Raw genomic sequence first — 72,089 nt, forward strand, 5'->3', positions numbered from 1 at the left:
TCCTGCCCCTGGACTGCACCACTTGCACCAGTGGTACCACCCTCACCAGGCCCCATGTGCGGCTCTGTAGCAGCCTCCTCCTCCTCTATACACACCACCGACCTGGATGGCTCTGCACCGTCTTCCGCCGTTGCAAGCCCCTGTGGGGGCTCATCCGCCCCTTCCGCTGCAGCCGTAGTGGCAGATGCGGCACCAGCCCCACCGTCGCTCCCGGATGATGGAATTTCCTGGGAGGGTGAAATGGCCTTGTGTCGCCGACTGGTGGAGGCATCCCTGCTGCTCTCTTCCACAGCGCCGTCTCCGCCCTCTTCTTCACTCGCCGCTGTGTAAAGGGAGACATTGAATACAAACATCAGGGTACTGTACAATAGTCCCCTGGAAAGGAAGCAATAGCACATGAGTGGCACTGTCAAACATCACTTCCATCATGTCTCCCAACAACACATGGGAGTGCAGGCAACACACATGCAGGAACCGGCATGGCACATGCAACAAACATTTTCATCCATGTCCACGGCACCGTAGAAACATCCAATGGTGGGCTGGAACTCACATGCATCATGGGACATGCTGATCACATGCACACACATCACTGGAGGGTCATGCATCTGGCCCCGTCTACCCACAGACACAGTGGATACAAGGATGAGTAGGCTGTATCAGTTTATCAACACTTTGTCACGGACATGTGTCATGCATCCATGGCGCACACCCTACTCAGACACATGGACATGTACATCATGCATGTCCATGACAGCAGCATACATCTCTCACACCCCAGACATGTCAAAGTACAGACACAGGCATGCATACATGTGTGCATTCCGCATGCTGCTCCTCATGATGCATTGTAACACATACACCATCCATGTGGGTCATGCCTGACTGGACTCACATGCAGCACTATCATGTCCCTGCACACACACATCCAAACAAGACCCATGTCACACATGCAGCCAAGTAGCTAACTACTAGCACACTGCAACAGGCACTGTTTTAAACGTGAATGCATGGCCACTTACCGCTCAACTTCAGATGGGCCGCATCCTGAGGATCTGGTGATGAAGCACTGGTTGAATGCGCTCCAGGACCCTCATCTGCTGGGTGGTAAGTGGGGCCCGGCGTCCCACTGCATCCGCTGCCTCAAAGAGGCACCAGTCCTTCTTGAGGGTCCTGGACGTGCAGTCCCCCCAGCACTTCTGGACGTTTTTCATGTCGCGGGGTGCCACCCCCTCTGCGTTTATGGCAACCACTATGTCCTTCCAGATCCTCTTCCGTCCTTCATTGTTGGCGCGCAATGGTGTGAAGAGGGCATCATAATGCCCCAGAACTTGATCCACCAGGATACCAACTTCCTTTTCACTGAAGCTGGTAGCCCTCTGCCACTGGTGCCGGATGGTGTTGTGTCGAATATGGCAACCCCCGAGGCAGGTGTGGGTGGGCAACTGGGTCCTGGGGCTGGGCTATGGAATGATGGAACACCAGTCGGGAGTTTTCTGTTCCAGCAGGGGTGGTCACAGCAACTGGACCCCTGCAAATGGCAGATGTACAGGCACCAAATGGCAGGGCACGGTGGCAGCAGGCAGGCAGGCAGCAGCAGTTGGCTCGTGGGAGGCTGCTCAGGAGTCTGGGGGGCAGTAATTCGGCTTTCCAGGCAGGAGCGTGGTCTTCCGTGTGTTGTCGCGTGGCCAGCTTGATACGGAGTGATTTGGCACGTGAAAAACAGCACGTTTGCATGAATTCTGAGGAAAAAGGCCCTTGGCGCGTAAGCGCGTAGGTGACGTAACATGCCCGCGGGCGTTTCCCTGGCACGGGTTGAAGGTCCCACGTGGGTTTCCATCGATCTGTACGTGCTTTTCGTGGAAATCGATGAGTGAGTTTTCCAGGCGTTGGGGTTCACACGCGATTACTTCACAGCGGCTACAGTGCATACTTCTTCTTTTGGCGTGTGTGTTGGCTACGCGTTCTTCTTCTACACGCAAGGCAGACAGTGAGTCGCACACGCTATTTTTCCTAATGCGGGTGTCCCTGTTAGTCGCATACCCTTTTTTTTCGGGCATACTAGCCTGCGTATTGATCACATACGTATTTTTTGTGTTCCTGGCTGCTACAGCGTGTGTTTTTGTGTTTTTTTACATGCACGTGGGCTACAGGGGTCGCTTATCTCTTTTTCTTGCTTTTTTGGGATGCCTGAGCGTTGTGTGACACGTCATTTCTCCTAGGGGGACACAGAATGGGACATTCATCGTAGCTATATATTCGTGTTTGTTGTTTGCGTGCACTTTTGTAATGCACAGGGATGCTACCGCCTGCCTTCGTGTGGTGGACATGTTTAGGCCTGTGTGTTTTTGGGCATGCATGGGTTTCCCCTATTCGATTCCATGAATACGTGTAGTTCGCGTGCGTCTGGGCGTTCTGTGTACTTCCCAGCAGTACTTTCCCAATTACACCCTTATTTTCACGCGTTGTTCCCCATTCCGTGCATTCCGCCCTGCGTTCCGTCCCCTTTTTGGTGTGTGCACTAACGTTGTGCGCTTTCGCTGTGCATGTCACGCATGGCGTTCTGGATGTTGCAATGACGTGTGTGCCCGTGTGTGCCTGTGTGCGCCACGCACGGATTTGGCGCTCATCACGCGCAGGGGCTTCCATGAATTGCACGCTTGCGCGTGCGCTTGCTTTTTCATGCTTACGCCAGCTTGCGCCACGATTTTCGGTGCACATTTGTTCCATGAATCGGCCCCAAAATCTCTTTACTAGACCTAGAGATATTTCTTATGGCAGATGAAAAGATCGGTACCAGTCTATACAAAAAACCGACCCAAAAAAAACACCTTATTACAATTTGAGAATTTACACCCGCAAAGCCTCAGGGAAAACCTTCCCTTCGGTCAGTTCCTCCGTATCAGGCGCAATTGCACCATGAAAGAGGACTTCAGAAAACACAACCTGGTTATTAAAAACAATTTAAAAGCCTAAGGCTATCCTCCCACATCATTCGAAGAGCATATAAAAGAGCTGCAAATGTCTCCAGGACCGATTGTTTGTCAAAACATCCCAAAGTCAATCTCGAGAAAATCACTTGTTTATCATCCTTTTCTCCTATCAGCAATGACCTGAGGAAACTCACAATAAAAAATTGGAACATTATCAACACTGAAACCTTCAAGATTACTACACCACGTTTTGCCTTTAAACGCATGTCCAAGAGACAAACTTGTCCACACTTATCCTTTATCAAAAACTAATGTTCCAAAACAAGGTACACTCTGGAATCTCCCTCCGGTTATGGGACATTTCAAGTATGGAAAATGCTTGGTTTGTAGTTTGACACAAAATTTGAAAACCATTGATCTGTATGGAAACAACTGGCACTTAAATTCTTTCACCAACTGTGGCACTAAATGGGCTATTTATTGTATTAAGTGCCCATGTGACCTAATTTATATTGGGAAACCAAAAAGACCAGTGAGACAAAGAATTGGGGAACACAGTTCATGTGTAAAAAATGGAATCACTGACAAACCGCTAGTTGAGTATTTCAAAAAAGCCAACCACACCCACGAAGACATCTTCTGGTGTATTTTACAAACTTCAAATCCACACCCACGTGGGGGTGATCGAGATCTTAAGCTCCGTAAATTAGAGCAACATGGATCTATAATCTAGACTCGGTCAACCATGGCTTAAATCTATATATTGAGTGGAATCTCTTTCTGCGCAGATGACCAAACGTGGGGTACCCCCCTTTCTTTGAGACACACACAGAATAGATCCTCAGTCAGACACATCTCTCTCCAGGATCAGCACTGTGTTTTTCACCCCCGTGCTGACCCTAAACTGATCATAAGGAAGTAACATTGAAAACAGAAATGGCTGGTTTGAATCACATTGTGTATGCCTCAAGAACCTATCATGAACACAACAAATGGCAGGTTCCACCTGCCCCCCACACTGCATTTGTGTCCAATGATTTTGACTTTTTTCTACTTCGGCTGTACACTTTGTGCACACAGTCGTGGTATGGCTCCTCATTCACCTCATCCCGATCTAATATGGCGGATCGTGTTCAGTATATGATGCTCTTGTGCTGACGCCGTGTAGGATCACTACGGACGAGAACCAGACACGCTAGAGAAAGTAAGATTGGTTCATGGCCAATCCCCCTTCCCTTTGCCACACCTGATTTAATAACACGGCACAAGAGCTGTCACTTAAGGGCTCTCCGTGTTTGTTTTCAGTGCCAGGATACAGTGCGACTTATGGAAACGAAAATCAGCGCTGTTTTGAAGATTATACACAACGTTCCCTCCGTTCCACATATGCGATAGTGCCTGAGACGTGATACACAGGCACAGGTAGGCTTGTCTTCTAGCACAGATTTAGCCAAAACATTGCAGGACTCAAGAACAAGGACTGAGATCACACTATGTTCATTGTCTATATAGGTCCCCTGACTATGCATTGTTTGGCACAGTAAGACGATTCCATGTGTACTCTGCCGGATCCCTTTATCCCTGCTGATCCATTTGGAAATGCGGCAGGCTTGAAGAGTCGACCATACTGCATATACACATGGTACTATGTTATATTTTTACATTTAATACAAAAGCTTTTCAGAATACAAAATGAAATGTTTTACCACAAGAAAATGAGTGTTAATTGAGTAAAGAAATCAATCAATGGAATCTAGAATATACTATACTCTATACCTAGATGTGAAATAAAGCAACGCTGAAAGTACGGTTTAGGAAGTTAACAAAGAAACTATGAATTAGAGAAACAGAGTTCTCAAATGACTAGAAATGCTAACTAAAAATAGAAGTGATGTGCATTTAAATATAGCGCTGCTGGGTGAACTTGTGACCCTACAGAGTGCGTTTGTAAAAGTCACTTCTTGTTGTAACATAATATTGCTTGGTCGGTTAGAATAATAGTATGTAACATACTGTGTATATCTGTTTTTTAGAATCCTGTATGCAGTAAATGTGTTTCAAGATACAATACTACTCTACTCTAAGGAGGCCCTGTGTGTCCTGAAGAAAGCCTTGTACCACTGCCTATTTGTTGTACTAGCGACAATAAGGTTGTGTTTGTGTTCAAACTACAAGGCTGAAGTTGGTAGTTTGAGACTGTCGACACTTCTGTTTATGTGGGGGCTGATGCATATATGAAGTTCAAACAAATGCATGAAAATAAGTCACCCACAGGTTACTAACATCACCTCTATTCTGTGTCATAGCTAAGTATATATAGAGAAGTTATTCTTCCTCTCTGAAACTACTACGGTGGCTCAAGTCACCATCACACATGAAATGCATTCCTGATCTTTTACTGGTTCTCTTTTTGTTAGTTCTCATGACCAGGTGGTCTGAGTTTTATTGTATGTTTTTTTAATACATTTCATATTTTTGTATGCACCCGACTTTCCTCATCTTTTGATATATGCTTATAAAGATGGTACCTCACTCTGTCTCTTAACTGTAAGTCTGCAGTTGTTGCAACATCGAAGGATAACTATTTGGGACTTTCTTGTGTGTCCATTGATACTTATGTGCTCTCCCAAATTGGCCCACAAAAGAGGACCTTTGTTTGTGTGCTTGTTGAGCAGTTAACTAGCACCTGTATAGGGCCCATCCAATCAGCTGTGCGGGTGTTTACTATATGTATTTCGTCACTTATGACGATGTCTTGCTTTATACGTTTCTGCTTGTACCTTTCTTGTGCAGAACGTTTTTAGCAGCAGATTTCTTTGCTGTTGCTCTCATTTGTTCATGAGATCAAACTTGTTATCCTTACAAGATCGACTGGGGCCTTTCTTTCCTCGTGGGTTGTATTCTTTCTGGTGTGAGCATTCCGAGGCTTGCTTTCACACTACCCAGAGCCGCTCTGTCCTGGCTGCACTTACTCAGAGCATTGCTGCCTTGATTTCCCCTCCCTTTTCCCTTGCACTTCTCATTCTCGTACTTGCACGATCTGAATGACACAAGGCCTAGTAAGATCGTATTTCTTGTCCTCCCTCTGTTCGCCCTTCCTTGTCTTGTCGCGCCTAGAAACACTTCTGTACAGGTGCGTTGTAAAGGACATACATTATATCGTTATTGTGGCAAAAAAGGCAGCAGTTTATTATTACATATATACAACCCAGACTCATACATTTTTAATAACAGACAATTGGCAGCACCATTCGTTGAGTCTTCTCCTTCATCAGCACCCCCTTTTAACCTTGAATATCGTTTTATTCATCGCCAGTGAGCTCTCCTTTTCTCACGATCAACTCTTTACTTAGCGTACCTGGGTCTCACTCCGCTAACCTCCCTGAGCCTCCCGCTCAGGGTGAATGACATTGACAGCCACCGCTGTTGGGCTCCGCAGAGCACCATTATGCTTTTCTTTCCACAGGTCAATGTGAAAAAAAGCAGTTAGAGCTGCAGAGTCCTCTTTTTTAGGGGGCTGTGTGGCAAAGGACTAATATGAATCTATAATGCAACAAGAATACCACAAAAACAGCTACCCGCCTACACACGTGCCGGGTGTGTCTAGTTGCACAACGTGCTACCTTTCATGTCGATCAATTATTTGCGACAGAAAACATAGAGAAATACATATTTTAATTCATGGATACAAAACACTTAGAAAAATTAAAAACAGGAGAGACAAAAATGCACATAACATTCCATAAGAGAACCTATACTGAAAAACAATTGTCTTGACGAGTTGGTTTTAACTGAACACATTCGTCAGATACTGGTGATGTAGTGAGGTTAGTAAACAAATAAGGTGACATCCTATTATTAAATGAAACCTTGATGCAATTCACTATCCTTGACTGTTATTTGTTTACTAACCTCACTACATCACCAGTATCTGACGAATGTGTTCAGTTAAAACCAACTCGTCAAGACAATTGTTTTTCAGTCTAGGTTCTCTTATGGAATGTTATGTGCATTTTTGTCTCTCCTGTTTTTAATTTTTCTAAGTGTTTTGTATCCATGAATTAAAATATGTATTTCTCTGTTTTCTGTCGCAAATAATTGATCGACATGAAAGGTAGCACGTTGTGCAACTAGACACACCCGGCACGTGTGTAGGCGGGTAGCTGTTTTTGTGGTATTCTTGTTGCATTATAGTTTCCACAGGTCAAGGCAGGAAGCTGACAACAACAGGGGTGCACCTTTTTATCCAACCTTGCAGCCCCCTAACAGGGGGCTACTTACTCCTGGTCATTCCTGTTCTCCGGCAGGAGGTTAGTTTTGGCACTGCTTGATCGCATGCGACATAAAGAGCACCTTAGAAAACCTGAAATATGAATTATGTTACGGTGCAGTGTCAGGACAAAGTTCTCCTGGCAGCATGGGGGCTGCAGTGAAAGAGACCGCTCCCCTCTGGGCATCCACTTAATGATAGTGTTCTTGCCTGACTTGCAAGTGCAGGGGAGAGGAAAGGGGAGAAGTGCAGAGGGAAGGGGAGGAGGAACAAGTGCTGGAGATAGGAACAACATCGTGATAGTGCAAGGTTAAGTGCAGAACAGCAAGTGATAGTGCAGGTAGGGAAGCTGTAGTGTTACAGATACAGCCCCAAGTGCAGGGTTGCCAGGAGGCATTGCAGGTGTGCAACTGGAAGGACAGGGACCTGGGCCCGTGGTTCAGAGGGTGAGCAGGTAACCTGTGCAGTATCAGACACGGAAGAGGAAGAGAGAAGGCAGAAGCCAAGAGGAAAGTCTTGAGCTGCTTCCAGAGCCGTTGGTGGTTCTGCTCAAGTTTCAGAGAGGAAAAGGGCTCGAGTAGGACGATATCTCAGGAGAGAAAGCTGGAGATATTTAGGGTCCCAGGCCCCAGAAGGCCTTGTGGACAATGCAAGGGGTCTTGAATTTGATCCTATCAGTAACTGGGAGCCAATGGAGAGATACGATCCCTAAGCTTGAGTCTTGCAGTCCTGTTCTGGTTGAGTCGCAGAGGACGGAGAGTAGAGGCAGGCAGATTTAAAAAGAGACTGTTACAGTAGTCAAGCCTAGAGAGACCAGAGCTCTAGAAAAAGTGAGCTTTTGGGGGATGGAGAGGAGAGGGAGAATACCTCTGAGGAGGTGCAGCTGGTAGAACTTTTTAGAGACATCGGAGATGTGGGGAGAGAAGGAGAGTGTGGAGTCGAAGATAACCCCTAGGTTCATAGCCTCGCAGGTGGGAGCAGGAGGAGGGCGAAGGGAGGCCGGCCAGAGAGTGAGGGGAAATAGGGGTGCAGGTGTGCCAATGAGGAGGATCTCTGTCTTGCTGATCATTGGTGGCGCAACACTCTTGGATTGCAGAGAGACAATCCAGGATGAGAGAAGGAGAAGAGGCGGCTTTGGGGAGCCTGAAAGGGAGCTGGGTGTCATCCGCATAGCACTGGAAGTTGGCGCAGAATGCAGCAATGCGGTGGGCGAGAGGTGCTAGGTATTGGTTGATCAACCAGGGAGAAAGGTTAGACCCCTGGGGAACACTGCAGGTGTAGAGAGAGAGGAGAGGAAGGACCCTAGTTGGACCTTAGAGGGTCGGTCAGAGAGGAAAGAAGTTAACCAGGCCAGAGCCTGATCAGTGATACCCAGATTATCACAGAGCTGGTTGAGCAGGATGGCATGGTTAACCATGTCAAATGCTGAGGAGAGATCAAGTAGGATGAGGAAGAGGGGAGATTAGAATCAAGGTTAGAGAGCAGAACTTCACGGATGTTCAGGAGAGCTACTTCAACCGCGAGAACGTTATTAATCACTGAAAACGACCCCGAAATTATATCAACAAGCGTTGAAAAATACATATTGTCGAACCACGTGTTGGCTGAAGGGCTGAGCTGTTGAATCATACGGAGAAAAATTGCAATCATACAAGCTTACTAACCTATTAGTGTTGAATCATACAGAACAGAATTGCAGCCAACAAATTCTACAAACCTTTATCTTGCTAATGAAACATATGATCATTTAAATCATGACTATTTAGGCTAGCGCAACAAAGGTCACACAAGCAGCATTTCACCGAAGCATCTTGTCTCCATGCTATAGTAAAAGCTGATACAAGCAAAATGCCCAATCTAAACCGAAGGTACAGAGATCGCTCTAGCGGTGGGGAGACCATTTCTATATAACCCATACTCCAATCTGGAGTCCAAATAATCTGGGGCCAGTTTTAGGGAAGTAACTGTGGGGGGAGCCATGGGATCACAAGTATGACACTGACACAATGAATACAACTTGTAAAACCTTTATTGAAATTGTTGGGGCTGGAGAAACTCCTACTTTGACCTATGACTAGGATGGGAGTAGTCTCAACCATCAAATAATGAATAACGCAGTCCTAGTGCAGACCGTCAAAACAAAATGGCCTATGCTAACAGAAGCTAATGCCTGCCCTATCTCTTGTACAAAAAAGTGTGTAAAGGAGAAATGTATGCAAAAGGAAAAATCAGTGTTCAAATGATAATGTGGTTGAACCAGTTCTCCTCCCCACGTTAAACCTCACGGAGTAAGGTTGGTTTCTGTAGGCAGGATGACACACTTTGGCGTGGCTTCCAACACAATACACAGTTCAAAACCGTTCATTGAGCCCAGCCTGGCCTTCCACGATAAAGTCACTTTCTCTGACATTTAAAAATAATGTTTCAACGAAAACGTCCTCCTCTGTCGCGCTCAGTTCTTTCACCACAAAGTTCTTGTAGGTCCCCCTCTATCGTGCTCAGACTTCTCTCGATAAAGTTCAACACAAACTTTCAAGGTGGCTCCCTTCCCCAAGCTTACTATACTTTGGGTCTCCTTCTGTTGGGCTCGGGCCACTTTCGGATGTCGAAGTCTTTCGAATGTTCGTGACTTCCTTTTACAGACCATCGCAGGTACACTTCGACTCAAAGTTCACGGTTTAACTTTCACTCTTCCTTTCTCTAGGAATTAATCTTCTTTATTTCACTTTTGCTGTTCATTTGATTTTTGGATTTCAGAGTGGGCTACTTCCTTTCACCAGACCACTTTGCTACTTAGTATCGCTGATTGCACAGCTAGCCTTTACATCAAAGTTCACTCACAGGTCTGCCTTTCTTCGTGTTTTATCCATACATGTGCAGCCTTCACTTGCGATATACTGTTTCTATTTCTAACGTTAACCCACAATGGTCTCTCAGGTCGCTTGCCAACTCACCGTCTATGAGCATCTTGGTCTGGGTGTTGCACATTTTTTTCACGAGTCAAGGTTGGTACCACAGACTTGGCCTCGCCTCCCCGACTCTGCCGTCCACCCGGGAGGGTCACTGGCGTCCTTATAACACAATGCATTCTTATGTTGTGGGATCTGGTCTTCTCCATGTGTCTTTTGTGGCCTGCAGAGGCAACAACCTCAAGTAGGGTACCCTTGGGGTTTGCTACCTGCAGCTCTCGTCCCTTGGTCCGTCACTCTGCTCCAGTAGATGTGCCATTGTCCCAGATGTTCTGCTTGCACTCGTATTCCGCCTTGCTCAGAGTGTGTCTTTAGGTGTTGCCTTTTATCTGTGTGAGGAGAGCTAATTGGTATCAGGTGTATGCACTTGCAGTCAAGTGCATGTCTTCGCCTTACCCGATTAACGGGACATGTCCAGTACGATGTAGGAGAGTTAGTCTTGTTATTCTCAGTCACTCTCTTCCTCGGCCCAGTGTTTGTGTAAAAAGGGGGTGGGTTGGGACTTTGGAGTATCCTACAAAATAGGATGGGGTAGATGAACAAAAATGGGGGGAAACCGTGTTTCACCATCGGTTCCTCACCCCCACTCCCTGAAGACCCCTCACCCAGGTGATCCTCCCACACTTTTCCACCCCCCAGGGCCCGGATCCAAAGGCGATGGCTGTGCCCTGGCCACCTGACAGATAGATCTCTGTGTTCTAGTTGAGTGGTGATATAAAGGAGAGAGTAAGCGTGGTGATGTGATATTGTGTGTTGCATGGTCTTTCAAGCGTTCTCTGTATTCAATCATACTATATACATCCCGCAGTTCTATGCGCTCCAGTCCGTTCCATGCTCTCCTATCCACTCATGCATCCCAGTCTGCTCGATACACTGTGGTCTGTTCCATGCACTCATGCATTCCGGCCCGTTCCTCGCGCTCTGCACGCTTCAGTCGGCCCCACGCATGTACTCTTGTCTGCCCTTCACATGTACTATACATTCACCTGTTTTATGCACTCATCCCCTGTAGGCACTCATCCCCTCTAGGCACTCATCCCCTCTAGGCACTCGTCCCCTCTACGCACGCATCCCCTCTACGCACTCATCTGCTCCCCGCACTCATCCGCTTTAAGCACATATATTCATCTCTATACTCAACTGTTCTATGCCTTCATCCGTTATGTGCACTCATCCTCAGTGTACCCTTATTTGATCATCCACTCTATCCACTCAATCAATTCATCCGCCCTATACAGTCATCAGGTCTCATACAATCATCTGCTCTATCCACTCATCCGCCATATACGCACTCATCCCTTCTACGCACTCATCCCTTCTACGCACTCATCCCTGTGTTTGTAGCTCACGGCACCTAGAAGAGCCAACCACCCATGACTGGATTTGTGATGTCCACACCTCATGCTAACCTTTTGTCGATAAAATGGTGGGCTTACCTTGACTGTGGTCTCAGACAGACTCAGAGATGTGGCCAATTGGAACCGTGCGGCCCGGGACAGGTAGTGCTGCTCGCAGTACTCCTGATCAAGTCTGGCCAACTCCTCTGCGCTGAAGATAGTCCTGTAACATCTGGTCTTGCACAGGTTGGTCAGCAGGCTTTGTGGTTGCACAGTGACCTTCTCCATTCTTGCCGTTGCCTGGCTCGATACACGACCGTCCGAAGTCAGCGCGGGTCCAGATAAAGGATGATAGAGGGGGCACTCACAGGAAGCAAAAGTAGTTTAAGAAATGTTTTTCACAGACAATTTACTTTTATTAATTTAAGTAAATGGGCCTCACAATTCTGCACCATAAAGGGCCGCTGTTAAAGCGTGCTTCTTCAACAAGTCCACGGCTGGTGATATAGCACCGCTCCCGTGCTTGCAGAAGGAGAAAATGCCACCACTGTGCTGCCCCAAGGTAGTGCTGATCTAGCGCACACCCAAATAGTGATAACATGAAACTCGCTCAATGACAATGCCACTAGCACTTGGGGATATACATCTCTTTTTGGAGAACGGGTATTTATCAGAAGCCAATCTAGACTGGTCCAGACACGCCTCCTCTAATGCAAAGATTTCTTGAATATAGCTGTTAAAGAGGAGGGGTGCCAGGACGCAACCCTGCCTGATGCCCATGCAGACCTCAAACTTCTGCGTCATTTCACCTCCTAACCCTTAACAAACTTTGGACTTTGTGCTGGAATACAAGGCAGAAATAACAGAAACCAAATCAACAGGGGCATGGCGTGCCAACATAATTTGCCTTAAGCCTCCATAGAGTCGAATGCAGTCTTTAAATCTAGGAAGGCAGCATAGAGGTGCATTTTATTTAAAACTGTATACTTTTCAATCAACACATATAACAAAAATTAATCGGCCTCATAATGAGTTGGGCGGTATCCCGGCAGTAATACCGCCGGGATACCACCCAACACTAATAGCTTATAGCTCTCAGTCACACCACTGAGTCTAAGAAACATTGTTTACCGTCTTGTGTTAATCCCAGGAGATGATTGTCCTCCAAATGTTTTTGGATCTCTAAATAGGCTGCACGATCTAGTATTTTAAGTAAAAAGGGAACTATGGTGTTAGGGCGGCAGTTAGTGGGGATATTGGGATGTAAGGTTGGTGTTCTGAGTAAAGGTAGCCCCAGGCTGTTCTTAGGTCATTGGGGACTGTGTTGGAGGCAAATGAGTTATTAATGAGGCTGATGACAAAAGGTGCAAGTTCAAGCGCACAATCTTTAACCAAAGCTGCGGGGCAGATATCACCCAATGCATCTAGATGGGTGTCTGAGGTCGCGAGAGGTTGCCTTCAGGGTGTGGGTGTGTGGTCGATGAGGTTGATGAGATAAGGTTGAGTTTAGATTGTTTTAGTTCTATTTTACTTTGTAGTAAAGAGATTTTGTCGGCAAGGGCATTCTGAATGTCATTCTGATTGTTCATCTTTGGCCGTGTGATCTGGGGTGGGCGCTGGAGATTCCAATTTGCGGAGGATGCTAAATAGCTGTCTAGTATTAGAATACCTGGCGGGCTGTCAGGCACCGGCGAGGTAAACGCTTAATATGGCGGTACGGTATGAACATGCCGGTGCCATACCAGCACCGTTCATACTGTACCGCCATAGTCGTAATGAGGCCTACTGTCTCGGTTGATATTTTTAGGGTTTCTAGAGGGGGCCAAGGGTGTATGTTGAGTCTGTTCACTGTCTTGGTATTAATGAAGGTAGTGAATGTTATATTGTTATGATCAGACCATGGTGATGGGGTGTTAGTTTGGATGTTAGTGGAGCAGTTGGTATCAGACGACCAATCTAAGGAGCGACCTTTATCATGGGTAGGTGCGGTGATTCTTTGAGTAAATCCTTGGGCTCCAATGGAGGTCGCCAAGAGACTAGCATAGGTGTCTAGAGGGTCATTTAGGCCTGGGTTGAAGTCGCCCATAATCATCATTTTAGAATGCGGTTTCATATTGTGTGCCAAGAGTGTTGTGACGTCATCATCAAAGGTAGCAATAGGGCCTTGGAGTCTATAGATGATGTGACTTGTACGTGTGCAAGGAGGTGCCAGGGTGGCTTCTCTGGAGGTAAATGGTAGTTCAGGGGATATTCTTATGTTCAGAACCTTGTTGGCTATTAGGGCTGCTCCACCTCCTCTTTTGGAGGATCTGTCATTGCTAAGGACAGGAGGGGCCCTGAAGCGGTGTGGAGCCATGTTTCGGATACTGCTAGGAAATCTTGGTCATTTGTTTTTATAGCATCTGCGATATCTAACGCATGAGCTGTTATGGATCTAGCAGTCGTAAGGGCACCTTTTAATGAGTCTAGTAGGTCCATTTGGTGACAATGAGGAGAGAGGGCGGTCAAATGGTGGAAGGTTAGAATTGGCAACATTCTTGTTAAGGGATATAATGTTGAGTGGTGGTAAGAGGTGAGGATAAGGGGCAATCTTGTTAAGGAATGGCGTGGGGCAGGGGATAGTATAGTGCCTGGTGCATTAGAGGTGCCATTTCCCCCGTAATTGAGAAATGATACTGCATTCTGGTAATTTAGAAGAAACCTTACAACATTGCTCTTCAGATCCGACATTTTATAATAGTCTCCTAGCCCCAAGCTAACACAAACTATGAGGAGGACTGCTTCAATATACACATATGTAAAAAGTATGGAATGTCTGTTTTTGAAACCAATGTAAACGTATTGCTTAATGTTCCAATATGCAATGTACTGTGTAACTACTGCGCATGAAAAGACTGTACATATGACTGATCAATGTCTTAACATACAATGCTCTGTCCAATGCTCTGTGCTACTCGTAATGTAATCTGTAACCATATGGGCTTGCTGCGCTTAACAAATGAATAAATAAATAAAATAAATAAATAAACTCGATGTAACCACATTTGTTTTTCCCCTATGATTTCCATCAACATGGTTAGATACAAAAGATACAAAAGGGTGTACATAAGCTCTGAAATCTCTTCACTGGCTCCCTGGGGCTGCAAGGATCAAGTTCAAGAACCTCTGCATCGTCCACATGGCTTTCTGGGGCCGGAGACCACCCTACATCCAACTTTCTCTTCCAAAACATCTTCCATCTCGAGCTCTCTGCTCACTCACCTCCAACACTCTGAGGGTCAGACGCTTCTCTAAGCAGAGAATTGGGGGCAGATCTATCTCCTCAGCTTGGGCCTCCCTCTGGAACAGCCACCCTGCTTTTCTCAAACTTGAGCAGAACCACCTTTGGTTCCAGAAGAAACTCAAAACCTTCCTTTTCACTTCCGCGTTTTCCCTTCCTCTCCCCTGCTGATGCACCCGACTGCTCCAACCACTCGTCACCTGGTCACCCTCTGAACTCAGGCCCAGTTGCAAATTCAGTGCAGTTTCAGTCACGCAGGAATTTAGCAGGGGAGAGGGGGAGAGAAAGCAGAAGCAAAGAGGAAGGTATTGAGGTGCTTCTGGAACCGGAGATTGTTCTCTTCAAGTTTCAGAGAGGCAGGGAGATTATTGCAGAGGGAGGCCCCAGCAGAAGAAAGAGATCTACCACTAACTCGCTGTATGGAGAAGCGACTGACCCTGAGGGAGTTGGAGGTGGATGAGTAAAGAGCACGAGAAGGAAGATATTTAGGAAGAGAGAGTTGAAGGTATTGAGGTTGCAGGCTCCAGAAGGCCTTGTGGACAATGCAGAGGGTCTTGAACTTAATCCTCATAGCCACTGGGAGCCAGTGCAGAGATTTCAGTCCTGGAAAGATACGGTCCCTGGGCTTGAGGCCAAGGACAAGTCTTGCAGTCCTGTTCTGGATGAGTTGCAGAGGGCGGAGAGTAGAGGCAAGCAGATTTAGAAAGAGGCTGTTGCAGAGAATACCTCTGAGGAGGAGCAGTTGGTAGTTTGAGTTCTTAGAGACATCAGAGATGTGAGGAGAGAGGAGAAGATGTAGTTCTTAGCCTCACAGGTGGGAGCAGGAGGAGGGCCAAGGGAGGCCGGCCAGAGAGTGACAGGAAAGGAGGGTGAAGGTGTGCCAATGAGGAGGATATCCATCATACTGGCATTCAGGCAGAGATTGTTGGATGCGCACCACTCTTGGATTGCAGAGAGACAGTCAGAGATGAGAGAAGGAGAAGAGGTGGCAGAGTGGAGCATGAAAACGAGCTGAGTGTCATTCATCATGGTACTGAAAGTTGGAGCAGAGAGCAGCAATGCGCTCGGGGAGAGGTGCAGGTATTGGTTGAACAGCCAGGGAGAGAGGTTAGACCCCTGGGGAAGACTGCAGGTGGAGAGAGAGAGAGATAGATGAGAGGAAGGACCCGAGTTGGACCAGGGAGGGTCGGTTGGTGAGGAAGGAGGTCAGCCAGGCCAGAATCTGATCAGTGATACCCAAGTTATCACGGAGCCGGTTGAGCAGGATGGCATGGTTGATCGTGTCAAATGCAGAAGAGAGATCAAGTAAGATGAGGACAAAGGGGGTGTTGGAATTGAGATTGGAGAGCAGGTCTTCACGCAAGTTCAGGAGAGCAGTTTCCATGCTTCTGGTTGTTCTGAAACCAGACTGATGGTCATGGAGACATCAAATAGATCCAGTGTGAAGATTGAGCTGGGAGATGGCAGCTTTCCCAAGAGTTTGCCCAGGAAAGGAGTGATAGAGATAGGGTGATAATTAACCGGAAGGCAGGGGTCAGCTGAGGGCTTCTTGAGAAGAGGGTGCACGAGAGAGTGCTTCAGGGGGGAGGAGAAGGTGCCGGAGATGAAGGAGTGGTTGCAGAAGTCAGCCAAGGCTGGAGCGAGGGTGCCAATGTGGTCCTTGATGGTTTTGGAAGAGCAGGGGAGAACCTGTTTAAGAGGTGGTTTTCATAGATGGGACTTGTCTTGAAATCTCCTCAGGGAAGAAGAGGAAAGGAGGAGAAGAACTACCGAATCAATTGTTGGTTTCTTTCCAGGTGGCCACAGAGGGGGCCAGAGGGCTGTACGGGAGATGAGAGTGTAGGGGGAGAAACAGGAGAGGCTGAGAGGGGAGATAGGTTGTCCTGAGTTTTAGAGATGACGTGAAAAGCCAGGGCTGTGCAAAGGGCATGGGATGGGACAAGAGAGGTAGAGACTGCAGCAGGATTGGCCAGCTCCTTGCAGATTTTAAAGAGTTCGGCAAGTCGTTAGATGCAGCAGAAATGCGGGCTTTGAAGTGAGCTCTCTTCTTAGTGTGGACGGTGAGTCGGTATTGCCTTTGGAGCAGGTGACAGGGCAGTTTGTCAGAGGGTGTACAAGATGCCAGCCATGGTTTTAACTTTGCATTTTGGGCCGTGTTCCTGGGATTTTGACTGGGAAATCCGGAACTACAAGTCCCAAAATGCAACACTAAATCCAGGACTGGAATGGAGAATGCTGGCCTTGATCCAGCCTTTTTCCACATATGTCCTAGCGTCCCCATCTGTTGTATTTCTTGGAATGCGGCTACATAGGTTACTTGGGTAACTCTTTAAATACCAAGGGCCTGTTGCTTAGGCCATGATCCCGACAGGATACTGAATGGTGAAAGGCGGTCTCCTTCCATGATCTTACCCTAATGACAATGCATCTATTTTATTACATACATGAGGCATGTGGCATGTTTGTGTTTGTTTTGAGCTCTGCATGTGCACTGCTTGGTGTACGTCGCTCCGCACTTACCACTTGGGACTCTTTTCAAACACCCTCATCTGTGCGGAATTCGTATATGATGGGTGCCCACAGTTTTCGAAAAGGCATATTTTGTGCGTGTCTTTCCGTCTATAAAGAGTGCCTGTGGGAACCCCATTGGGTGATGATAAGCTCTACTGAACACTGACTGCGTGCTCATTACGTATAAGAAAAGAAACAATGTTCCAAGCTGGTGCATAGTGCCCAGAAGCCTTCCCCTTCATGGCACTGTCCCCAGTGGTTACAGCTGCACGCAGAGACGCCCTCTGCTGGACAGCAGCTGCGTGGGCCCTGCCTCTCACGCCTCCCGCAGAGATCGGTTTCCTTTCCCACAGCTGGCGTGACGTCCTGCGTGACTCTCATTCTCCCTGCCTGGAGGCGGGACAGGTCACGGTTTCGAGAAGGCAGGTTTCTGCTGAAGTGTTTGTTGGGCGGTCCAGCTGGGGCTACCGACACGAATCGCTTCATGTGGTGTTCTACATGGCCTAATGGAGGTGTCTTAGCTGGCCTCATGCTGCGTCCAGATGAAAAGGGCCCTGTCAAGTCCCATGTGCTTAATATTGCATTGTGCTGCCACCGGGAATAGCCACCCAGCTGTCTCCAGAGGCGCTCTAATAAGGAACCAAGGCACCTCTCTGCCACATTTCCCAGTTCCATGCGTGACACCTTAAGCCAGTCCTCCTTTTGGCTCCAATTGCATGCTGGAACTTGTAGTTTCGTTTTTCCAATTGCAAGGGTGGGCCCACAAGTGCCAGCATGCAGTGCATAAAACCCCCCACAGGACTGGCTCAAAGATTATGTATGGAACAGGAAACTTGGCAGCTATGAAGACACGGTTGGTTGAGTGACCGGAGTCCTCTGGCACTCCTGTATGGTGTGGTATTTTAATGTTTATTTGTAAAGCGCCTAGACACACTGTGGAATCAGAAAAAATACAATATTACGGCTGTTACACCAAGCAAAGGAAAATACACCGACACAGGCTTGTAAAGATACCCAGAATCTTTATTACAAAACTGAACAGTATTCAACAAAGTACACAGCTAGCTATTTGGCCGTCAATACATCACAGAGACCACCAGCAGGGTTCAATGTGAGCAGTGAACAGAATTTCCTAGCTGGACATCGACGCATTTATACCATTTGTAAAAATGATGTCCAGCCCCTTACAAGTTAATAATACATTGGGCTAGGGTCGCGCCAGGTTCACTTTCATAATTTACATATCTCGTACATACGGTTTACTTTTTAATACATTTACTAACACACTCCATTATTCTTCAATTTAATGCTACATTCTTTTTGTATCATTTTAATACAGATCAAACAAATGTTTCACATATCGTATTTGTATAGCTTTACTGTTCTTGTATACTTGTAGTTTAACATTGCTGATTCAAGTAATCCCCTGCTCCCGAGGACAAGGTCTACATGTAGCCTGAAGGCAGGTTGGACATTAACTCTCCTACAGAGGTTTAAGAGGTTAAGGCAAGAACAAGAGCACACGAGACGGCCATATTAGATTACAGGGTGACTTTGTACAAAAACCCAAAAATGGCGGTTCTAACCTAAAATGGAGGCTTGATTCAAGATGGCGGTTTACATCAATTTCTAAGGTCAAGACCTTGCCGTAGAGAGTTAGTCGCGTACAATTTTAAGCAACTTGGCGTAGGCCAATATACATACAATCGTTACAATAGGAGGCATAATTTAATATCCAGTTTGACAACAAGGCAAGTGTTTTAAAACACTCTTTATCTTGCTGACGGTTCGGGTCTGGATACCGAAGCTGGGACACATGGCTCCAGTTTCTCTCCGTCAGGTCACAGTTTGGGTTGCTTCTTGATCTCTGTTATCACTATGTGCCCCTGCCTTGGCATCAGGAAACTGCTCAAATCCTGGCTCTTCACTTCGTAAGTAGAAGAGCCCACAGAGGGACACACACAAATAAAACAATGATGAATGAAGACCCACCAAGCAATCAACTAAAAATAGAATCTAAGGAATACACTCCACAAGATACCGAATGACTAACTGAGAGTTAGCCATGAGAGGAGGACACTAAAGACTGAATACATAGACAGACCAAGACGGATGGTCTAGGACGATTCATCAATACCACCCTGGACCTAAACCACCTAAACCACACCCTAGCTCTAACAGACCCATCCCACGATAGATAGCAAGGGAATAGGGAGCACCCAACCCTCAGCTCCTACACCAGAGGGGGAGAAAGAGACATACCCAACCACATTATACAAAGTTCATTAGAATTCAGCTGGGAGCGCGCCACGCCATCACACACAACTGTCAGAGGGCCAATGAAGGAAATCAGCAATAACCCCACCCATAGGAATACAATTTAAAGGGAACAAGATGTACTACAATCAGTATTCACTCCCCACTAACCCAATGTTCAAATCTCTGCATGCCTAACCCTCCCGAAAATTCACACAACCACCTCTCGCCCAGCAAAGCGCACGCACTTTACTACACCACTTTAACAACAAACAACACATAAACAGCACCAACAGCACACAAGGTCTCGCCCCGTCCGATATTCAAACCAGGGGAAGCGGGAGGTGAGAAATGAGGCACATGCCCTGGCCGGGGGCAGCGGGAGGTGAGGAATGAGGCCTATGCCGTGGCCGGGGGCAGCGGGAGGTGAGGAATGATGTGCATGCCCTGGCCAGGGGCAGCGGGAGGTGAGGAATGAGGCCTATGCCGTGGCCGGGGGCAGCGGGAGGTGAGGAATGATGTGCATGCCCTGGCCGGGGGCAGCGGGAGGTGAGGAATGAGGCCTATGCTGTGGCCGGGGGCAGTGGAAGGTGAGGAATGATGTGCATGCCCTGGCTGGGGCAGCGGGAGGTGAGGAATGAGGCACATGCCCTGGCCGGGGGCAGCGGGAGGTGAGGAATGAGGCCTATGCGTGGCCGGGGGCAGCGGGAGGTGAGGAATGATGTGCATGCCCTGGCCGAGGGAAGCGGGAGATGAGGAATGAGGACTATGCCCTGGATGGGGGGCCGAAGGAGGTGTGGAATGAGGTGCATGGCCTTGCTGGGGGCAGCGGGAGGTGAGGAATGGGGTGCATGCCCCGGCCGGGGGCAGTGGGAGGTGAGGAATGAGGCCTATGCCGTGGCCGGGGTCAGCGGGAGGTGAGGAATGATGTGCATGCCCTGGCTGGGGCAGCGGGAGGTGAGGAATGAGGCCTATGCCGTGGCCGGGGGCAGCGGGAGGTGAGGAATGGGGTGCATGCCCCGGCCGGGGGCAGTGGGAGGTGAGGAATGAGGCCTATGCGTGGCCGGGGGCAGTGGGAGGTGAGGAATGATGTGCATGCCCTGGCTGGGGCAGCGGGAGGTGAGGAATGAGGCCTATGCGTGGCCAGGGGAAGTGGGAGGTGAGGAATGAGGCCTATGCCCTGGATGGGGGCCGAAGGAGGTGTGGAATGAGGTGCATGGCGTTGCCCTGGGCAGCGGGGGGTGAGGAATGAGGCACATGCCCTGGCCGAGGGCAGTAGGAGGTGAGGAATGAGGTGCATGACCTGGCCGAGGGCAGTGGGAGATGAGGATGAGGTGCATTCCCTGACCGGGAGCAGCGGGAGATGAGGAATGAGGCCTATGCCCTGGCCGGGTTCAATGAGAGGTGAGGAATGAGGTGCATGCCCTGGCCGGGGGAAGCAGGAGGTGAGGCACATGCCTGGTAGGTGAGGAGGCTGTGTTAGTCCTGTCGGATACGTGAGCTGTACCCAGATGCTGCGCCGTTGGTTTCGTTGGACCGTCTGTGCCTGAGCTGAGCCACTTGTAAGCCGTGCCTCAGCCATTTATTTTAGGAAATGATGGTTTTAGCAGGCTAACTTCTCTTGGTTTCCTTTGCACATTTTGAATTCTGATTTAAACCGTGCAGAATGCATATAGCTCAGCGATCATGTGTTGACCGCACCTCTAACCAAACACTTGTGTGCCAAACGTAGTTGCCTGCATCCCCCAGTTCATGGTATGGACGGCCGTGCCTTGAATCTGTGACCGGTAGATCGGGCGTACGCTGTCAACTTGATTGCTCCGTTTGCTATGCTATCTTGCCAGGCTTCCCCATGCTGGTTCAAAAATCAGTTTAGTCCCTTGACTAGTGTGTGTGGCCATGTGCAGATGTTTTCCTCGCAAGGTGCTCTTAACTGTGTTTCCAACCAGGGCCCTGACTCTAAACACCTGGCCTTGGCCGACCTGTCATGCTCACCACTCGAAGCATTTTGCTAAGACTCTTCCCGAACCAAACACAGAGCGCTTTCCTCTTTGTTCTTTCAGCAAGCCCAAGCAGACCTCTATGACCTTTTCCCCCGCCGTTTATAACTCTCTGGCCCTCATTACGACCCTGGCAGAAAGGGGTTTACGCCGGCGTAAACCATGGCGCCCCTTTCCGCCTGACTACGAGTTCCCGTAGCGCCATGGTGATTTTTACGCCTGCTTTTTGCAGGCGGAAAAATCCATGGCGCTACGGGACTTGTTGTTAATTATGCCACCGTAATTTACGGTGGCGTAATTAACGCCTTCCCCACTCCCATTATACCCTATGGGGCAAAAATGGGAATGGGGAAGGGTAAATGGGGATTGGGGACTTACCGCCCCGCCAAGGTCGGAATGGGGCGGTAAGTCCGCCAACCACCATGGCGGAGTTGGCAGCTTTGCGCCATGGACCATGGTGCAAATTGCACCATGGTTCTCCGCCAGGGTCGTAATGAGGCCCTCTGACATTCAGCTCAGAGGAGTGCGCAGTGCTGTGACAATTTGTTTCGCTTCCTGACGAAATTGACAGTGTTCTTGCTGTGTGTAGGGATATCTCACTTGCTTCTTGGATGGTGTCGGACAAGTTTTGTATTTGTATTTTGTATTTTTTTATCGAGCACCTAACCCTGAGGTAACTGGGCACGGAAAAACTTAATATGTTGCAGGAAACATACTTACATAAATAGGCATACATAGGAAATCAGCAGGTAGGTCGACCAAGGTTACATAGAGCTCTAGAAATCAGATAAATACAGTTAAGGGCATAACAATCAGAACAGTGAAGATAAGATACAGATCCACTGGCAGCCAGAGGCTTCAGTTGTTAGACTTGTCAGTGAGCCAGAGTTTTACCCTGGTTTTGAAGGCACTGAAGGAAGGTTCCATAGGTTGGCGGCTTGGACGGGGAATCTGGCTCCACCTACAGTTTTTAGGTTAAATCTGGGAACTGAAAGGAGGTGTGTTTGGGAGGATCTGGTGGTTCGGGCTCATTGGTGTATGGAGAACTTGTCTGAGAGATATTTAGGGGCAGAGTTGGACATACATTTGTGGGTGATTACCAGAGTGTGAAGTGAGATTCGATCGTGCACTGGATGCCAGTTAGATATATGTGTAAGGCTGGAGACATGGCTGGATCTGGGAATGTTTAGTGCTGCTCTTAAGGAGTTGTTTTGTAGGACTTGAAGTCTGTTGAGATTCTCTTCAGAGGATCCTAGGAAAGCGTGTTGCAGTAGTCTTATTTAGAAAGCGCTAAAGCTCTAGCTAACGTTATGCAACTAGTGGGGGGCAAGTATGATTTACAGGCATTGATTAGCTTGTTGGTGTAGGCTGTTGATGAGGCAATGGAGCTCACTTGTTTCTTCAAGGATAGTGTGGAGTCAAGATAAAAACCTAGGGTTTTTATCTCAATCGCAACTTTGATCGGGTTACCATCAATGTTGAAGGACATGAACCGCGGGTCAAACTTGTTAAGGCGAGCCTGGGTGCAGACAATCTGAAGCTCTGTTTGTTTGTCATTGAGGCAGAGGCTGTGTGCAGCCATCCATGCCTGTATTTCCAAATAAATATTGTTGATTAGCTTAGAGTCAACATCATTAGCATCCTGACAATGTGATGCGAACCTGGGTGTCATCTGCATAGGTTGTGTAAATGACACCCATGTTGTCAAGACGGTTGCAGAGAAGCTTTGTGAATATGTTGTATAGCATTGGTGAGACGCAAGAGCCTTGGGGCACCCCACAGTGGATGGGGATCAGGGTGGCTGAGGCAGAGGGTGAGAAGACTTTGGTGGTGCGGTTGGATAAGAATGATTTATCCAGTTGGATGCCTTGGTAGAGAGGGCTGCTGCAGTGGTTAGATGTTCAGTGAGAATCTGGTGGTCAACCAGATCAAATGCAGTCTAGAGGTCTAATTAGAGGAGAATGGGCACTTTGTCTTTGTCTTTGGCCTCATAATAATAAATATCCATCTGTATTTTCAAATCCAGGAGGGCGGTCTCAGTGCCATGTCTGGGACGAAATCCAGATTGTCGGAGACCAAGAAGATTGTTGACATCCAGGTGTTTCTGGATTTGCAGGTATGCAACTCTGTCAGGAATTTTTACGAGGAAGTGAATGGTTGTGATTGGCCTATAGTTCGTTGGTATGTTAGGGTCCAAATTGTTTTTTAAGAGAGGCTTCATCCAGGCCTCCTTGAGGTTGTTGGGAACAAAGCTAGCCTTGAAGGAGGAGTTTATCATTGTGGCGATGAATGGAGACAATTCTTTAGAGCATTCCTTGATAATAGGAGCCGGGCACGTGTCTCCTTGACATCTTGAGGGCTTAAGGCCTCTGATGACGTCTTCCACTTCCTCAGGCAAGACCTGGGAGAATGTAAACGCGGACACTGAGGGATTTGAGTCTTGGGAGAGTGTTTATCAGATGAGCTGCTCGAGATGCTGTTCTTTTTAGCTTATTTTTTGGTTTAAAGTGAGGCTGTTTTGTCCGCTAGGGCTTTTTGTATTTTGGAGCACCAGGCGGCATCCTTTGGGCAGTGCACTGAATGCAGAGCTGGGGATTGCAGTCCCCTTCGGGTGCTGAAGAGCTCCTTGGTGCTAGATTTAGCAGTAAGGATTCTGTTCTTATAGATTCCTTTATTGGTGATTGGAATGGCTGTTTTGTAGGTAGCCGCTGCGGTGGTGAACGGTGCCTTATAGAGAGTGGTGGCTGCTTTGTGCCACGTAGATTCTGCCACCAGGATTTTTAGTTGTGGTGTGAACCAGTTGTTGAGGTGGGCAACAGCTTTGGCTTTTTTTTGTTTGAGTGGAGCGATACTGTTCAAGACTGACTCTAAAGTATTGTTATAGAGGTCGACCAGGTTAGTGGGATCTACGTTTTTGTAATTAGTATCGTCCACGATGTGGTTGATTAGAGGGCGTAAATTGGGCAGTGTTATGTTCCTGGAGACAGTAGGGGGGCAATGATAGGACTCTGGGGTGTGGTCCCCTGAATGGCGAAGGATATGTGGTGGTGATCTGTCCAGGCTATAGGTTCATTCTGAAGAACTTTAATGGAGCAATTGAGGTCAGACAGGCAATCCAGGGTGCGCCCCTTGGCTTGCGTCAGCTCCATGACTCAATGTTTAAAGCCAAGCTGGGAGATGGAGTTTTCGAGAGCTAGAGCATTGGTATCATTGGGGTCCTGGAACCCGAAGTTAAGATCTCCAAGAAGTATAATTTGAGAGCCTAGTTTTACATTGGCTTTTAAGAGGCCTGTGATGTCTTCCTCGAGGCCCTGGTGGGAGGTAGACGAGGTGTAGGAGGATGGTTGTGGTGGCTGTTAATGGGAATTTAACTGATAGGAGTTTGGCAGATGGTAGGCTGGTGAGGGTGGTGTCTCTGATGAACAGATCGTTTTATGCTATAATGGCGAGACCTCCTCCTCTGCCTGAGTTTCTATCAGGTCTAATAATCGTCTAGCCCTCTGAGAGGGCTACAATGAGTTTTACTTTGCTTTTATTCGGCTGCAATATTTCCTCGCTGATGGTTTATTCCTCTCGCACTGCTTATGTAGTACTGCGACATTCCGTTTCCTTGGCAACCCTGGCCAGGCTCCCACTTTTGTGCACTGCTGGGTTGTTTCTCCGACGAAAATGACAGCCTTCTGCTGTGTACAGGATTAGTCCTCTGCCTTCCGCAGCACTTGACAAGTTACGGGTCCGACTATATCCTCTGCCAGTCCCTTCTCCTACTGCGGGCATCCCAGCGACTGCTCTTCTGCTTCTGCCGTTGAGTTTTGCATGTACCGCCTACCTCTTTTTTCTTCCTCTGTTGCTTTTATGGCTAGCGGTCCACTCCATGTGTTGTCGGCCGCTGCTGGATCGTCAAGCTCTCAAAACTGATATTCACAGAGCTGAACTTGATGTAATGCCGTAACTTCACTTCTCCTCTTCGCAATTTGCTTAACCGGAGCAGGGCTAAGCTCACAGCAAGCACACCTGAGCAGGACGATGTTCGAAAAGAAATTTAGACTCCTGCATTCGCGGGAGGACTTTTGGTGCGTTCTTCGGAGTACCAAGAAGGACTGGAGTTGCCCTCCACCAGTTGCCTCTCCTTATATTTGGGATACATAACCTGAAGCTATGCCATTTGTCCGTTGTCTGGGGGCTTGGATGCACCCCTGGCCGGCTGGCGACACTTTGGTGTGAAAGGCCTGTCTTCTTTTGTTGTTGTTGTCCCTTCCTCCCTGCCTCATCCTGTTCTTAGATCCTAGTCACTTGGCTGCTATTGACACCCTGGGTGCCTCCCTTCCTGTCTGGTGTTGGTCGCATTGGGCCAATGGGCAGGGAGTGCTGATAATTGTTGCTGCTTTTGTCACTGTTATATTCCTCACATCCTATGGCATTGCCCCTTCGCCCACTGCTTATTCGCCCATGCCATGTAGCTCCTTGTGTCACCCGTTCCGCGGCACTGGCCCGATTCCATCAATGTAATGCGGAGTACAGTATCCGGCCCCCATCTGACCATATAGTTGCATGAAACTGTCTGCATACAACCATTCACTTTTCCGCGTGCCATGCACATTTTACACCCCCCATCCCCCCCTATACCACAGACCAGACCCACATATTCAGCCACAGCCTTAAAACAGCATCCTACTCGCTGGCCGGTAACTGAGTCGTACCAATGTTCCAACAAACGTGTCTAGCGCAGGTATCATTCCCAGAGGTACTAACGAAAAGCGCCTAACACGGCGAAGTTGGAACATATTCAATGGGTCCTAGTGTAACATCAGAATTAAAATAAAAGCTCGAAACATACAAGTTATTACTGTCCCTCCACCCCTCCCACCGCCGCACTTCCGGAATCTCCCTGCCCCGGACACTTACTGTGCCTGCTGTCTGGAAATTCCCCAGCCCGACAACATCCATAGGGTGCCCACATGCACATGGCACAGAGCCACGCGGCCCGAGCCCCTAATAGGCACTACCACACGGCTCTAGCGCTACCTCTGACCCGTCCATCATCGTGCCTCTTCCCGACGCCTCCCCCAGGCTGAGGCAATGAAGGCAAACCCTGCGGGCGAGCCGCCAGTGGGGGGCCCACCGTCTCCCAACTGGCCTGCCCAGGAGGTAAGCGGAGGGAAGGTGTCACATGAACTTCCCTGCTCCTCCCACCACTGCAGCAGGGACCAGGCCCAGTGCTGCCAGCTCAGAAGGAACAAATAAGCAGAATACCCTTTCAGAATAAGCCCAAAAGAAGCCCAAAACAAGCTGCCTCCCAACCAAATAAGATGAGAAAACAAGCACACCTCTAAAACACTGTGGATAGGTATCAAACTTTGAAAAATAACAATAACGCAAAGAATAACTAGAGAGAACAGAAACATAATATTTATTTATTTTTATTTTTATATTTGTAGAGCGCATTACAGCCCACGGACATCGAGGCACTATGAGAAAACGTAAGCAGGCTTGATTTAGGGTTACAAGAATGTGGCCCAACACAGAAATACTTGGTACATAGAGTTTAGTTGCAGTTATCAGGGACATTTTCATGAGAAGATACGACTTATCTGTGTACTTAATTGTGCACATCATTGACTTTTTGGATCTTGGCTTCTCTGCTCCTTTGTCCAACTGGTCCTTGATTTGTCGCTCTCCTCGGCCCTTGGCTCCCTTGCATATCTGCCAGGTAGCCCCATGTCCTTCGTGATACTGAGTAGTTCAGGCATTTCCTGTTAAATGCTAGGACTTATATTTTTGTTTTTCCCATTTTAAGTATGGGCCTACAAGGACCAGCATGCAAAGTGAAAACCCAGGACTGGCTCATGACGTCACGTGTGACATTGGCCCCCACTTGGCAGCAATGCCCTTGAGAGTTGCTCCTCTTTTCTGTTGCCCATCTGGTCTGTGACTCCCTTGTGAGTCACTTTCCTCTGGTCCATCACCCCTCTGGGAAATGGCTAATGAGTTGTTCCTCTAGTCCATCACTCCTTATATTTTGATGTACTAGAGAAAGAATAGCCATGCAGAATGTTTACAAAGCGTCCACTTGTACTCCCCAAGTGAACTGGCCAGGTTTTATGGCAGCACTGGTGAAAGGACTCAGTCATCTGGTTCACCCTAGAGTTCACCTGTCACGGGTGCTATGGCAGACCTGGCGAAAAGACTCAGTCATCTGGTTCACCCTAGAGTTTACCTATCACGGGTGCTAAGGCAGTACTGGGGAAAGGACTCGGTCATCTGGTTCACTCTAGAGTTGACCTGTCACAGGTGCTATGACAGCACTGGCAAAAGGACTCAATCATCTGGTTCACCCTTGAGTTGACCTGTCACAGGTGCACTGGGGAAAGGACTCCGTCATCTGGGTCACCCTAGAATTGGCCTGTCACAGGTGCTATGGCAGCCCTGGCGAAAGGACTCAGTCATCTAAGTCACCCTAGAATTGGCCTGTCACAGGAACTATGGCAGCACTGGCGAAAGGACTCAGTCATCTGGTTCACCCTAGAGTTGACCTGTCACAGGTGCTATGGCAGCACTGGCGAAAGGGCTCAGTCATCTGGTTCACCCTAGAGTTGACCTGTCACAGGTGCTATGGCAGCACTGGCGAAAGGACTCAGTCATCTGGTTCACCCTAGAGTTGACCTGTCACAGGAGCTATGGCAGTACTCGGGAAAGGACTCAGTCATCTGGTTCACCCTAGAGTTGGCCTGTCAATGTACTGAGAAAGAAGGAAAATTAAAACAACAGGAAAAAAAAACAACAAATGAACAAAAGCACACGTGAGAAGATAGAATCATACCCAACCAGTAGAATAAGAATTGTCAAATGCAATAGTCCTATTTTTATAATATGCTGTATGTACACTTGTATATAATCTACTATGACAGATATTGCCTTTTTGTACCTTGTACTGGCATCTTACACCAGCACACTGTCAAATGTCCAGCCACAGCCATTACACAAAGAAGTGCAGATATTATATGGCTCTTGTATGGTCAGATGTTCCCATCAAATGTCCAAGTGTAGCCGATGGTTACGAGCACATGTTCTACTGCCATTGCCCTGTTACAGCGTCACAAGCTCAGGCGTTGCCATCATGTGTGAGGTACTGGTTCACATGCCAGTGAAAGTTTCATATGCCTGGCCTAGGCACTGTCATCTGTAGCAACATCCCTCATATGCCTATGTAAAGCTGTAAAACACCCCCCCCCCCAAACCACATTTATCCTTCTCTCCTTGAAAGGTGACTGCTGTTTTTAGTTTACTTTATTATAAGCCAAAACTATTGCATTCGAGTACAGATAGGGAGAAACTGCATATGAGGGACACACAGCTTTTAGGTGTTGTTTGGTTAATAGCCCACCCATTGACCACTCATTGCCATGATAATCCCCCACCCAGTTCCTGCCTCTCCCTGTCCAAAACACCCTCTCATGGTAACTCTTTGAGCTCTCTTAAATCAAGCCTTAACATCACACTTTGCACTCAAAGTGTGTGCCTTTGTTTTTCCAAAGCAGCCTTCTGAGAGTGTATGACTTCATTTGAGCTGTAAATGCTAGTGGTGTAATTAAAATGTCTTAACCTGGTCTGCCTTCAGCCAGTCAAGTTATAAGCACTGTGTGTGACCTTCAGTGAAGTCCTGTTAAAAAAAACTGTGGCAAAGCCAACAGTTTTTGGGTTCTATAAACGCATTAGGCATTTGCCGGGCACTGATATTATATGTCCATGTACTCACACCATTTTGCACCTTGTTAGGCAGAATCCTGTGCAGTGCCCTTAGGGACCACTACACACAATTCAGACCACAAGTGGTAATACAAGTTCCCCTTTGGTACAAGCCTGTACTACTATGTTAAAGTGGTAACCGTAGGGGAGCCGCCAGACTTATCTCAAGAGTATATGAGCAGTAGTAGAGATTACGCAAAGGACCACAATTACTGTGACTCAAGCAAACACTGACTCAAGGTTTTTGGTTAAAAAGTAAAAGTACATTTATTTCTAGACCATCTGTTTGTAAAACACTTCACTTCTATTAATGTAAAACCACATGTAAAATACACTACACACAACCAATTCACTTTGTGCAGCATAATTCAAGGTAAGTACCTTTGGTTTTGACAGACCGGTTGTTGTGAAACAAAGACGTTACCGGGGGACAGAAGCGATCACTTTTTGACAGTAATGACAGTTCGGTCTTACGAAAGATACACGTACCCACGGGAAGAAATGTTACCAGAGTTAAAACAGACTTAGCACATGAATCAAAACAAGAGAGTTGGGGATAAAAATCATAGGCAATGCTTTTGTCAAGGCAGATAGAATCAGAGGACACTTTCCTACAAGTGAATAAAAGTCAATAGGCATGTGCCAGTGTCAAGTGGAACAGAGTTCCTGTTTTCGAGGATCACACGGTTAGTCTAGTTCACGATTCGAAATTGCCAGGAGTACTTGGATATTGTCACAAGAGGAAGCAAAAGTTATAAGAGGGAAGGAAGATCAGGACAAGCCTTTTGTGAGGAAAAGAGGGATTCACCCTAGTTCCTTGAGGTCGGAAACAGTACCTGATTCAAGTGAAGAAGAGCTGGTGCCACAGCAGTTGTTCCTGGTAGTTCCTGCAGACTCAGTCGTGGGGGACAAGAAGGAGGACATCTGGAGTGATCTGCACTACCCAGGGATGAAGCAAGCAGCAGCAAAGCAACGGTGAATATAAGGTGTGCTCCTTTAAAACAGGAGAGCCTCTTCAGGTGGCTATCCGGACCACTACAGCTGCGTGCAGCGATTTCAACCAAGAAGAGGATCCTCTGCCTGTAGAAGATGAGCTGGTTAATCCCACCAAGCTCAAGGGAAGAAGACTCCGGACTGGATCTTCTCTTGTTGTTGAAGGGTAGAAAGCTCAGGACTGCAGCAGGGCTCCACCGGGACTCGGTAGTTGCAGCAGCCGTCTTCTTCTCTGCTTCTCTTCGGTTCCTTGCAGTTCCAGTGGCGACTCTGACTTCCAGCCAAGAATCCTGCCTTTTATGCGAAAATCCCCCATTCACACAGCCTGGCTGTCAATCACCCAACAGGGGGGTTGTCCGGCCCGGACAACCACCTTAGCCAATCATGACAAAGTGCGACTTGGGTTTCCAAGGATACCCTGTGCAGGGGGTGACTACACCCCTCCCTCACATTCAGCCCACCTAGACACCCAGGCACCAGAAGAAGGGTTTCTTGAGAGAAGCCTGCCAAAAGACGGTGAACAAAAAAGGCAAACTGGGTTTGCTGCGCAAAGTAAAACACATGAAGGACTTTAACAAAAAGAAATGGCGAATAAACCCGACCGGGGCCAAAAGACAGACTGCCTGATTCATGGAATTATTTGCGTGAAAAACGCAGATTTGCGCACCTTTCTGGCCGAAAATCCCTGTTTGAAGTATGGGGATTTTCGCGCAGAAAGGCGTACAAATCTGCGTTTTTCACGCAAATAATTCCATGAATCGGGCAGAGAGTATTTGGTCAAGCCGGTTTATGTTCGAGGCTAATACAATAGCCTGGAACAGTACCAAGTTTATATAATATAATCGCAGTAGAAAGGTTAGGGTAGATACCACTGCCACCTGCCAAGTCTAAATGTTAAAAGAGCAAACAAAGCTTAGAGAGGCACAGACAAAAAGGGGATAGGAGTTAACCTTTTCCAGTACTGTTAACTAAATGTACAATACTTTACTATTCTGCAAACATTAATGTCCCAAGTGAGAAAAAGAACAGACACATAGGTCTCTCACCTGAGAGTTGAAGGAATGATGGCGGCTGGTAATGGTAATTGGATGCTCAGATTGGAAACTGAAGCTTCTGACCGTCTTCCAGACGAATATTGAAATCCCCCTGAGAAACCCCAGGCGACCCGGCTAAGAAGCTTGATTACCGGGAGGATCTCAGGGAAACCCTCACCGGGAATAAAACCCTGGGGAGCTGCTAGAGTGCGTAGGCTCCTTGAGATGTCCCAGTGATGAAGATTATGTTATCCCGGGAGTCTGGTGTGGATCGGATGTGGCTTTAGGGATTCTGGTCCTGGCCTGCGATGTCAAAATGACTGATAAGAAAGAGGAGAACAGAGTGATTAGTTCAGGATCGATTATATGAGAGAAATGGTAGTTTAAGACCTGTAATCTTACCACAGGGTAGGATGATAGTGAGATGTTAGAGAGAGTAAGGCGAAATCCTGATGCCAACAGTAGTACTGAATAAAGGAAGGTGGTGTCTAGTCAAATGGTCGACAGACAAATGGTCGACAGACAAATGGTCGACACAATTTGGTCGACAGGACAAATGATCGCATTTTTTTTTTAGTTATATATCTTTTTTAGGTTTTCGTTTAGGAAAAAAAGGGGTTTTTAGCAAAAAAAAGGGGGTTGGGGGGACCCCCCTAAAAAAAAAAAAATGTGAAAAAACAAAAAAAAAAATTTGATCATTTGACCTGTCGACCTTTTGGTGTCGACCATTTGTCCTGTCGACCATTTAGATTCGACCATTTGACCTACAACCAAGGAAGGTATGTATAGAGATTCAATTACTAACAATCTAAAATAAGGGTGGAAACAGAGCTAATCCGAAAAGTACTGTGATAAGAAAATGTCTACCTGGAAACAACCGGAACCGGCTCTAAATCAGTCAATCTCAGATGGTTTTGTTGTGAATATAAAGGCTGTGCCGGACCTATTGTCATAGAGTTGGAAAGGAATTCATAAACACACCACTAAGGAAGGAAACCTCCTTTTAATGAAATGAGAATAACTGGTTGCCTACCAAAACAGAATCTAGGAAGAAACATAAGCCGTAGGCGAGGGCGGGGTTTACGAGCCTCCGACTCGAGCGGCTTCTGCAGCTTTTGTCGGACCCAGTGTTGGATGAAACCGTAGCGTTCTAACAAATGAGACAAGGTAAAGATGAAAGCCTGAACAAGTAAACGACACAAAACAAACAATAGGTAAGTCAAAGTATTGGGAGCAGAATTCCCTAACACAGACTCACAAAGCGTTTGCAGGCTCCTTGGAGAGTAGCAACGCGTCTTCTTCCAGGATAAGCAGAGGGAGAAGCGATCCGGGTTAGAAGCAGTGCTTTCTGGCGGCCAACCACTAGAATGCTACTGACACTACACCTGTCTGGAAGAACCGCCATGTTGGAATCAGGCGTTGTTTTGCGAATAACGAGGAGAGTCATTACAAGTACTCCATGTAAGTTGGGGTGTACTGCGTCTGTAGTTTTAAATGACTATGTAAAGTAAATGGCAACTGTACCTGTTTTCTGGGGGACAGTAGTCAGCCCCAGAATATGGAGTCAGGGGAAAGTCTTAAAGACAACCCTGTATCACTGCACGGAAGGTTCTGTGTAACACACATAAAGGTGGGGTTCATCGAGTGGTGCCCTCCAGAACGCACAATCACAAAAACAGTCGAAATACACATGGCAAAACACATGTAACAGTGGGAAAAAGCTCACACTCTTACCAAGTGGAAAAAGTAAACTCCAGAAATCCAGCAAAGCTGCTGGGGGACTCACAAGGTGAGGAAATTTAGCCATAGAATGAGAATTCTCCCTAACACACCTGCTACCGTTCATACCACTACAGCAGTGCCTGGAAAGGGCTTTTCCCATGCCTACACAAAAGCCCAAACTATTGGCATTGCCAATGCTTGTTTCCATCATGACTAAACTTTAAAAGCGTTGCCTTAAATACCCTGCAAGTGTTTACCTATTTGCTGAGTAATGCGTCGTCAAATGGTCTCTCATATGGAAAGAGCCCATCAATGCAAAATGTCTGCACACAAACCTAGAAAGGGAGCGCTGGTCATTAAGGGGCTGCAGACAATCCCGCCCAGGACGTTGTGTTTGACTTCCCCCATCCAGGACGCTGTGTGTGGCTTCCACCACCCAGGATGCTGTTTATGGCTTCCCCATCCAGGATGCTGTGTGTGGCTTCCCCCGTCCATGACCCTGCATGTGGCTTCCCCTATCCAGGACGCTGCATGTGGCTTCCCCCGCCCAGGACGCTGTGTGTGGCTACCCCCGCTCAGGACGCTGTGTGGGGCTTCCTCCGCCCAGGACGCTGCGCGTGGCTTCCCCCACCCAGGACACTGTGTGTGGCTTCCCCGATCCAGGATGCTGCGTGTGGCTTCCCCATCCATGACGCTGTGTGTGGCTTCCCCCGCCCAGGACGCTGCATGTGGATTCCCCAGCCCCGGACGCTGCGTGTGGGTTCCCCCGGTCAGGACGCTGTGTGTGGCTTCCCCCGTCCAGGATGCTGTGTGTGGCTTCCCCGATCCAGGATGCTGCGTGTGGCTTCCCCTGTCCATGACGCTGCGTGTGGCTTCCCCCATCCAGGACGCTGCGTGTGGCTTCCCCTGTCCAGGACGCTGCGTGTTGCTTCCCCCGCCCAGGACGCTGCGTGTGGGTTCCCCCAGTCAAGACGCTGCATGTGGCTTCCCCCGTCCAGGACACTGCATGTGACTTCCCCCGACCAAGACGCTGCGTGTGGCTTGCCCAACCAGGATGCTGCGTGTGGCTTCCCCCGTCCAGGATGCTGCGTGTGGTTGGTTGGTCATGGCCAAGCATGCTGGGCCAATTAAAGGCCATTGCTCTAAGACCCGGAATTAGAGCCCCCCTCTGCTAGGACAGATTGTCTCAGTCCTGTGTTAATGCCATGAGAGCCACTGCCACTTAGGCAAGTATTCCCTGGCTCACCTATAGGTAGCGGTGGCTGAGCAATCATGGTCAGCTAGTAAGAGGGGATCTGGGTCTTTGAAACACAATTTACTTGATGTATAAGCTCCGTACAAATGCACAATAAAATAGACAAGACACTTACGAGATGAAATAAGAGCAGCTTTACACAGTGACATTAGTAAAGTAATACCAGTTCTAAGGTGGACATAATGCAATGCTGTACTGGTTTCATTTATGAACACTTTTCATAGTTCAGGGTCGCAATCCTACCTGTAAAGGCCTGAAAGTTAATATCCAACATGAAAAAGGTTTCTTTAGCTACCAGGGCAAACTGTCAGTAGCCCTAGGGCCCGCCTGGGCATGGATCCACTCAGCTGGGAGTTTTGTTTTTATTGGTTATTTAAAACGCAGTTAATACCCAGGTTTCTAAGCGCAGAACCAGAGATTGAATCAGTGTTGATCTGTGTCGTCTTGCCCCTGAGCTGTCTGTTAAGTTGGGTCATCCTGGTACATCAAGTCAGTACATCAAGTCAGGTAAGTATAAGGGACAGAGAACATCCACCGGCATCCTCTCTCAGTGATCACATCCTCTCAACTGACATCCAGAGAACCCACTCAAAACACAACATTCTCTCACTCTGCATTCCACATCAATCACTCTCAGCATTCCATTCATATGCAACAGGTGCAAGTAGGGCTAGATATAGCACTATCCTCACCTTAGTCTTTCATAGGAATCCTTAGGGGAGATCAGCCTCTGCGTGGCTGGGCAGGAGACCGGACCTGATGTTGCAGTACCTATAATGAGCCTCACTGGAGAGAGTGCTTCTAGTTCTTGAAGGGCAGGTGCAAAGATTTTGGTTCTTGGTAGCCAATTGTGCGTCATTAAGCTGGTCTGCAGAAGGGTGAATCGAGAAGGTGATGGATGGGGTGGAGTAGAAATGCTGAGGCCGAGCAGTACGTCACCTTGTCTGGAAGCAGAAGGTGCAGTTGAGATTGCTTTAGAGTGTAATTGCAGTTAAGCAATCCAGGTTCAGGAATGATTGGACCATTATGGAAGCCTTCTGTATCTTGATCACTTCTTTCTTTTGTTTCTTTTCGTTACTAACAGGCCATAGGAGAAGTCTGGTAACATTGCTCTGGTCTCTGTAGGATAGCTCGGGCGTCTCGGGAGGATAGCTCAGGGGCAACATGCTCTCCTTGAAAGCAAGACGACACGAGGAAACACAGGTTTGTTCCCCGGGTCCGTGCTTAGAAAACTCTGGGTATTAAGCACGTTATAAATAACCTATCATATCAAATCTAGTGCTTCAGCATCTTCAGTGAGGAGCTGCCAGATCTTGTTGCTTGCAACCTGACGATGCCCACTAGGGTCAGCTGGATGGAAAGCTGGTTCTTTAGTTCTCACTGGTGTGTGCAAAGGTCTCTCCACTTCAGCGCAGTTTTGTTCTCTCTCAGGGGTTTCACCCCAAGCTCATTTTTCATTCTTCAACAAAGGAGAGTTGCAGACTCTCAAGTTAAATAGTGCATTTTGGACTTAAGTGCACACTTGGCTCCTGAACTGAAGGGGACATCTACTAAAGATTGTGATGGAACTTTCCCAGGGCTTTCAATCAGAGGTGGATTCTGGCCAGGAATCTAAACCCCCTCACTCTTATGAGGTAGGCATAGGCCGAACTCATTGCCATGCAGGGCAAGACTTTCATCACACTCACTCTATTAGGGGCACAGCACACCTGTTGGACTCAGTACTATTGGACTCAGTACTAGATTGTGTATAGAGCTTCCAAGTTGGGATCCCTCCTGGGCACACTGGCCCATACTGTAGACTCCAACCAATCAGCGGGTCTCCCACATAATACAGGGTGCAGGGTTCTTTTGGTGCACTCTAAGCATGGGGGTCTTATGGCACCCCAGTCGAACATTGAAGACTTGCATCCAGGAAAAGTCATTAAATCAGTCAGGGAAAAAAACAAGCACAGGAATTTCCCACCCGAGAAAGTAGATGACATTTAACCTTCCCCTTCCCAGATTGTGGACGGTGGAGCTAACCTGCAATCTGGTGTTCCAATGGGAATTACTTCTGAGAAAGTCCATTGGCATTCCCTGGACTATTCCCAGACGGGCACTCAAGCGTGAAGTCTCGTCTTTCCTTGCAGGCTGTTGGATCACCAGAGTATTTGTGATTCACTCTCTTCAAAGCCATGAGCCATCTAAAGACACCTGGTTGTTCTGGTGAGTCAGGGTGTACCCGGTCATGGCAGCCAGGGTTTAAAACCGCTTACCCTTAAGGTCCTCAATGATGGCCATGCTTGCCTCCTGTTACTCATTGACCATTTAGCAGCATTTACCACTGTAGACCCCCAGACACTCACAGGGTTCAGCAAAATCGGCCCTAAATGGTTCAAATCCTATCTTGCTAACCAGTGCCAGTTCTTCCAAATAGATTCCTCTGGATCACCAGCTCTACCCATCTCCTGTGCAGTCTAGCAAGGACCCATCCTCTTCCCTGTCCAAATAGATTCCTCTGGATCACCAGCTCTACCCATCACCTGTGCAGTCTAGCATGGACCCATCCTCTTCCCTGTCCAAATAGATTCCTCTGGATCACCAGCTCTACCCATCACCTGTGCAGTCTAGCAAGGACCCATCCTCTTCCCTGTGATCTTCAATCTTTACATGGAAGATCTCGGAACCCTACTGGCTCCACACTACATCTACACCCATCAATATGTAGATTACACACATCTCTACCTCAAGATATGCTCCATCGAAGACCTCCACAGACTCAAGGCCTTACTCACAATAATCCAGGCATGTATGTCCAGTGCTTAGCTGAAGCTCAAACCCTCCAAGACCTCAATACATCCTTCATCGAAGACATCCAAAGGCTCAAGGCATTTCTCACAATAATCCAGGCATGTACGCCCAGTGCTTAGCTGAAGCTTAACCCCTCCAAGACCTCAAGATATCATCCATTGAAGACCTCCACAAGCTCAAGGCCTTTCTCACAATGATCCAGGCATGTACGCCCAGTGCTTAGCTGAAGCTCAACTCCGCCAAGACCTCAGACTTCATCCATCGAAGAAATACATCGGCTCAAAGCCTTTCTCACAATGATCCAGGCATGTATGTCTAGTGCTTAGCTGAAGCTCAACCCCTCGCAGACCTCAAGACATCCTCCATCGAAGACATCCACAGGCTCAAGGCCTTTCTCACGATGATCCAGGCATGTATGTCCAGTGCTTAGCTGAAGCTCAACCCCTCAAAGACCTCACCACATACTCCATTGAAAACCTCCACAGACTCAAGTCCTTTCTCACGATGATACAGACATGTATGTCCAGTGCTTAGCTGAAGCAAAACCCCTTTAAGACTTGAAGATATCATCCATTGAAGACCTCCACAAACTCAAGGCCTTTCTCACAATGATCCAGGCATGTATGTCCAGTGCTTATCTGAGGCTCAACCCCTCACAGACCTCAAGACATCCTCCATCGAAGACATCCACAGGCTCAAGGCATTTCTCACGATGATCCAGGCATCTATGACCAGTGCTTACCTGAAGCTTAACCCCTCCAAGACTGAATTCCTAATGGTGGCCAACAACACCAAACACCCTGACATCCAGCCCTGGTGCTCTGCTATGAAGTCCTTGCCCCAGTTGGCCACCAGTGCCAAGTCTCCTGGACTTGACATCGACAGGAACCTCAGCTTCAACACAGCACATAGCAAAGAAGACACAAATGGCTTGGAAATCAACTTTCTCTCCTGTTGAAAATCAAGCCCTTAATCCAGAAAACAACTTCAGATTCTCTGCCCCCCTCCATACAAGGGTGCAAACAGGAATGCCATAGCCAGTCTTTCTGCTGCCAGGAACAATTAACTAAGAAAAAATCTGGGTCATTTTTTTATTTTTTATTTTTATTGTGCATGGCCTAGCCTCCCTTACTGGCCCTAGCTGCTTGAGAGAAGACCTGGAATCCATCTAGTACAGGGGCCGCCGTCAACCAAGTCTCCCGTAATAGGATGCAGTTAGCCTCTTTTAAGCCCCCCTGATGCATAGATACAAATCTCTTTTAACAGGGGGGGTCATGCAGAAGATGGCTACGGGGCCTCTTTTCTAAAGAGTGTTGACGTGAGTGATGACCAGTCAATATTATTGCCATCCGCCTGAATTACAGCATTCACAACTGTTCGCACCCCCGCCAAGATGGATGTGCCATAATGCGAAGCCCTCCCCCGAGGGCTTACATTTCTATCATCTTGAACATTCACATCGGAGATGTCAAAGCCAAGGGCTTGTGACATGACCTTCTAGAATACACTAGCTCTTTCACCAGGTTGGAATTAAAATGGATGATGGTAGTTTCAACCCAATCAATATCAGTAGAGGAAAGGAGGGCCAAAGCTGGAATCTCTCCAAACATCACCAGTAAATCATATCGAGATGTCAGAGCCCATTAAACTTGATACATTTAGTAGGTACTCAGGTTTACCCGGAACCGATTCTCTCTGTCCAGCTGCCTGATTCATAGCTATGCGACCCCACTTGTTATCAGTACCCCGAGACTGTTGCAGTATGCTGTATGGTTGGTGTTTAGTATGCTCAAAACCGCACACATCATCCCTCTTTCCCTGAAAAGAATTGGGCATATGAAGTCTCCCCAAAAGGTTGCCCGCCCCTGCGGCTATTGTTGGGTACATATTGGTTGGCAGAGTTCCCTCCGGGCCTGTACCTGAACCAGTAGGTTTCAATGAACCAGGTTCCAGGGAGTCCGGACAGTTTGGTGTGTGCTGCAAAGTCACCTGACTATTGGATCTAGAAGTTAATCTGCCATCCTGGGCCTGTGGCATTGTCGAGGAGCTACTGTTAGCGGGAGCATGGTTCAGAGGAACTATTCTAACATATGAAGCCTGAGAGGTGGTGAGAGAACCAACTTTCCCAAGACATCTACCTGCACCCTGCCGATCAGTGGCCAACCGGCTCGATGGAACAGGAGTCACCACTTCAGGTAGCACACCTGCCAGCTCCGGACATTGAGTCTGCTCTCAGCATTGTTAAATAAAGGCACAGTAGCTCATGTCACTGTTTCCAGCGAGTTTGTGGCCAAAGAGTAATGGCTATGGAGAGGTGGTAATGTGTCCCCAGTATTATCACACAGCCCAGAACCAGTCTGGGAGGAGTAAGCTACTGTTACAGCTTTCACAGTATGTTGGTCAAGCTGGTCTTCCCTCCTCCAATAGCGGAGACGTACTGCTTGGAAAAAATCACTTGGTGTCAGAACAGTGTACACTTAATGCATTTGTCCTAGCCAACATAACTTTTCTCTTCAAATTGTTAGCCATTTTTGCTTTGGTTAGTTTAATCGAATTAGGCAGATTACCACACATGTTAGGACCACTCAGGTCTGTTCTCTTTTTAACCAAGATTGGTGCAGGTATAGTTTCCTTTGTCAAATCGATGATAGTCGTTCCAGGAGTGTCCGTTGGGGCCATCCCAGAAGCATTCCTCAGATTATTTCTTTGGATGAGAGCGGCTGCTGGGGTGTAGGCAGCAATAATTTCAACTGAAAGGTCCGCTATCTCAATAACATCACAAGTGGAGACTGGACATCCACGGCTCAGGATGCTGCTTAAGGCCTAACTGGTCAAGTTTGCCATTCACCTCCAGTAATGCCAGGGAAGTGGACTTTAGTTCATTCCATATGTTGTCATGAAAGGCAACAAAAGACCATATTTAGAGCTGAAACGGTTGGGTGAGTCAACGGAATTCTTTCATCCCCATCCAGAGAGTGTGGTGCATCGCCGCATTTCCAGATAGTGTGGTGCATCGCTGCGTTTCCAAATAGTGTGGTGCATCACCACGTTTCCAGAGAGTGTGGTGCATCGCAGCGTTTCCAGATAGGGTGGTGCATCGCTGCGTTTCCAGATAGTGTGGTGCATCGCCGCGTTTCCAGAGAGTGTGGTGCATCGCCGCGTTTCCAGAGAGTGTGGTGCATCGCAGCGTTTCCAGATAGTGTGGTGCATCGCAGCGTTTCCAGATAGTGTGGTGCATCGCAGCGTTTCCAGATAGGGTGGTGCATCGCCGCGTTTCCAGAGAGTGTGGTGCATCGCAGCGTTTCCAGATAGGGTGGTGCATCGCAGCGTTTCCAGATAGGGTGGTGCATCGCCGCGTCTCCAGATAGTGTGGTGCATCGCAGCGTTTCCAGATAGGGTGGTGCATCGCCGCGTTTCCAGAGAGTGTGGTGCATCGCCGCTTTTCCAGATAGTGTGGTGCATCGCAGCGTTTCCAGATAGGGTGGTGCATCGCCGCGTTTCCAGAGAGTGTGGTGCATCGCAGCGTTTCCAGATAGGGTGGTGCATCGCAGCGTTTCCAGATAGGGTGGTGCATCGCCGCGTTTCCAGATAGTGTGGTGCATCGCAGCGTTTCCAGATAGGGTGGTGCATCGCCGCGTTTCCAGAGAGTGTGGTGCATCGCCGCTTTTCCAGATAGTGTGGTGCATCGCAGCGTTTCCAGATAGGGTGGTGCATCGCCGCGTTTCCAGAGAGTGTGGTGCATCGCAGCGTTTCCAGATAGGGTGGTGCATCGCAGCGTTTCCAGATAGGGTGGTGCATCGCCGCGTTTCCAGATAGTGTGGTGCATCGCAGCGTTTCCAGATAGGGTGGTGCATCGCCGCGTTTCCAGAGAGTGTGGTGCATCGCCGCTTTTCCAGATAGGGTGGTGCATCGCCGCGTTTCCAGAGAGTGTGGTGCATCGCCGCGTTTCCAGATAGGTCAGCTGCATCAACTGAGGACTCTGACCGAATTCGGGCATGGCTGCCTGGAGCGTTAGTAATAGAATATTTGTCAATGATGTTAGTTAGGTCGGATGGAAGCGTCACATTTTTGTTGAATAACGCTGCCTAAATGAACGTCTGTGTAATGGTTTTTTTCCAGGGCTAAGTCAGCACATTCTTTAATACTGAGATCAGTGAGATCCTTTGGCCCTGAGGAGCAGCGTTTTGTTCATTCATAACTGAGGTGTCCAGCATAGCGATGCCTTTTACAGGAACGTCTGATTTCACTTCTGTGCTGGAGCCCAAAGATTTAACACAATAGTGGTCCATAAATCGCTGACCAGCAATTGGGAAAAAAGGAGAATGTGGTTGTGGAGATTTGCAATCAGCTTGTTTCTTAACAGTCGGCAAAACCCCTGAAAATGTTGCGCCTTTCTTGTTTTTATCAGCAATCCAGCATGGACATCAGCTGCAGAGTGCAGGTCAGTGTGATCCGATCACGGGTGACAAGCAGGGATTGCGTTCTTGCTGGAGACTAGCTGAAGAATAGTGGATTGAATAGGCTGCCAGACTTGAAGAGCGTCATGTTACTACAGCCTGCAATGCAGTCTGGGGCTTTTAGTTCCTGAGGATTGTCCTGAACAGGCTGACTCCTTAGCCCCGACCTCATGCTAACAGTAACCATAAATAGGTTTCGTAAGAGAAGAAACAGGTGGCCTGAGCACAACTTGTAAAGCACCCGGGGAGTCTGAAAAAGCTAAGCTTGAGTAACAAGGAGGATCTAGATCAAAGGGAGAAACTCCCCACAGTCTCTAGATCATTCCAGAAGCAACAGATCAGCAACACTCACTGGTGCAGCACAAAGTAGCGGCCGAGGCAGTTCTTTACCCTGGAGACTGCGGACTGCAGACTGACACTTAGTGTCCCACTTTGCGGCCCTCTTTGCAGGGGATGCAGCAGTTATAGAGAGCGTTATAGGTGGAGCCAAAACAGCAGAAGGCAGCAAGGAAAGTCCAGCAGGTACAGGGGACTACCAATTAGTGTCCCACTTCGCCGGGTCATTAAAGTAGTAGGAAATCATTTTGGGGTAACAGTAGCAAGCATCGTGCCCACAGAGACACCCATTACCAGCACCTCCCAACTAAGCAGTGGCGGGTCCAACACTGTGTGATGACATTCTATTTTAGCCAAAAGAATTGCAGCAGAAAGCAAACACTCCTATATTCCGTGCCAGAACTCTACCACAATGTGGCTCTGAGGTGTTTTAGTAATAAAGATAAAACAGGCAAAGAGTGAAAAGTACACCCAGGGCTCAATATGTGCACTTGCCAGTAGCAATTGGCAAGTGGAAATCAACTCTTGGCGAGTAAGCAAATAGCACAATACTCCACATTGAGGGGGCGAGTGAAGTTTTATGCCTGGCTAGTAACTGGCATCTTGACATTTTTTGCCCCTGGGCTTCTTTCTCTATTTTGTGGCATGGTCCGAGAGCATTCTACACGTTTCAGAGATGTGAGTCAGCAGTGGAAGACAGCAAACTATTTCACTGTCTCATTCTTCCTCTTCTTTGATTCTCCCCCTGGCTTCTCTGTCTTCTTTCATCCCTCTTTCTCCTAAAGCACACCACACCTAAGCCCCTCTTGATCCTGTTTCATACACTCTTATTCTAAAAGTCCACCCTCTTCTTCTTCCCTTTCTCACTGCCCTGTGTAACACCCTTCTCTAGACCTCTATCTTTGTCTCCATTCAATCATGCTACTATTCTCCCTATCCTGAAACACCCCATCCTCCTGAACCTCTCTCTTCCTTCTATCATTCTACTTCCCTCCTCCCTATTCTTTTTAAGCTCTTGGAGTGTGATGTCTACTCTCAAATGTCATCCTTTGTTTCGTCACACTCCCTGTTTCCTCGTTTGCAGTCTGGCTTCTGCAATCACCACTCCACTGCAACTACTGCACTCTCTGTCTGTAACTCTCCTCTCTCTGCACATTAACTCTTCACTTTAACTTTTCCTTGATCTATCGATCACTCTCTCTTTCTTTCCTCTCTTTCTTCATTGGGACTTTCCATTCTGTACTTAACCGGTTTAAATCCTACCTTTCTAATCGCCCCTACTCTGTCTCTCGGGCAGAAAATGCTTTTCCATCTCTTCCTCTTCTTCACTGTGTGCCTCAAGGTTCTGTCCTGTGTCCCTTCCTCTTCTTCCTCTACACTGACCCTCTTGCCACTATTATCTCTTCTTTTGGTCTATCACACCATTACTATGCAGACGATACCCAACTCTTTCTATCCTTTTCTTCGCTCTCTTCTGGGATTTCTGCTGCTATTTCATCTTCTCGCCTTGACATTCAATCATGAATGGCTGACCACTATCTGGTATTAAACTTCTCCAAAACAGAGGTTATTTTCTTTCCCGCCTCTTCTACTCTCCCTCCAGTCTCTATTTCCTTTCCTCCCTCTGATCTACCCATCTCGCCTACTGCTGGTAATCTTGGTGTTTACTTGGACTCTCTCTCTCCCTCCTGGAGAGCCCACCTTTCCAACATCCGTATACCTAGATCCTTTCTTTCTTTTCAAGTATCACAAGACCAGCGGGCACTGGTCTCAGTGGCAATGGTGACATTGTTGCGGTCCCATCCCAAGATGACAGCCACATCTTGCCGAGCGTGTTGTGATGCCACATCCATCATGGTGAATGCCGGTATAATAAGCTGCAGCAACTGAGCATCAACGCATCGCAAGCTGCCCACTAAGCAGGTCATTTGCATTGTGCTTTTGTGCCCCGTTCCAATCTTGTCTTGTGTCCTACTTGTTTCTCTCTTCCTTGTTTTCTTGTTCTGGAATGATCCTGCTACCTTCTGCCTCCTTGTCCTGCTTCTGCTTTTTGTCTGCTGCTACTGTTCCATTCCGTCCGCTTGCCAGATACCTCCAGCCTTGACTTCCTGCTTCAGCTACAGTGATCTCCCGCAAATATACAGGCAGTGAATTCCATAATGTAGTGGCCAAAACCAAAAAAGAGTGCCCCCCCCGATCGAGTCTTACAAAAGCGAGGAACTTGAAGCAAATTAGTGGAGGCTGAACGCAGGGGGCGAGAAGTCATATAGCAAGGAATTTCCGACTGAAGAAAAATTGGCCCAGTGATAAAGAAAACCTGATGTGCAACCTTATGCACCTTTTCACCGGAAGCCAATGAAGTCTAGCCCTCGTCGTCCTGAGACGCAAGTGCTAGGTGGCTGAAAGGAGGTGGAGGGCTTTGGGTGCATCCTCTGACAATCTGGTCTGCCATCTGCTCCAAAGGGCAATACAGACTCTCTATCCTGTTCAAGAAGAGAGCACACATTCAATGCTGCATCTCTGCGGTCTCTAACAACACAGCCAAACTCTTAAAAATCGGCAAGGAACTGGTCAATCCTGTTGCAGTCTTTACCTCTCCTGTTCCCTCCCAGGCCCTATGTATGACTCTGGTTTCTCACTTCTCCACTAAAACTCAGGACATCCTGTCCTCTATCTCCTCTTCCTCTCCCTCTTCCTCTCTCGGCCCCCCTTTGGCCATCTCTCCATCTCCTCCTCCTTTATCCTCTTTCTCTCTGACAACATCTGACAAGGTTTCTAGACAAGTCTGATCTATGAAAGTGTCGTACAAACAGGTGCTCCGCTGCTCCTCCAAGACCATCAAGGACCATATTGACACCCTCACTCCAGCCTTGGCTGATTTCTGTAATCACTATTTCGCCACTGCAACGTTCCCCTCTCCCTTTAAGCACTCCCTTCTGCACCCCCTACTCAAGAAGCCGTCTGCCGATCCTAACTGTTCAGCAAACTATCGCCTGATCTCTATCAGCCCTTTCCTGGGAAAACTCTTGGACAAGCTGGCCATCTCCGAGCTTACTCTCCAAACTGAATATGGTGGTTGTCTCCCTGACCATCAGTCTGGCTTCAGAGCTGACAGAGGCACAGAACCTGCTCTCCTGAACACACATGAAGATCTGCTCTCTAACATTGATACCAGCATTCCTTCTGTCTTCATCCTTCTTGATCTTTGCACTGCTTTCGACATTGTCAACCACGCCATCCTGATCAATCGACTTTGGGAGAGCCTGGGCATCACGGATAAGGCCCTTGCTCCCCCTGCGTTAGGGTGCTGGGGGGTGGGGTGGAGAGGGCCCACTCGGGGAGATTCAGGGCACCACCACTGCAGTTGTGGGGCTACATCCCCAACCCTCAATTTGAAAATTGTTCTCAATGTCGCCATTGTCTCTATTCTAATGAGCCAGCCACAGCCTGAACAGCCACTAAAATGTAACGCACCTACAGAGCCCCCCAGGCTCCTTGCTCTGTGTGGTAATCATGTTAGCTTGGCAGATCATGCCTCTAGTATTGTGAGTATTAAGCGCCCCATCATGAGGGGAACTGGTGCTTGTAATTATCGTTCTGGGGGTTTCGCTCAAGCGCCAAGAACAGGAAGGGCCAAGTGGTCCCATTGTATTTCTCCATGGGGTACCTAAACTACCCTCCGATATGCGAGAACCGAGAAACTCCCTGTTGAACAAATGCCTCCATTGGCTCCATTCAGTTGTGGACTGCGCCTTTGTGACCCAGGAGGCCATGATGGGGTGTCATAGGCTGACCAGTGATAACCCTAAAGGCCTCTGTTACATTGGTTTTCAGGGAGGGACAAATGGCTAGGGAAGTACTGGGAAGAATCAAGCGCCATGGTCGGACCATTTTTGATAGTAGTATTGTTGGCAGCTTGTCCCCTGTTCCTGGTACTATGGGCCCCCCCAATCATTTGCGTACCAACTTCACCCTATCTGGTGCGAATCTTATTCCCTTGGGCATCCGGCGATTTGGCAATTACCGTGGTATTGGGACTGTGGAACTAAGATCAGAGAATGCCCCATGGCACACAACGGGGGTCATGATTAGTTCCTTGATATCATTTTCACCAGAGAGTTACTAACACGCAGGATAGTTTTTGTTTTTTTGCTCTTTTTTATTGTTAATATGGAAGTTGAATGTTAGAAATGTTTTGCTAGGATGTGCTTTGATGGTCGTACTGCCAATTAAAGTTATTTTGACTTGACTTGGAAAGCGCATGTCGACATAGAGGTGGGAGACCTTGAACAACATCTGATTGGTCATAATGGATATCTATCAGGGTGAGAGCCTGGGCTGTGCGATAACTTAGTAGGCATCGCCCTGTTGAGGGGCTTTGTATGACATAGATGCTCATAAGCACCCTCTGTCCTTTGTGATACAGATCGCATTAGAACTGTCCAGTAGACTGAAGTGGGTGTGCTGCGCCCCATTGGAATATTTGAGCTTGGGACAGGTGCAGTGGGTAGATGTCTTTGATGGCTTTATATAGTGTCTCGTCATCACGTTCACGGTTGCCCCTGTTTCTATGATGAACTGAGGGTTTAGTCCTCTGATTTGCACATTGACCTTCAGGGCTGCACTGTCTTCTGTCGCCACACTGATCAGTCTCACATACTCTCTGCTATATCTGTCTTATGGGCTGTACCTTCACTGGTCTTGTCCCTCATCTTCTTGATCTATGGGTGGGTTTTCGTACGGATACAATCCATGGCTGGATTGGGAATTTGGATAGGGACCCATGTCGTAATTGCTGTTGTGGGTCCCAGGTTGGCGAGTGTAGTACCTTATCATCAGAGTGTTGCAGCAGTGGTTGCAATGCCAGGTCTTCCATCGCTCGTACCATTCCGTTTTGGGGTTGGAATGTGGCTGTGTTCCTTCTCAGATTTGTCCTATAGCTAGGCATTGCCCACCCACATCAGTAGCACTGTCTTTCTCCTTGGGGCCTTTGATGTGAGTTTCTCAGTCCTTGGGTTCTGGCACCTGTGGCAGACACATTCTGCATGGCTGCAACATTGTCATCTTTCCGGGGGTTTTCAATGGCTACCGCTTTCATGTCTACTCTCTTGTCAACTCTGGCTAGGTCTATGATCTCTGGTAGTGATAGAGGTTTTTTCAGAAGATGTTTGCTAAAGATTGAGGATGTGCACCCTTCTATTATTCTCAGTCTAATTGCCTCTTCATCAGACAAATTTGCAAAATCACAGTGGGTTATTATCCTTTGTAAATTTATGACAAATTTGCCAATGGTTTCGTGGGGAAGCTGCACACACACTGATTAAAGGAGTATCTGTTGTAGTCTTTTTTGGGTAGGATGATTAACTTGTTCTTGATAGCCGCTATCATTAGGGCATATGAAGTCTTTTCATGCATCGGGATGGTTTTCCGGTAGCTTTTAATTCCTTTTCCAGCCAGATTGGCAAAGATGTCTGCTTTGTTGGGTGAGTATTGATCTCCTATGGCCCTCAAGAAGTCTTCAAATTTTTCCATCCATTCCTCCTGTCTTTGATCCTAATCATGGTGCGGTTGTAGCATGAAAGGGTTAGGCCGTCTGAGGAATGCTGCCCGTGATGTGGTTCCCGCCAAAGGGCTTATTGGTGCTCTGGCCCCTGCTCCTGCGGGCACCTGTGCGTTGTGTACCATGCTGCCTCAATAAGTCTGCTTGGCTGTTGTGGTGCTTGTTCTCAGTTATTGGTGCTTCGGTTGCAGGCTGTGGGCATTTGTTTTTGTTTTAATGCTGGGTCTCTTGTACGGCGTGGGCTTTATGTTTTCCTTTCTCCACCCCCTGCTTTTCCTCGTCTCCTATAGAGCTTTGTCTTCCCCTTGTAGTAGTCTTCCAGTGTGACCTCCCTCTTGTTGCTATCTTAAGACGTAACACATGGCTTCTTATGGGTGTGACTTCAGTGTGTTTGTGCCGCCCTCCTCGCGGTGTGCTTGTGCCGGATTCCCTGCAGTGTGTTTTCCGTGCTAGCCACTGTTCTCACCTTTCGTTCGGAGCAGAAACTGGCTGTCCTGCCTCTTCCAGGTCCTTTCCACACCTTGCGTGCGAGCAGGTGTTAATTTCTGCTTCTCCCACCACTATGCCATTTCCGACAGTGCTGTCATGTGCCGGTTCCTCTTCCTCACTGGGTGCACCACTCACCTTCATCTGACCCTCGCTCTGTTGCGACTTCTAACAGGTCTCTCATTCCGATAACGGCCATCAGCTGCTCGAGGGCGCGCAGGCTCAGTAACCCTTGGTCGCTAGTTGTTGTAATGTAAGCTGGCCCTGCGGCCATGAACGCACAGAGTCAAGGGTGTTTGTTACCTCTCTCTATTCCGATACTTCACAAACTGCTTTCCCCTCCCTCCCTCCCTCCTCCGGAGCCCTCCCAGGGTCACGTGACTCATCCACGGCGGGGCTCAAATGTTTTATGTCCCGCAACAGGCCCTAGTAAAAAAGAAATCCACTTTTTGGATTGTTTTGGGATTGCTTCTGGCTTGTTTTCACGCTGCAGATTTTTTGGGGATTTATTTTGGATTTTTTGTGGATTTTTCCAAGCAAGGATTTATTTGTCTTGAGCTGGAGGATTTATTTTGGATTTTTACTGACTTGTTTCTCAGTAAAAACAATCCACTAACACTAATTGGCAGGCACGCATTTCTACAGGATTTCTTTTGGATTTTTTGACAAGCAAGGATTGTTTGGTCTTAAAGTGGAGGATTTATTTGGGATTTTTTTCAACTTGTATCTCTGTAAAAACAATCCAGTAACATAGGCACACATTCTTACTGCATTTAAATGTTGGAAAAATAATGTCAAACTAGTTTCAATGTTGGTTGCAGTTATTTAGCATTTTAATCTGGTTAAACATTTTGCAGAGTTTAGTTTTGATTTATTTTGCATATTTTATTGGTGAAAATTACAAGTCCAACTGCACTTAACTAATTTCTCCAGTAGATAATGCCTTGTCGCTAACATTCAGGGTATATCAATTTGCAGCAATGGGTAGAAGAAATGGCTAACAACTCGGCCATTACATTTCCATCATGCCACCTGACTCGCTGGACGCCTGTCTCCTGTCTGCCACCCGGTACAGCCGTACCCCTCCTCTGTGCCCCCCTGTATACCACCCCCGGCTGTATATCTGTTCTGTTGTTAACTCTGGAAAAATAAATAAATCACAAAAAATGTATCTGCAATTACTATTTTCTTTCTTTCTTTTATTTATTGGATACTTTGTAAGTCCCCTACACAACAAATGATGATTATATACTGTCCCTCACAAGCCCTCCGATCATCTACCTCCAACCTTCTGCGAGTCAGACGGCTCTCCAAGTAGAGATTTGGAGCGAGATCCTTATCCTCAGCAGGTGCCTCCCTCTGGAATAGCCTCCCTGCCGCCTTCCGTCTTGAGCTTGACCTTCCTAAGTTCCTGCTAAACCCTAGCTCTCTGCTCTCTCCATCTCTCCCTCCTCTTCCTTAGAGCTTGCTAACTGGTCGCCTGGTGTACCTCTGAGTCTCACAGGTCCCGGGTACTCCTGCCAGTCCCCTCTCGCACTTGCCTCAGGGCCCTACTTCCACCCAACTTCAAGGCACATAGAAATAACCTGAGAGAGTGGCTCTCTCTGCACTTACTCCAGTCTCCACTGAGTGAGTGCTCTTGGACCCTCCCTCCCTGTTACCCTATATTCACTTGCAGAATCCAAATGCACATGCCTGAAGATCATCTGTTTGTTCTGCCCTGTCTTCTCCCCTCAATTGTACTTATAAAACTGCAGAATCACCGTCAGACTTATTTGCTGTGTCTCAACCGTTACACACTTACTCTGCATGTGCAGACTATTAACGTCTCAGAATTTCAAGGGCTCTGAGCGACTGTTGTTTTTCATCTTGTTCCCACCCTCCTAGAATGCTTTGAAACACTTTCCTGTGCATAGGCTCTATATACATAAACAGTACAATACACAATCTTCGCACAGCCCTGCACTTTGCCAGCACATACTCCATAAAGGGGTTTACAGCTTGTACTCTCCATGCAGTATGGCTCCACAAATCTCCAGTCGACCACTGCACATTAACAGCAGACTCTATATATGCTGTACCAATATCCAAAAAAAGGACTCCATTAAACCTAATATATATGCCTCGTCTTCGTTCAGGCCAAAGGTTATTGTTACAATTATTGAGTTTGTCAATGCTTATTTAAGACAGTGCTTCCATGGCTTTTTAGAATAGCGTACCCTGCAAACTAAATCACTCCCAGGGACCTCGCATTTTGTCAGCCTAGGGAGAGCAAGATCAAAATCATTTTCCCATGATAAGATGCTTTAGGGAAGTGTTGAAATCAGGAGTGTAGTCCAGTCTTGCAATTGAAGTACTTACGTACTTAACCACATATGTTCCCATCTACAGTTTGTGGACATGTTTGGGTTTTGATGGAGATGAATTGAAAAGTATGCAAATCACATGATAAACCACGCTGACAAACAAGTAGCAGAAGGAAACGTAATATGAGCCTAATGTCCATTGGGTTTGCAAATGTGCTTTCAAGACACACAACAACATTTATTTTGTGATAACAAGGTCACCTAGTTTTAGTCATTGTTTGACAGAGGCGTGCAGATGCCTAATAAAGAGAAATTCATTTAACTGTGCTGCACATAACAAAGTGTTATAACAAAGCCAACACTGCTACCCACCTTCTCGGTCATCCGACCCATGAATCGCATGTCAGTTGAAGCTTTCGCTGCCACTTTAGCACCCCCCTCTCCTCCTTTGGCTGACACACACCTTGACACAGCCCTTTTCATGCTCCTCTGCTATAGCTGATATTCTTGACGTTCTTGCCCCTGTCATGAGGATCTGCCTGAAGACCAAAGACAAGTGCAACTCCTGGTATGACTCAGACCTCATCACCCTTAAACGCAAGTGCAGGGTGGCCGAGAGGAAATGGCGTGCTTCTTGTGTATCCTCTGACAAACTGGCCTGCCGCCTGCTCCAAAGGCAATACCGGCTCTCTGTTCTCACCAAAAAGAGAGCTCACATCCAAGCCTGCGTCTCTGCAGCATCTAACAACACGGCGGAACTCTTTCAAATCTGCAAGGAACTGGCCAATCCTGCTGCAGTCTCTACCTCTCCTGTCCCTTGCCAGGCCCTCTGCATGGCTCTGGCTTCTCATTTCATCTCTAAAACTCAGGACATCATGCCCTCTCTCTCCTCCTCTACCCTTCCTCCCTCTACTCCCTGCTCTTCCTCTGGCCCTTCTTTGGCCTCCTCTGCTCCCTCCTTCTCTGCCTTTCCCCTGTTCTCCCCAGACAAGGTTTCTAGACAAGTCCGATCTATGAAAGTCTCATCAAAACATGTTCATCCCTGCTCCTCCAAAACCATCACGACCACATTGACTCCATGGCCCCTGCCCTGGCCGACTTCTGCAACCACTCCATCACCACCAGAGTCTTCCCGTTCCCCCTGAAGCACTCCCTTTTGCACCCTCTTATCAAGAAACCTCTGCTGACCCTTTCTGCCCAGCTAACTATCGCCCAATCTCCATCGCTCCCTTCCTGGGCAAGCTCCTGGAGAAACTGGCCATCTCCCAGCTCAATCTCCACACTGAATCTGTTGGCTGTCTCCATGACCATCAGTCTGGCTTCAGAGTTGCCAGAAGCACGGAAACTGCTCTCCTGAACATCCGTGAAGACCTGCTCTCCAACCTTGATTCCAACACCCCCTGTGTCCTCATTTACTTGATCTCTCTTCTGCCTTTGACATGGTCAACCATGCTATCCTGCTCAACCGTCTCCATGATAACCTTGGTATCAACGGCCAGGCCCTGGCGTGGCTGACTACTTACCCCTCTGTTCGACCCTCCCAGGTTCAACTTGGGTCCTTCCTCTCCTCTATCTCTATCTCTACCTGTGGTGTTCCCCAGGGGTCTAACCTCTCTCCCTGGCTTTTCAACCAATACCTGGCACTTCTTGCCCACTGCATTGCCGCGCTCTGCCCTAACTTCCAGTGCTATGCGGATGACACTAAGCTCATTTTCCGGCTACCCTCAGCCACTACCTCTCCCTCTCTGATCTTTGCCTTAATGCCAGTAAGACTGAGATTCTCTTCATCAGCACTCCTGCTCCTCCTTTCCTGTCACTCTCTGGCCGGCTTCTCTTGGCTCTCTTCCAGCTCCTACCTGTGAGGCTAAAAACCTTACGGTCATCTTCGACTCCACACTCTCCTTCTCTCCTCACATCTCTGATGTCTCTAAGAAGTCACACTACCAGCTGCACCTCCTCAGAGGGATCTTTCCCTTCCCCTCGTTCCCCCAGAAGCTCACTGTCTCCAGTGCTCTGGTTCTCTCTAGGCTGGACTATTGCAACAGCCTCTTTCTAAATCTGTCTGTTTCTACTCTCCGCCTTCTGCAACTCAACTCATCCAGAACAGGACGGTGTAACTTGTCCTTGGCTCCAGGACTGAAATCTCTGCACTGGCTCCCCGTGGCTCCCTGTGGCTGCAAGGATTACGTTCAAAACCCTCTGCATTGTCCACAAGGCCTTCTGGGGTCTGGGGCCGCAATACCTTCAACTCTCTCTTCCTAAATATCTTCCTTCTCGAGATCTTCGCTCATCCGCTTCCAACTCCCTCAGAGTCAGTCGCTTCTCCAAGCAAATAGTTGGTGGTAGATCTCTCTCCTCGGCTGGGGCTTCCCTCTGGAAGGCCTCCCAGAAACTTGAGGAGAACCATCTCCAATTCCGGAAGCACCTTAAAACCTTTCTCTTTACTTCTGCTTTTTCTCCTGCTCTCCCCTGCTGACTTCCTGGCTGAATCCTAACCCGCACTGGTTAACTGGCCACCCTCTGATCTCAGGCCCAGGTCCCCTCCCCAGCTAATCACACATCTGCACTGCCCTCCTGGCAACTTGGCGACTGTTTCTGTATCCCTTCAGTCCCACTTCCAGCACTTGACACTTGTATGCAATTATCCTTGCCACCTGCTGGCCTCACTTCTACTATTGTTATTTATTCCTTTATCCCATGTACTGCACTGTGCCCCCCCCCACACTCTCCCCCTTCCCCTTTCCCATGCCCTTGTGCGATCTGAATGGCACCTCGCCTAGTACGATCGTTGTCTGTCTTTCCCGTGTTGGTAAAACCAGGCGTCCTTAGCGGATCCCGCGAGGAGTCCTTGTAATGGGGCAGTAGGGGTTTAACGGGGCCAGCAGCTCTACCGGCCCCGTTAAACCCCTAGAGCATTCTGCATAATGAGGCCCCAAGAGTTGGCCTGAGATTCAAGCACGCATTGTGCATTTTTGTAAAAGAAGACCAGATAAAGAGAGGGAAAGTGTGGAGCAGGCTCAAAAGGCAAAGGCCATGCTTGTTCAAAAGAAATTGGTGAAGATTGGTGAAGAATTGTCTAGAAGCAGTAATTACAAATTATATGGATGGACAGCAGGGGAAATTGGGACAACATGGACACAGTGAACCGGTTTTATGACAGAGGGGTGGATTTAAGGGTATGTTCCTGGTCCCAGCCCAATGCGAGGGTTTCCGAGGGGCAGGAGAGGATTTCTGCAAGGGTGCGTGTCATTTGGCAGGTTCAGAGGAATGGGTCCTCATTTTAATGGGCCGATGGGAAACAGTTATGGAGGATTCTAAGGAATTCAGTGTTGGTCGTGTGGAAGGTTGGGACATGTGTTACAGGATTGTTGTGAACGGCCACAGTACTTTAACATGGGAGCTCAACAATTGCAAGCCCGGACCCTGCCATATAGCCCAGGCTCTGCGCAATCACAGATAGCCCTTGCTGACCAGAACCCAGTGACTGGGGCTTTACACACTTTTGGGACCACACCGACCATGCCAGCACAATCATTGATGCAGACATGGGAGAAGAATTCTTTACCCCTTTGCCACTCGCTTTATAAGCACTATGCGTGTCCTTCAATGAAGTCCTGTCTAAAACAATCATTGGCAAAGCCAAACGTTTTCCAGAATCAGGAATCAGAAAGTGCAGAAGACCCAAGCAATTATAGACCAATATACAAACTGCCCTACCCAGCAAAGATCCTGGAGAACCACGTCTACAAAATCCTTCTTAAATACGTCGAAACAAACAGAATACTCAGACAGTCACAAGTTGGCTTCAGACCAATGAGAGCAAAAGAATCAGCACAAAATTAGAATTCCTATCGGTATGGGACAACCTGAAAATAAACACAGACTACAATGCCCAATCAGCCCTTATACTGTTGGACATTTCAGCGGCATTTGACACAATCAGCCACGCAACACTAATAAAAAGATTGACGGAATGTGGCATACAGTAATCCTAGCAAACTGAACTGAAAGAACAAACCCACCACCGACCTCAAACACCACAGGTATGCAGCCCTCTCTCCTCTGCTCTTCAACATCTATATGTTCCCACTGATGAAAATCATTTGTACCCACAGACTTACCGCCTACAACAATGCAGATGACATACAACTGATTGTGAAAACAAACAAAAACCACAAACAAAAGAACAGCCTCATTAACTGCCTCACAGACATCTACAACTGGATGACAACGAGCAACCTTAAACTGAACCCAGCAAAAACTAAAATAATGTGGATTCAATGGGGGGAACCCACAACTGGCCTGGCCAATCAGCATCAGAACGCAACCTACCCACATAGTAAATAACAGAGGAATACTCATGGACAACTGTCTATCCCTAGAACCGCAAGTAACACAATCGCCAAAAAATGCTTCTTCCTCCTATGACTGCTCAGAGAATTACTCTCCTACCTTTCCTTCTGTCACAGAACCCTCATAATCATATCACTGATACTCACAAGAATTGACTATGCAAACAACCTCTACCTAGGAATGAAGGAAAGACTCACCAAGAAACTCAAAGGTTGCAAAACACTGCAGCCTGAATTTTGTTAAAACTAAACAGAAGATACCATATCACTCAAGCACTGAAATGCCTACACTGTATACCAGTGTAAAAGCGCATCAAATTCAGAGCACTCTGCATCACCCAAAAAGCTTTGCACAGACAAGGAGCTTAATTACCCCAAGACAAGATTAGCCGGTATTGCCCAGGAAGAGACCTAAGATCCAGCAAAGACCTACACATAGAGGCAAAACACTCAAAAAAAGAGAATTTGACAGAACAGCATTCTCACGTCTAATTGCTAACATCTGGAACACCATGCCCAAGAAAATTAGCACCACAGAAGACCACATCACCTTCAGGAAATGACTCAAAACCTGGCTATTCAACTGCCAATGACAAACTTGAAGGACACTGGTAACAATAACACCACAGACAAACAACTAGAGTGGAGACGAAATGGGCAAAAGAACCAAAACCAAGATCCAGGTAAGATACTGTCAAGAGGCAACCAAGAGCTATGCCAGAGGCTCCAACACACCGACAACTTAATAACCCACACTCCCCTTCCTTCTCATCCAACATAACCGGCACCATAAACTGGCCACACTACACATAAACAAACCAAGAATCTATGGTATGTTCACACCCATCATACCCAGATGCTGAGGCACACCTAGAGTGAACCACCCACATTGTCCATAAACCATCAACAACACAATTACACACCAATACACTGGATAATCTTATACCTACAGCCATCCATGACTCTGGATCCCTTATGGACACTATCCAACCAGTGTGCACAAGCATTCCCACCACAACTCCACTCAACGCACTTACACCAAAAAAAATACTACCACACACCTGAGGCACGGAATCTTACCCATACTATTATAACACACAAGGCATCCAGCACAAACTCCCACATGCAAAACAACACTCATAGATGGCAGTTCCTCCTGGTTCTGAACCTATCTGCTCACCCTATCCTTACTAACCTCCCCACCCACCTCTCTTGAAGAGCCACGCGAGTGCCTGGAGACTGGCCTCAGTTGGTAGCATTGCGCAGTATTAATCAACATAACATTACATAACATAACACGGAACAGTTACGCACTACACTGGAATCCCTTTTCTCTCCCAGTGCTGATATGTTCCAGGAGTAGGACAGCCCACATCAGGTCACCGATTGTCGAGTCCTGTCTTGATACCACCGACCCAGAAGAGGAACCCAGGAAAGTTGTGCAGGTAGGTGACCGAATGTTCTCATTCATGGTCCAACCAGGGGCTACAAAATCTTGCATTAAGGAAGGTGAGTTCCCCTTGTTAGGTAGAGCAATGGACACACAGGGATTCTCTGGGGCTATCCTGTCAGGTCCTTATACTGAACATCTTTGTATTAAGGTAAGTACTAAACATGTATCAGTCCCATTGCTGTATTGTGCAGACACCCTGGTGAATCTTTTGGGCAGAGATCTCAGTTGACTCCACATGATGATTGCTTTCACTAAGGAGGGTATGTATGCTCAACCACAGGGTTGTATCCAGTAAGGTAAGCAGCGATTTTTCAGGCCTATTGTAGTGACAGTGTGAGTACAGTGGTTCCCATACATACAGCATTGTTTCTTTATGGAGTGATGGGTTTGTTGAGTCGGGTCCCGGGGATCAGAAATCAGACTTGGCCGGTACCGATTGAGTTTTTGTTTCAGCCTGATGTGCCGCAGGAAGTAACACCAGCACCCATGTTACGATTGTCTTAGAGGCCGTAGTGATCAAGAAGAACAGGGTGGTTCTCTCAGGCACAGATGAGCAAGGAGGATAATGGCACAGAGCTCTGTGCATCTATCTGACCTTGTCACTGTGGGATGTGTCCAACGAGCAATCGTTAGAAGACATCAAAGATACAGGAGAGATGGTCTTTGAAATTCGAATGCCTTGCCAGATAGCGATAGAGCAAAGGGAAGTACCACAGACCATGCTCATTGTTAGAAATACATCACTGTTTTGGAAGGAGAATGTGGGGAAAGTTTCAGACCTTTTGTGGGCCAGCAATCCTCATGATGTGGGGCTTCTAAAGAGTTTTGGAGCGGTGAGGATAAAATTGAAACATGGTGTGATATTACCGTGGGTTAAGCAGTACCCGATGTCTCGGGAGGTGGACAACGGGATCTATGAGACCATCATGGTGCTATTAAAGCAAGGCATACATCAACCTGCTGTGACCCAATGCAGTATGGCTATCTACTCTGTGAAGCATGCAAAGGGGTCCAGTTGGAGAATGATCCAGGATTTGCGCCCCCTCTTTAATAATGTTGAGGTGGAATTTCTGGTAGTACCAAATCCTGCCACCATTCTCTGTAACATCCCAACTGGGCTGACCCACTTCATGGTGAATGATTAAAAAAAAAAATCTCTGTTCCCTTACATCCCGATTATCAGTACCTTACGATGTATCAAGGCCACAGATTCAAACACACAAGGTTGCCCCAGTTGTACTGTGAATTTCCAAATGTTTTTAACAGGGTATTTCAGATGGATTCGGGAGTTTGCATGTGTCCAGTACCGTAATTCAGTATGTGGATGATCTATTTGTTTATAGCACTTCAGAGGAGCAGTGTCAAGGAGATTCAATAATGCTCCTCACACTGCTCACAGAGAAGGAGTACAAAGTGGACAAAGAAAAATTGCAATACTGCCAGACAGAGGTAGTATATTTGAGGCAAGTAATATCACCAGCAGGAAGAATGGTAATGCTGGAGAGAGCCACCGCAGTTCGGAATATGCCTCAGCCTGTCACAGTGAAACAGATGCAGCAGTTTCTGGGGCTCTGTAACTATTGTAGATCATGTATATTTGATTACTCTAGTTTTGTGAGGTCCAGACTGAAAGAGCTCAAGGACACACAAAAGGAGAAAGGTCCCGATAGTGTGGTCTGAGGAAATGGGGACTTGCTTCCGGGAACTCAAGGCTGCGATCAGGAATTCTCCAGTCTTTGTGACCCTGAATGATAAGAAGCCATTTTTTTTTCACATTCGAATGGGCAGGTGATGACAGCGGTCCTGGCTCAGAAAAAGGTTTCTAGGCCACAAACCTTTAGCGTATTACATCAGACATTTAGACCCAGTGATGCAGGGACAGCTTCATTGTGAGAAAGTTCTAGCGGCAGCAAATTTTATGATTCAATAGTTTTCAACCATTACTATGGGTTGTGTGATGACATTGTACGTGGAACATGCAATTTTTGTGATTTTGAAAAAGTCCACGTTAATGACTCAGTGAGTTTCAGGGCATGACATCATTTTGTCAAGTGCATCGATTCATCGCATGCAATGTCAGCTAATCCTGCAACATTTATAGCAGTGCCATTGCAGCCTAAGCACATTGTTCACGATTATGCCACATATGAGGGAGAGGAAGAAGAGAGGTTGAATGTGAAAGATGATGCCTTGGAGGGGGTAAGGTGATTTTTGTTGATGGGTCTTCAATCATCGAACAGGACACGAGTGAGAGGCATATGGGTGCAGCTGTCATTGGTCTTGTGGATGGGGAATACCAGATCAGACTGAAGAGGTTGTTGCCTTCTCATTACTCTGCAGAAGTGACAGATCTGGTGGCACTCATAGAGGTGCTAGAATTGAGTACGGGGAATAGACCACTGTTTAATCTGATTCCGCTATCCATTATGTGGTTTCAAGATGGTAGAGAAGAGGGTTTATGATTGCCTATGTGTCCCATGTTCAGTATGCTGTGCTGCTATCATGATTAATTGAAGCATTACCTTTGCTAGAAGAGATAGGTTTAATAAAATGCGCTACCCACACTAGCCACACTAATTAAATAGATCTCGGGAATGATGCCACAGACAAGGCAGCTAAGGAAGCAGTGTATTACCTTTCACAGATTCAGAGAAAATGGAAACTGTGTCCCAACAGGTACAGTTACCAGCCCCGAACACCATAGTCCTCGTGTTCCAGATAATAGAAATGCAAAGGAAACGCCTTAGAGAAGAACAGAAGCTCTGGAAAAAGAGAGGATGGGTTCTCTCACCCACATATTTGTTCCGGAGACTGGAGGTTGACGGAAAAGGTAGTAATGCCTGTAGAGCTGACTCTTTGGATTCTATAGCAACGACACTATCCGCCACATACTTCTCAGTGGCAAATCACAGCAGAACTCCAGAGCTCCAGGAGGACTCGTTTATCCCTAACGTACAAGAACATATTCATAGGGAATTGTGCAGTGTGCAAGGAATTCAATCCAGGAAATACCATGAGGCGGTCAGGGGCTCTTGCCTCAGGGTGGACCCTCTGGTCCATTCAAGGAGCTTCACATCAGTTTCATAGACACGTTTATGAGGTGCAGTAATGTCAGATATCTAATTGTGGTAGCTTGTCCATTCTCCCACTGGTTTGAGATTCGACCCTAGGTACATCCTGATGCTAAATCGGCGGTCAGATTTCCGGTGGGAGAGGTATTTCTATAGTGAGGAATTTGTGAGGTTCTAAAATCTGACAATGGAATCAACTTTTTAAATGCCTTGTTTGTAGAAATCACTTTACTGTTAGGAATAAAGCATAGGTTGTGTTTGGTGTACCACCAGCAGGCCATCAGGATGGCAGAGAGGCTCAATGGGGTTCTTAAGACCTATTTAGCCAAACTGTGCAGTGAGTTAAAGAAGTACTAGCACCATTGCCTGCCACTGGTGTTATTTTATCTGAGAAATCAGCCAGGGTGGGACCATTACTTCAGCACTCACAAAATCATGATAGGGTGTAGGCTACACACACCTCTCTCATCTACAAGCATGGCATCAGATGCACACAAGACCGCAGTGGTCGTAGGAGAGGAGTTTATGGAGTACCGTAGGGCTTTAACAAAAAGTGCTACGATTATGGGCCATATCACGAGTTTGCTGGTATCAGGCATATACTGCTGAATGGTATTTGCATTAACACTGTGGGCCTCATTACCTGGTAGGCGGTGAGCCATGACGCTATTAGCGCCATGGCTCATGCCGGTAAAATACCGGCACCGCCTTGGCGGAAAGGGGATTTACCGCCCCATTCCAAGGTTGGAGGGGCGGTAAATCCCCCTTCCGCCATTGCCCTTCCCCATTCCCATTTCTGCCCCATAGGGCTCTATGGGAATGGGGAAGGCGCTAATTACGGCACCGCAATTTTGCGGTGCCGTAATTAGCTCTGAGGTCCCTTAGCGGGTTGGATTTTAACGCCTGCAAAAAGCAGGCGTTAAATCTCCCAACCCGCAAAGGGACCTCGTAGTAAGGCGGTAGGGATTAACCGGTACCGGTATTTTACCGGTACCGGTAAATCCCTACCACCATCCGTGTAATGAGGCCCTGTGAGTTATGGCGCAAACAATGGCCATCACAAGTTGGCAGGCACGCGCACACAGACAGGAAGTTAATGCAAATAGCGTTCATCGCTAATAGAGGACGAGAGATGAAAACTCGCCATACATTGCGTTACCGTCTGCGTCCCGCACTATTAGTGTGCACTAATAGCACGTGCTAATAACACCGCAGGATATTCGTCACCCCGGAAAGGGAAACAAAGTGGCAACCTTTTTGGAAATTACAATCCACCCAAAATCACAGCCCCTGAAAGGCATCCACTCCAAGAAACCTCCAAAAATGTCTCAGTAGCATGTGAGGGTCAAATCTACCCTGGACAGGGTGCGGAAACCAAGGGTTTTGGGACTCAGAACTGTCAATACTGGTGGAGGAGGACATTTCCCACCAAGAGGAGCTCTATGGCCCCTAACAAAAAAAGGTGGGCTCAAAGCGGCGTAACCACATCTGGACAGACATCAGCCAGAAGGTCACTGCAGTGGGGCGTGTCCCCAGGGATGGAGAAGACTGTCACAATCGGTTTAACGACCTGTGGGAACATGTCTGGGCCTCCTGGCACAGCACAGAAGTGAGACCATGGTGACTGGTGAAGGTCCACCTTGTTGAGGTAGTTTGGGGCTTTTTTGGCAAGACATTTATGCACGATGCAGAGTGTTTTAAAGATAATTCTGGCTTTGATAGATAGCCAGTGGACATATTTTCTTGTCTGAGAAATGTGGTCAGACTTTTTCTATCCTTAGTGCTGCCCTTAAAAATGTATTTTTCAAGAGTTGCATTTTGGTGAGGTTGGGGTTGGAGGTCTATAGCAATAACACATTGCAGTAATCCAATTTAGATAACACCAACGCCCTGTCCAAAGTGAGGCAATAGGTGGGGGTCAGGAATTGTCGATTTATGGCGATAAGTTTGGATGTATAAGCCGTGGATGATGAGAGTGTGTTGATGTGTTTAGTCATCGTGAGGTTGGCGTCAAGGTAAACAATTACAAGTCAGGCGTTAAGGATTTAACGGCGCCGTCGGCGCCGTTAACCCTTAACGCCTAATTCACACTTTAACGCCTGCTTTTTGCAGGCGATAAAGTCCAAGGCGCTAAGCGACCTTGGTGCTAATTAAGGCACCGTAATTTACGGTGCCGTAATTAGCGCCTTCCCCATCCCCATTATGCCCTATGGGGCAAAAATGGGAATGGGGAAGGGCAAATGGTGAATGGGGAATTACCGCCCCACTCACCTTGGAATGGGGCGGTAATTCCGCCATCCACCATGGCGGAATCCGGCATGGACCATGGTGCTAATAGCACCATGGTCCACCGCCTGACTTGTAATGAGGGCCTAGTGTTTTCACATGCTTCAATACTGGAATTGGAGTACCGTCGATATTGATGAAAGAGTGGTCAGGGTGGAGGATGGCTATTTTAGATGAGGAACCCATCATTGAGGGACTTCTCATCATTGAGACAGAGACTATTTAGAGCCATCCAATTTTCGATGATGGCATATATTTTATTGATGGTCACTGTGTCCTGGTCATAGTCACCTGTGATGGGTATGAGGATCTGGGTGTCATCTGCAAAATTGGTGTAGATGACACCCATATCGTCTAATTCTGAGAAGAGGAGTTTTGTATAGGCATTATATAGAGTAGGAGAGAGGCATGATCCTTGGGGTACTCCAATGGGTACTGGGATGGGATCAGCAGCTTCTTTGCCTATGTAAACTCTGGAGGTACGTACGGCTAGGAAGGATTTCACCCACAAGGTGGCATCATTACAGAAGTTGAAGTCTTTGGCCAGTGAGGTGCTCAGTTTGTCATGGTCTACAAGGTCAAATTTCATGCAGAGTTTCCCTGAATTTTTGATAGTATCCATCTGGATTTTGAGTACCGTGCAATTTTTGGTCCAATAAAGGATAGGGGTTCCAAACAAATAAGGTGTCCCTTTACTGAGTAAGAGCCTTCATCTGTGGCGCCAGGTCGTCCCTCTGCCTTTGAAAGGCACCAGCTTTCTGGCGTTCCTGGTCAAACTCTGCCTGGGTATCCAGGTCTTTCAAAATCAGTTTATTGCTCTCTGCCTTTTCCCTATCTAGGTGGCTTTGCAGGGTGACTACCTGCTCAGCACATGCCCTATTGAAATCTAATTGTTGCTCCAGCTTTTTCTGGCTCTGCAGTAGGGAGTCCAAACCTTCTTGGTACTCCTTCTGCAAGGCCAGAAATCTGGTATCCTGGTTAGCCTTTTCCTGTTGCAGCATATCCATATCCTCCTTTATTTTAATGATGTACTGTCTATTCTCATTTTCTGACTCCTGGCTTCTGTGCAGTCTCTGCTCAGAAGAGACCAGGTCAGATTGGGCCTTTTCTAACACCATCTGTTGCCTATTTGCCAGATCTTGGCCTTCAGTACATTTGTCTTGTATGGATCCCATATATAAATATAAATATGCCGCTAACCTGGCAATCTTGTTGTGCTCATCTTTTGCCTTAGGGGCCATATATAGTTCACTCAGGGCCACATGTATTGGACCCTGATCTCTCCATATATCTGACCCTGTTTCAGTGACCTGTTGCGCGATTGCCTGCAACCAGACCGTTTGGTCCTGGTGAGTCAACTCACCTCTCACAAATAGCTTATGTAAGAAGTGCTCTCTGGCTATTTTGATGTCTACCAGTGTCGTCATTCTGGAATTTGAGTTCCTTCCTGACTTACAGAAGTTTGTATTTTATTTTTGCAAAACAGACCGTTTCCTTAGAGCGTTCCTTTGAGGAGTGCTTTACAGCGTAACACAGCGTGGTGATCCGACCGGATGTATGTCTCCTGTCAGTTAGCACACTGTATTAATCTGCACAAGTGATAGATCTAACCCAGAATCTCCGGCTACGAGCCCCCACTTTGTAAGTGACTCCAATCAAGCAGTCGGTGCCTTGTCTGGGATGCCCAAGGGAAGCCCTTATTTATATATTTTTATGGCAAGTTATAATCTGGATGATGAACCCTTGTATAACACCCCTCTCTTAGAATCCCCCTGACCCCACTGAGCCAAGAAGTAGATTTGTTTTGCAAATTTAAAAGGTTTATTTGAAAAATTAAACAATATATATATCACACTTTTATAATAAATTAATAATTGATATCACACTTATGAATATAATGTTGATCAACAATGGGTAATCTGACACTAGCACACCTCTTTACAATCAATGAGGAGTTGGTATAGGATGGATGAGACAGCGAAAATACTTTTATGGTTTCAAGGGAAAAGCAATGAGAAATGAAATGCAGTACAGAAATAACTTGATATGATTTTAGCAAAAGATAATATATTCACTTTTTCTCTGGCAATTCACCCCCCCCCTATGCAATTTAAGAAATGGAAGGAGGAGCACACAGTTCTCAGGAATGCAATCCAATACAATACGCAATTCAGTTCCCCCCCCAGCAAGCTTAGAGGAAAACAGGTAGACGTTTGAAACACAGGCGAATTACTTTAATGTGGTTTGCAAGGAAGTGAAAAGGTGCTAAAATTGCTTTTAATTCCCTCGAGAGGTTCAGGGTAGGTGATGGCTACTTTATATTAGTTCAGGCTCACTTTAGCTCTATGAGTAACTAGCAGGTTAAACGAATTTTAGCAAAGGAAAGCAAGGAGCTGCTGACTTTTTTACTGGAGAAGAAATCAGGCCAAATCGCAAATCGTGGTAAAATTTGCGAGTGCGCGAATCGTGATTACGGCAAAAGTATAAGGAGTAGCAAGTCGGTTTTAGGTTCGCTGGAAAACCTAGAATCTTAGCTTTAAAATGAAAGTTAAACCACATTCCTAGGACAAAAGGTTCCGAAGATACGGACAATTTAGTAAAGGTAGTTTTTCGGATTTAAAGTAAAACTCAGAATGACAGGTGACAGCTTGCAGCTTTAGAATGACAGATGACAGCTCGCAGCTGTAGAATGACAGATGACACAATTTCTAGGAGGCATTTCTACTTAGGTTAAAATAGTTTGGATTAGATTATTTTAACTAAGAGATTAGGTTCTGCACAGTTCTGGCGGATACTCACTCCTAATTTTGAAATGAATGGGCCTCGTCACGGATCTGGTCAACTGGACTGGACTTCGGGCGGTTCTGCTCACAGCGTCTGGGTCAGCTCTGCTCTGCTGGTCTAGCCTCTCTGGATACAGCGGCCTCTGGTTCTGGATACTGCTTTGCTTTCCGGTCCGGATCAAGTGGATTCTGGATGTAACACTGCTTTCTGGGTACTGGCAAAAGTTCTTGGCAAAGAATTCAGACAGCTCGCCCGGCTGTGGAATAGTTTTCAAATGATTTTAAGGATGCTGAGGCCTGTTGAGAAATACTTTTGCTTGCAGTGGGCTTTCTTGGTTCAAAGTTCTGTAGTCTCTGTTTAGCTTGGAAGTCTAAGTATTGGATCTCTGGATGTGAAGTCGTCAGTCAGCACGCTCTGCAGCAAATGGAATTGAATGTCTCTACCTGGGTTTCAATGTTCCTTTTATGTGTTTTGAAAGTGGGTGTGCGCGCAGCATCACTAAGCCTGCCCCTCTCTTGATTTGATAGGTCAATAGATTCTTTGGTCCCTGATTTGGGAAGGGATAGTGTGTCAGAGTGATGTCATTTTTATGGCCTCCAGAAAGAACACTCCCCTGTCATCTTTACACACAAATCTATTTCTGATCCAAATACATATTTCCCAGATACACAGTTGTTTGACATCACATACACACGTCATATATTACCTAAGATAGTCCCTGTTCCGACTCTGGCGTTTCTAGGAGCTTGGGTTAATAAATGGCAACCTATTTTCGATTTTAGTGGGTTTTGCAACATTGGTTTTTCATCAACAATTATACAAAGGTACACCCCCCTTCCACATATATCCCAGTAACTTTCCAGGTCTCTAGCTTAAATACAGTGTCTACAATATTCATAATTAGCAGGGTTTTGCCCCAGAACATGGTACAAATTGGAGTTTGGACTCAAATCGTGAGGGCATTTTTCATACTAAGAATCTCAAGGTTGTACATTCCTGTCATTTGGTTACAATAAGTTATAAATGTTTCTATAAAATATATATTTGTTGCAATTCAACTCCCCAAAGTGTTTGGGTCCGCCTCCAGAAGTCTGGGTGGGTCAGTGATCACATGTCTCTCCTTGCCGGCAGAGGGCTGTTGACAGGAAACACTCAAAATTAACATACCCCATTCAACTGAAAGGGGCTATTGTCTCTCTCCTCCAGGCTGAAGGGGAAACCCCCTCCCTCTCACTCAGAAGGGCCATGTGATATCCTGCCTCCTGTTGTGAGTCTCTGTTAAGAGTTCTCAGCCTCTTGGCCTCTGGGAACAGCAGGTGGCTAAGATTTTTTAATTAACCAACAGGCTTTGAAGTCCAGTTGACTCAGGTCCCTTTGTCAGCCAGTTCTCCTGTCAGAGTTTAGACTGCTAGCGCCGCCTTCTGGAATTTATCGGTACTGCATCCATTTTTGGGATCTGTCTTGAATTACTGCATTTCAATAGAGTGGTCTTTTGCTTGATAGAGTAGGACCCTTGCTTAAAATTTTTTGATGGCATCCTTACAGTAGAGTGGTGAAGTGGAACCCCCCACAAGAAGGTTGTAACTTTGGAGTGGTCTTGTGCCAACTGCGCAGTTCTCCTGGACTCTGGAATGGAATGATGGGCGGCGGCAGCTAATCCCCACATCTACCCAGTCTATTGATTCAGCATGGGTCAAAACCCTTGACAATTGGTTTTCCACACATTATTCTTCTCCACCCTTACCATGCTACTCAGATGAGAGATTGCCTGGACTCCCTCTTTTTAGCCTTCATCTATTGGTTCTATCCATGTCCCTGCTTCGTTTGTTAAAAATCCCGGTGTTAAATATTCTTCCTCCCTCTCCATGTCTTCCCAGATCAGCTCGGTGTTTCAGGTGTGCCATTTCCAGCTGAAGATTCTGAGAAAGGTGTTGCAGTTTATTCCCCGCCATCTTTGCGCCCCTGTGGTTGCAGTTTTAGTTCTTAGACTACTGACTACTGCAACTCCTGTACTTGTCGCAGTCATTTTATCTAGTCCAACGCTTGCAAATCCTACAGAATTCTGCTACCAGGCTAGCCACCGGCACCCCTTTTTCAGGGACCACATCTCGCCTATTCTGCACTATCTTCGTGTTCATTTCACATCTCTGTTTCTGATACACAGGGCCTTCCATGCCATGGGCCTGATTACCTGCAGCAAGAGTGCAGACCTTATATTTGGGCCGCCCTCTGCTTTCTGGCGACAGGTTTCTCATTTCTGTGCCTAGATTCCAGTTCACCCGTATTGATGGCCGTTCATTCTCTCTAACTCACTCCGCCAACTGCACTTCGTTCCATGGTGGCCCCCCTGCAATTTAGACGTGCTTCAAAAACTCTGCTGTTTTGATTTCCTGTGTCCGGCCTTTGGTGCCTTCGCGGTCATGTAGCGCCAGGTTGCCCGTTGGTGTTAGTTGTGCTGTACTTCAGTACGAAATAGATAACATAAAATAACATAACATTGTTTACCATATAAAGGAAGAGAAGAATGCTACAGTGTGGCATGGCCTTCAGCTGGCTAGCAATGCCCTTCACCCGACTATCAAGTATTTATCATGGTTGCCAGTCTTTATTTCCATCTTTAGATGACTAGCAATGCCCTTCACCCGACTATCATGTATTTATCATGGTTGCCAGTCTTTATTTTCAGCTTTAGATGACTAGCAATAACTGTCACCCGACTATCATGTATTTATCATGGTTGCTAGTCTTTATATCCAGCTGAGATGACTAGCAATACCCTTCACCCGACTATCATGTATTTATCATGGTTGCCAGTCTTTATATCCAGCTGAGATGACTAGCAAAACTCTTCACCCGACTATCATGTATTTATCATGGTTGCTAGTCTTTATATCCAGCTGAGATGACTAGCAATACCCTTCACCCGACTATCATGTATTTATCATGGTTGCTAGTCTTTATATCCAGCTGAGATGACTAGCAATACCCTTCACCCGACTATCATGTATTTATCATGGTTGCCAGTCTTTATATCCAGCTGAGATGACTAGCAAAACTCTTCACCCGACTATCATGTATTTATCATGGTTGCTAGTCTTTATATCCAGCTGAGATGACTAGCAAAACTCTTCACCCGACTATCATGTATTTATCATGGTTGCCAGTCTTTATTTTCAGCTTTAGATGACTAGCAATACCTGTCACACAACTATCATGTATTTATCATGGTTGCTAGTCTTCATATCCAGCTGAGATGGCTAGCAATGCCCTTCACCTAACATCATGTATGTGTCATGGTTGCTAGTCTTTATATCCCGCTTGGGATGGCTCGCAATGCTCTTCACGTGACTGTGATGTATGTATCATGGTTGCTAGTCTTTATATCCAGCTGAGATGGCTATTTATTCATTTATTTTCGCATTTGTAAAGCACACCTAACCCTAGGGCATCTGGGTGCTGATGTTCTTAGGAAGGGAACACATACATGATATTGCCGTTCTGTGACATACATGTTGTCAATAGAGGGTGGCTGCATTGGTAAAGGTGGAATACATATCCATACATTTATAGGTAGTGCATACATTATAATATTTTTTTGCATACATGTTATCAGAGCAGTTGGTTGCAGTAACATGTGTGCTAAACATGGATGTGCAAAGCTATGCGCGGAGTGAATGAGGGACGGGGTAGCATGCAAGTTCAGCTTTTGTGGGCTATGCAGAGCGTGGACGTGGGCTGGGGTAACAAGGTCAACTTATACGGGCATAATGTTTAGTTTTCTTGGTACATTACGTTATGTGGTGCAGTGGGTGAGTGTAGGTAGGGGGGCTTGTGCGGACAGTGGCTGGATTAGATTTCTTGCTCTAAAGTGACTAGGCAGGTTTTCAGCTTTTTACGGAAGTTCCAGAAGGAGAATTCAGATCTTACAGCTGTTGGAAGAACATTCCGGTGTTTAGCAGCTAGCACTGGGAAGCTTTCTCAAGTTTGTATTTGGGGACAGTAAGTAGGTGTGAGTACGCACTGAGCGTAGGTCGGTTGGGTTTGTTCAGTGCAGATTTATTTGAGAGGTATTTGGGGGCAGATTGTGAGATGCATTTATCTGTCGGGGAGAGGGTTTTGAAGAGGATGCGGTCGTGTACTGGCAGCCAGTGGGCAGAGCGTCTTGTCTGACTGATATGATTCTTTTTGGGGATATTCACTGTAATTGTGTTATGTTGCGTTTCTTAGTCCCGATGTAGAGGGCATTGCAGTAATCCAATCTAGATAGGATGAGAGCTCTAGCTAGGGAGGTGCAGCTAACTGGGGACAGGAAGAATCTGCAAGCGTTGAGCTTGGAAATGTAGGCCGCTGCAGTGGCTGTGGCATTGACTTGTCTCGTTAAGAGTAAGAGTGGAGTGCCTCGCAAGATGGATGCCTAATGTTTTTTACTTTCATTGAAACTTTGATGTTCATGCCGTCTCCCATGAAGGAGTTGTAGGAATCGTCAAGTTTTTTTAATTGATGTTGAAATCTGATGAGGAGGAGCTCTGTCTTTTCGTCATTTTGGCAGAGGTGGTGATGGGCCATCCAAGCCTGGATTGTTTGGTACATTTGTTATATAGATTTCGAGTCATGGTCGTAGAAGCCTGGCAGGGGTGTGAAGATTTGGATGCCATACGCATAGTTGGTGTAGGTGACACCCAAATCGTTAAGGTCAACTTGTGGTTTAGTGAATATATTGTATAGTGTGTGCGAGATGCATGATCCTTGTAGCACTCCGCATGCCATTGGGGCTGGGGGTACTGATGCAGAGGGGGAGAAGACTCTCATGGTTCTTTTGGTGAGGAAGGATTGAGTCCAGTGTATGGCATCAGTGGAGAAGAAAGCTGCTGAGGCGAGGTAATTGCAGAGAATGTTGTGGTCTACTAAATCGAAAGCCACTGATAAGTCATGTAGGAGGAGGAGTGTTAGCTTGCCGTTTCTTTGAATTCAGCCATTTGAATTTTTAAGTCAAGCAAGGCTGTTTCGGTACCATATACTGTCCGGAAGCCTGATTGGCGGGGAAATAAGAGGTTGTTGGATTCTAGATGTTGGTAAGCCCTGAGACGAAAGGGCGAGGTGCATCTGTTTGGCTCTGGCGAGTGCTATTCCATTGACTTTTGGAAGCAACATTTGGTTCTTACCACTCCCTTTACTTGCCTTTGTCTTACTTTATCTTACTTTATTGGGGGCTGGCAAGTAATTCCACCACTTGGAACGGTGGAAGTTAGACCCGAGCTGTTCCTTTAAATTTACAAATCTGTGTTGCCGGAAACAGGAAGCATCCCGATCAGCTGGCCATAAAACTGCACCCCCAATGCCCTTGCGGCGTAAGCCCTGAGATGAAAGGGCGAGGCGCATCTGTTTGGCTGTTTGGCGAGTTTGCACCTACACACTTAGGAGATGTTCTACCGGCGTACCTGCTAAAGAAGTAGGTCTTTACATCAGTGGAGCCTATGGAGTCAAGCAGAAAGATTTGAGGAGTGATGAGCGGGGCTCGTGATACAGACTTGTTGCAGGGCTGAGCCGTACTGCCTCACATCACCCCCACCTCTCCCCGCGCCGGGCTCAAATTATGCCTGGTGATCATCACGAAGCCCTGGAAGTTGCGGCTACATCATTAATGACGAGAGCCCAACGAAAGTGAGAACTGCCTCCAGACTTGGTCACGGCAGTCGCACGTAAGTCAGTACTTTTCATGCACGTCTGACTCTTTGGCAATTGTCCCTGTAGCGCTGCTGAATACTCTTGATTCTAATGTACGAAGTGAGCCTGCTAAGTATGCAGCATTAATGGCACCTGGTGATTCACCCCTTATGCCGGTGGCCGCAGAGTCACCATCCACTGTTATCATACTACCTCAGTGCTTGCTGCAACCTTCTGAACTAGTGGCTGTCAATGGGAACATTGATCTGGTAACCAGAAGGAGTGAAAGGATGTTAGAGCACAGAAGCGCCCGGATGGGACCAATTACGCCTCTGAGTCGGGTGCCCTCGGCAGTTGGTGAGGTGCCTCCATGGCCGGCTGCCATTGTGGGCGTTTTGGACCCGTTTCCCACCCTGCGTGTCCTTGTGTGGCGCATCTACAACGTTCTTGCCAACCATGACCAAGGTGGTACAAGCATCAGTAATTGTGGGCCCCCACTGGAAGCGGTTCAGGCACATGAGAGGACCCAGGGTCGAATAGAAGAGGTAGTGCAGACGTGCCGTTTGGGCAACCCTTCCACTCTTATGAAAGACTTGGTCGGGTACAAGTCCTCAACAAGAAGCCAGGAAACTCCCTTTGAAGTTGATCTGGACTGTCAGACATCAACGGCTAAAACTGGCAACCGGAACCCAGAACTAACTAACAAAATTACTGACGCGGATGACGAGGTATTTTGTGTGTCCGAAGTAGAGGAAGGCAACTTTGGCAATCCTGGCCCTCTGGTGCTGAGCTGGGTGGTAACATCTCCCCTGACCAGCTAAGAATGGACCACCTGAGGGTTGACAGGCGTAACTCCTTAGAGGTGGTGAATAAATTACTGCACGACCTGACACAGATCAATAAAGTAAAACACCAGTTAAGTACTCCTCACGAAACAGGTTCTGATGAAATCTGCACACTGAAGAGGAACAACTGACAACATGAAAACACCACACCGGACATCTGGGCGAGTGTGAAGTACAAACGGAGGCGTATCGAAAGTAGTCCATCGCACAATATCATTTGCTCACAGCATAACTCTCGAAAAAAAAACATGTGCCTGGATGGGTGAGCAGAGTGGGGGAGCACGGTCAGTAAGGAAGAAGATCTATCTAGGGGTAAGTGGTGAATCAGACTCTTCAGGAAGCACAACCTCTGATTCCTCATTTATGGAACGTCCGTTTCCTAAGCTTAGGAGGGCTAAGGAGTGCAATTTGAAGAGTGTTCAAGTAAGAACCAAAGAAAACAGCACCGCTAATCCACGCATAGTGGTTGGTGATTATGTATCTGTAAGCGAGCTACAATCTGTATTGATTTCTTCGACGTCAATCTCGCTTGTGCCATTTACTAAACTGTATGAAACCATTAACGATAACACGAAGGACCTGGCGACTTTAGTCGCATTAATGAACTCTAAGCTTCACCAACTTGAGGACTCATCCAACCGGAGTAAATGTGAACAAAACAAGTGCATTCAAAGGATTGATTTACCTCTCAAGTCTTTAACGGAGCAAAAACGAAACGACATTCTGGAAAAGAAGCAGTTTGCTGAAGTGGCCAAAGAGGCTCCGTCTCTATTTAAAAATCGAAAAAATCAGACCCAAGAAAAATAACCACCTTCGAACCGGCACTGTGTATTTTTAAACAAAATAAGGGTGTAGCATCAACGCACGGCTCTGAAGAGAAAACATCATCGGACGAGTCACAACTACTAGTGCTCAGCGGAAACGACTCACACCAAAACAATTCTGGGAATTATGACAATTGGGGATCTAACCACCACGAAGATCAGAACGGGCTAACGGAAACCACTCCTGCGATTAACATGGAACCAGAAAAAAGTAGCATGGAAGTTCCCTTGGTCGACTCAACTGACCATGGCCTGTCATGTGACTCGTCAACGAATGACATTGTTGAAAGCTCATTTAATACAGCCTTTCAACAGTCTCGAAGCTTGGACAACTTGGCCCAACTTAATGTCCAAGTTCCAATGTCCTCAGGTGTCCAAAATTCTGGTCTTGGCGTTAACATGACTGACGTAACCATTCATGAAGGCCCAACGTGTAACGCTCCTGGGGTCTTTCCAGTTTTTAATGGAGTTGTGCATGCCCCTATGAAGGGCTCAAAAGCTAAGTCGCCACCTCGAATCACAGTTAAGAAACCCAAAAATCTAATTGGGAAGAAGATTAAACGGGG

This window comes from Ambystoma mexicanum, chromosome 6q, assembly GCF_040938575.1.
Source record: "Ambystoma mexicanum isolate Mex_15411 chromosome 6q, UKY_AmexF1_1, whole genome shotgun sequence".
In the NCBI taxonomy this organism is placed as follows: domain Eukaryota; kingdom Metazoa; phylum Chordata; class Amphibia; order Caudata; family Ambystomatidae; genus Ambystoma; species Ambystoma mexicanum.